This window comes from Eurosta solidaginis, chromosome 3, assembly GCF_040869045.1.
Source record: "Eurosta solidaginis isolate ZX-2024a chromosome 3, ASM4086904v1, whole genome shotgun sequence".
Classification (NCBI taxonomy): domain Eukaryota; kingdom Metazoa; phylum Arthropoda; class Insecta; order Diptera; family Tephritidae; genus Eurosta; species Eurosta solidaginis.
In genome coordinates, this window is record NC_090321.1 from 164335163 (window position 1) to 164386310 (window position 51148).

General features: G+C 39.2%; 3 protein-coding genes and 2 pseudogenes across 6 annotated transcripts; 3 read left to right on the forward strand and 2 right to left on the reverse strand.

Annotated features, from left to right (window-relative positions):
• Window positions 1-11188: 11188 nt before the first annotated feature.
• Window positions 11189-22769, reverse strand: LOC137246737 (uncharacterized; annotated as a pseudogene).
• Window positions 13500-18357, reverse strand: LOC137246736 (uncharacterized). Its single transcript, XM_067777749.1, has 5 exons — window positions 18155-18357; window positions 17913-18041; window positions 15649-15834; window positions 15435-15591; window positions 13500-15372 (listed from the first exon to the last, which is right to left on the reverse strand). The coding sequence occupies exons 1-5, from the start codon at window positions 18158-18160 to the stop codon at window positions 15248-15250; spliced, it is 603 nt and encodes a 200-aa protein (XP_067633850.1). The 5' UTR covers window positions 18161-18357; the 3' UTR covers window positions 13500-15247.
• On the forward strand, window positions 16751-17667 carry LOC137243438 (transcription termination factor 4, mitochondrial-like; annotated as a pseudogene).
• Window positions 22770-33448: 10679 nt separating the features above from the next.
• On the forward strand, window positions 33449-41669 carry LOC137244555 (succinate--CoA ligase [ADP/GDP-forming] subunit alpha, mitochondrial-like). 4 transcript variants are annotated; one of them, XM_067773696.1, is made up of 6 exons: window positions 33449-33780; window positions 33931-34127; window positions 34176-34349; window positions 34422-34652; window positions 39760-39940; window positions 40011-41669. In XM_067773696.1, the coding sequence occupies exons 3-5, from the start codon at window positions 34212-34214 to the stop codon at window positions 39766-39768; spliced, it is 378 nt and encodes a 125-aa protein (XP_067629797.1). In that variant the 5' UTR covers window positions 33449-33780; window positions 33931-34127; window positions 34176-34211; the 3' UTR covers window positions 39769-39940; window positions 40011-41669. The 4 variants fall into 4 exon arrangements, with proteins under 4 accessions (XP_067629797.1, XP_067629798.1, XP_067629799.1 ...); XM_067773697.1 differs by having other exon boundaries at window positions 33939-34127; XM_067773698.1 differs by lacking the exon at window positions 33931-34127 and having other exon boundaries at window positions 33449-33799.
• Window positions 41670-42567: 898 nt separating this feature from the next.
• Sps1 (inactive selenide, water dikinase) lies at window positions 42568-44326 on the forward strand. Its single transcript, XM_067777750.1, has one exon. The coding sequence runs from the start codon at window positions 42860-42862 to the stop codon at window positions 44060-44062; it is 1203 nt and encodes a 400-aa protein (XP_067633851.1). The 5' UTR covers window positions 42568-42859; the 3' UTR covers window positions 44063-44326.
• The last annotated feature ends 6822 nt before the right edge of the window (window positions 44327-51148 follow it).

The window sequence follows — 51148 nt, forward strand, 5'->3', positions numbered from 1 at the left end:
CACAGATACATTCATGCATGTCCCTAGTGCTCCCAACCGCAATGCGAGGGGGTCTTAAGGCCCCCCTCCGAGACTGGTTGGGGCCACTAGGGTCCGCTCCAGGCACACACGGGTCGGTCTCAACACGCCCAGCCGCAACGCAGGGGCAGTCTCCAGGGGCTCGCCCCTGGGACTGGTTGGGGGTGTTGAGGCCGCTCGTCCATTCTTACCGGACACCCCTCCTGCCTCCGCCGCAATGGGTGGAGCGGTTTCGGAACCGCTCCCCCAGTCTGGTGGTACAGGAAGGAGTGCCACTTTGAATCCCAGCTCAACCCGTCACAGTCCAGGTGGTATTCTAAACTACCACCTGGGACGTGGGATGAGCTGGGGTTCTTTCAATACATGCACACACACTCACTCTAACAACACAAATTCGGCAAAAAATATTTGGAACATTAAAAGAAAAAAATTCCCAATTAGCGGACAAAATTATTCCTAGCCGACTAACGGACAACATTCCGGAAGAAAAAAAAACCCCACTTACAAAAAAAATAAAGTGCGTGCAGCACTGCCTCACCGGGTGAATACAAAAGTCCGGATGACACGACGTTAAGTCTCGTGGACCTCTCAGCTACTGCCCCCGAAGACCAGCCCGGACAACCTGCTCCGTCCAACCATCCCACCGCAACGTAGGTGGCAGCTCCTGTGGCTGCTCACTCGGACTGGTGGGATGGTCAACTTCACAAGTTGACCCGACTGACCCCCGCGACCAGCGCCTCCAGCCCCACGTTGGGCGCCATCTGTTATGGAAATGCATTTACAGTGGAAGCAGTAAGGAAGGCGGTCGGCATGATGTGGTGGTGCACAGTGGCTAGTCATTGTCGGCTGGGGCGGGTCCTTGCCAACCTTACTGTTCCTGCGCCATAAACAGAAAAAAAATCCTATCATGCCTATCAAACTAGCAGCTGTCAAAATCAAAATAACCTGACAGAAGCGCAGAGACCGACTCAAAACGCTTATAAATTCAAACTAAAACAACATCCGGCCGAACCAGATATCACGGACAGACCGTTAAACATTCAAAATCTAAATTCAAAAAATTCAAAAAAAAACTGACGCAAAAAAAAATTACCGAACCGGATATGACCGGTTACTACTCTGAAATCAAAATTCAAAAAAAAACTGCTGAAAATAAAATAAAAGAACCAAAAGGAAAATAAACAAAAAGGGCCGAATATATAGAGGGGCGCCGCGGGTGTTGTTGCGACGCCCGGTGCTTAGCCCACCCTCAAAAACCATGGCCACCGACGCACCTAAATTTCGGTGGCCCCTTACCTGTTCACCCTACGTGCCTTCTAAATGAATGGTGGCGCCAGCATTCCCATATTGTTAACAAATTTATTCACTATTCATTATTACTAACATAGCTTTCTTTTTCTGTTCTTACTGCAAGGTTTTTGAATATGTTTAAGCTTATAAATAATTTTATAAAAAAAGATATAGCAATCGAAAATGCGAGCCTAATTGAAGAGGAACTCTATTCCTTTTCGTAAGTTTTTAGAAAAATTTATTGTGAGCCGCGTTTTGCGACGGTTCATTGAAAGTAATAATAATTGGTTTGTTTTATAATCTACTATACTATATATGTAATAAAAAAAATCTTTTTTTTTTGTAGGAATTTGGTTAAATGCCCTTTTCTCTTTTTTTTTTGTTTTTACAAACCTATCTTAGGGCTGTACAGTTTGTATACAACTTCTGATAATTGGGGCCCCCTTACAAAATTAATAGGTTGTTGTATTAGATTTACTTTGAGTTTAACAGAACATCGATTTGGTATTACACATAGTATAATGACACTAATATGTACTATACACTAGGAAATTTATTATAAACGCAACTAGGACTAAACTTGGGGTAAATCCTACCCCTCAAAAAAATATTGTTTCACAAGTTCAAGTAAAACGTATGCGTTTAAATTCATGGAAAATTACGGGAGTCATACACCTGTTCAGGTAGAACGTGAACTTTTAAATTTATTGTGAACTCAACGAAATTGTTTTACAGGTTCAGGTAAAGCATGAACCTTTTAAACTTATAGTACAATTAATGAGATCGTTTTACTTGCTCAAGTGAAACGTAATCTGTTTTACATGTAACAGTCAGGGTTGGTATTGTTTCGGGCTTAGTTCAACTCAGTCAACAAAAAATGTATACAAAGAAGTTTTTGTTTTGATAATGCAAGCTAATCCGCATTACTTGTTATTCGCGTCTCTTAATATAGATTTAATGCATTTTAGCTGATAATGCAACTGAACTTGAATTACCAATAAAACTTTATTCCTTACCGAAACAATATCAACACTTTTGCTCATTCCAAAATCGTATTCGCAACGATTGCATCAATTAAAAAAAATGTAATGGTAAAATTCTACCGTAACGCAAAGCAAATTTTTAATACCTGAAACACTTTTTTTTTGTTTCACAGGCAGTATAAATTGCACACCTATGACCATTAAAATATCCTTTGTTTTTTTGTTGGGTAATTTTTTTGTGTATGCAACCATTTTGAACGTACACCAAGAATTGCTTTTTTCTCTAAACTTTTCATTTCCTTTGGTCATTGTGCATATTGCATTCGTATTCACATTCGCTTTAATTCTACACTAGGGTGATAGCCTTAAACTTGAGTATGTTGGTATATTGACATTATATAATGTTGCGGAGTCAAAAATATAATTTTAAAAGACAAGGTTAAGGCTACAAATACATAATTTTAGTTCAGTATTGGAACGAACTCACCGCTTAACCGCTGATGTTCGTTATCGCAATTGGACTGGCCGCAGGCCTATATTCGCTGCACTGTGATTGTCATTGTAGCTGGTTTATTGTAGCCCATCTGGTCGTAGCTGATAAGGGTTGTGCTAGTATTGTTATAGCCGGTATGAACGCAGCTAATATGGATGCGCTAGTAGTATTGGGGTCGGTGGTACCGCCTGGTGGTTGTTGCGCTCGTGGTTCGAGGTGATCGAGTGAACCTGGTGACAATAAAAACTTCGTGTTGACTTTTACGACCTGGATGACTTGGTGCTAATTGGGTGTTCGTTGTATTACGCTGCAGCGTACTGCTGTCCCTGGAGGCGGAGGTGTTGGTTTAAAAGTCTTCTAGTAATTCGCTTGACCCTGTACTACTAAAAGGTTGTTATTTGGATTCGGACTTGTCGATGCTGTCGTACCAGCAAGATTTGTTAAATGTTCCTTAAATGTCCTTTTTGGTCCGCAGGAAATTGCAAAAAAACGGAAGATTCCAAACTGTTCGATACTGGTTAAAAGCTTCGCCACAATTAAAGGGCGTAAAATTATTCACAACACTTATTTTACCAATGTGCTGACCGCGTAGTTGGTCGATAAGAATGTGGGACTCAGTTAAACGGCAAGCAGTGTGCAATTATTAGGTTTTTCACTGCCGTCGGCTTTAAATGTCGCTTCTTTTCTTTATTTGTTTCGGTGAATGTAGCTTTTCTAATATTTCTTCGTTTGCGTTGTCGTGAAGCAAAAAGGAAATATGGATGTCTTCTATATTTCTAGCTTCACAAAACTTTTCCACCTTTCTCGTTTTTAAGCCCGGAAACGCGTGCAATTTTTCGCTAGTGATGGCCGGTCTGTCTTTTTCTTGTTTTTCGATATCTTTTTTATCGCAACTTTCGCCACATCGCTAGGTGTGTTCGCGTGAACACGCTCCCAAGTGGATCGTAGCCGTAGACCGTAGCAGCAGACCGTAACAGACGTCGAAACAAAGCAAGCTACATACGCATACCCAAAGCCAACATTCGCAGAAACGGTGTCACAAGCTCTGATTCAGGAAACAGCGTGGCTTCTGTGTACGCCAGTTTTCAAAGCTCGCCGTGTGGAAGTAGAAAGGCCAGAGTGGGTATACGCAATATTGGAGGTGCTGAAAGGATCGCAAAAGCGGAGTGGAAAAGTTTGCAAATGCTTCAAATGCGGGAATGCAAGTCATTGCGATCTTGGTCCTAATAGTTCCAACAATGTGGGTGGCTGAAAACGCAAAGCTGGAGGAGATGAGCAAGAGCGTGTCAGATGTAAAGAACGAAGACTTGCCGCAGCTATTGAATGTCCTGTGATATCTGTGTCGCAAATTGGAAGAAAATCGAGCAGTCTTGCCGTCGAAGGAAAGCTGGATGGCAAGGAACGTGTAATGACTGTAGATACGGGCGCATCTCATTCCTTAATCCGATATGACTTGGTCAACAAGAGAGTAAAACCGTTACCTGGAGCAAGGTTGCGTACAGTCACTGGCAAGTATAATCAAGTCCAAGGAGAAGTGGTATGTGAGGTATTAATTGGAAAGGTCATGTTTCTACACAAATTCGTTGTGGCGGAGATCGTTGATGAAGTCATATTGGGAGTGGACTTCTTGGTTGACCATGACATCAGGATCGATATGCAGAGAAGGATTATGCGGTATAAGAACCAGGATGTGCCACTTAACTTCAGTTTGGAAAAAAAGTTCACCAGTAAGCGAGTGCTGGGGGAGGAGATTCGACAGAGACCACGAAAATTAAGGAAAGTAGATCGAGCAAAGTTTGATGGAACAAATGGGCCAACAAATCAAAACCGAAAGTACCTGTGAGAGAAACACTGGCATTGGCAAACACTAATGGACGCACTAAAACGACTGAAAGAATTTTCCAGAAAGAATGCAAGGGTGGTTTCAAGCCAGCGCGCACTACTGTTGTGAAACGTCAAGACGATACTGATGATGCAAAGTCAATCCGTCAAGATCAAGCCCTGCGAAGTAGTTCATTGGCAACCCAACAGAGTGTGAGGGAACAGTCCATGATAATGAGTAGTAGGATGAAACACAGGCACGACAAGGACAATAATTCGGAAGGTTTCTTGGATGGAGATTTGGTACTGATATACAACACTCACCGGCGGAAAGGTGTTCCATCCAAATTTGGGTGCAGTTGGGAAGGCCCGTACAAAGTTGTGAAGAAGTTCAGTGATACCATCTTCCGCATACAAACCATTGGGAAACCACGAAGTAGAAGAGTGGTACATTTGGAGAGGCTAGCAGCGTTTAGATCGAGAGATTTGTCTGATCGGGACGATCAGACTTAGGTGGAGGGCAGTGTGACGAATATTAGCGACACTAAGTGATACTCACATCCCTAGTCTGATGCTAAGTAAATGAAGTCACAACAACAATAAAGCAGACAGTCACTTGTATCTACATAAACGAATCAATCATTATGTCTACACATAGGTACGTACACGCAGCTGAGAAGCAACGCACAACCACATGCATATATCTGAGGTACTCCCGAAAGTATGCAATCATTTGTGCAAGTATCACTCATATATACACGCGCATGTGACAATCTATAATTGTGCAAGTATCACTCACATATGCACGCGCATATGAGAAGCTATAAACGTAGTTATAGTTGGTAATATTATAGCTGATAACTAGTTAGTAAATTCTAGAAATAGAAGCGCCTAGAAATATGTCAACGAGGAAACCGTACGGTATAAAAAGCAGCAACAGTTGAGGCACGACAATCAGTTTATCATTTAAGCAAGCTATCAGTTGCGAAGTATAAGTATTATTGTGAAGTACTTTAATAAAGGCCATTTTGCATTATTGAATAGTGGAGTTATTTATTCAACAGTTTAGTGATTCGAACGTTAGTAGAAGGTTGCAAATAAGAGGAATTTCAGTAAATTCATTACAATATGTTATAAATGTGTTAAAAATAGCAGAACTAAAAATAATATTGACAAATCTGATATTTCATACTAATTTTATATAACAATAGCCGTGTTTTTTAACACGCGTATATCCGTTTACGCTTAAACTTTATATTGACTGCTAAGAGACAAACTATAAATACACCTCTGAAATTGCTGCGCATAAATTTTGTCCTACTAAATTTCAATACGCATTATACTCAGATGTAACTGAAATATGTGTCTTTGTTTCACCCTGTACACTAATTCTATGTATTATATGTGTGTCCACAATTCATCGCAACTGATTCAGCTATATGTTATACCCTATGGCCATCAGAGCGTTGCGTCTCCGCTTTTCGGTACATCCTGTTGCTGTAGCTAGTTGTTTTACCACAGCCGCTAGATGGGTCTCCTAAGCATTATCTAAGCGAAGATAGGCGTTTTTTAACACGCGCAAACGAAACGTATACGCGCGTGTTAAAAAACACGGCTAATAACGATTTTATATATTGCATGCATTTTTAATCTGCGCATTGTATCTTTAATTCTCTCTAACTTTTATTTCTGGTGCTGACTAATATTTGCTTTCCATATGATTAACTTTCCTGCGCTATATAACATAACAATTCAGGGGCCGTTTTCACCATCTTCGTTGAACCCTTACAAGCACTTTACTTGAAATAAAGTGCCACTTTGAAATAACGCACGTTAAAAGTTTCCCTGCCTGTATGAGGAAAAATGAAATACAACTATTTTCATAACATGAAGATAGATTGAAAATTTTATTGGGGATTACACTGCGACCATTGGACTATTGTGCCCTCGTCAGATTGCGTCGCATTCCAGGAAGATACATTCCGCTATCTCCGCTGATCGATCGCAAAATCGACATGAATACAAAATTATGTTTTAAATTTAGTTCAACGTAGATAGAAACTCAGATATTTTTCAGAAAATGTAAGAAACTTCAAGAATTAATTGATAACTCCAATAAAACGTAAATATATTAATTATTTCTGTGTTGCTTTGAAGTTGGCGTTGCGTTGCTTAAGGATTAAAGCCGGAGTCATTGGTGCCGTATGTCGTATCGCTGTATCCCTAACGTAATCAGCTGTTTATCGTTACGACGGTAAACCAAAACCCAATTGGTTGGCTACGATACAGTTACGACTTTAGCGGCACCAATAATCAATTGCATTGATTCTCATAAGGTTGGTCGAATCAGCTGTTATAAGGTTACCGATACGGTTACCGATAAAGCACCTATGTCTCCAGCTTAAAACATAGAAATTTAAGCGCGTGTATTCAAAGTCAGATGTAGACGCACCGCAAGCCCAAAACGACGCAAAAGTCGCCTTAAGCGTCGTTGCTTCTCGTGTTATTTATCATTATTAATTCAAAATGTTGGACCTCGTAAAAAGCTAAACTTAGGCAGGATACACAGGAGGCGTAACTTCATAAACGCGTTAAAAAATATGGCATGAAGCTACGATTTCTCTACGCCTCAAGATTTCTTATGCTGTGCCTAATACGCGTCTATGAAGCTACACCTCGTCTGCCTCTTCCCTTAGATTATAAAAAATTGTATTTTTAAACTTTGTTCATAATATTCATGTACATGTCTACCACTATGGCAGTCGCTACTAATTAAGTTCTGAAAAATGCAACCTTGTCAGATGAATTTTCCAGTTCATGAACGGACACATCCAACTGCCGGTAAGCACCATGATGGAATTATAGAAGGTGGCGCATTGTGCATTGTGTACCCATTATTTTTTGAGCAATTTTTACGTCATTTTCCTTTAGCTCTTGTTTTCTGTCTCTTTCTTTCATTCGCTCAAGCAGTCAGGTGTGACGTAGATGTGCAGAACGAACCAATTTTGAACTCGTGAATGCGCAATCTTATGTTTGTGATTTGTGAGTAAGCACCACAAGTCACATATAGAAGATTGCGCATTGCGCATGTAAACAAAAGATCAGCTGTTTTTTATGGGCTATTCATACGTCACTTTCCTTTAGCTCTTGTTTTTTCTCTCTTTCTTTCATTCGCTCAAGCAGTCAACTGTGACGTAGATGCGCAGAACGAAGCAATTTTGAACTCACGAATGCGCAATCTGGGTAGGTGATTTGGGGGTAAGCACAAATCACACTCAGAAGTTTGCGCATTCACGAGTTCAAAATTGCTTCATTCTGCGCAATTACGTCACACTTGACTGCTTGAGCGAATGAAAGAAAGAGAAAAAGAACAAGAGCTAAAGGAAAATGATTTAAAAATTGCCCATAACAACAGCTGATCTTTTTTTAAATGCGCAATGCGCAATCTTGTGTGTGTGATTTGTGGCCGGTAAGTATTTCGAAATTTTCTTGTTATATTTTGTTAAAACATATTATTGATTGAGGGTATTTGTCGTTCCATTTTACATAAAAGTGCAATTACTAATCGCTGTTCTTTTTATGCCCGGTTTTTCAGTGCGAGTCTAAAATTCAGTTAAAGTTTACAAGATTTTAACCTTGCCACTTTGTTCGGTAACATAAAATATTGCTGCTCATCTCAGTATAAGCGGCCAAGGTGGCAAGGTTAAACTCTAGTCAACTGTAACTGTAGTTTAAACTCGCACCGGGCCTTAAAGAGGTCAATTGGATTTGCTTTGGTCAGCTCAACATAATTTATTGTTTATGTGTAAGTATAGAACCATTGTGAATCAAACTAAGTGTGATATCTTCTGCATAGACGTCAAAATTCCAAAGTGCCTGGATCACTTGATTTGTAATTGACTACCGCTGTCTCATTCTGTATCTCTTTCTATCACCCGCTGAAGATAGCCGTCCCTATGCGCCGCCATATTGAAGACCCTGTCAAAACGCTAAAAAGTAGCCATATTGAGCATCCTGTCAGGCAGTTGACAGATAAGATATGACAGTTTGATTCACAATGTACAGAACATTAAATATACTTTTATATAAACCTATATTTATTATTCCTTTATTTCATTTATTATATATTTATTTCCTTTGGGAGCCACCCCTCACGAGTTTACTTCGGCAGAAGAAACGTCTAGGTAAGTGGCAGTCGTTTCTACGTAAACCAAGTATGTACAGTTAAGTTAGTCTTCTGAAATCGAAGATTTATAACTGCATTGCAGATACGTGGGAAACGAAGAAAAAATAATTTTATAGGTAATAGTGTAAAATTTGAATAAAATTCTAGAACAGGGGCCGACTGCTAATACGCGTCAAAACAAAATCGGGAGGGCTGTGAAAAGGTGCGTATTGACGCCGGAAACAATAATCCGTAGCCGGAAAAGAAAAATTGTATCTCTGTCCGGATATATTCACGGTTGAAGTTGGCAATTTTCATGTGGTTTTTGTAATGTTGTTTTGCACTGTAGTATTTTTTTATATTTTCTAAGAAAAGTATTCTTCTACATACAATAGGCTATATAGGTAGTTGTAGCTTTTTACACAGCAAAGAAAATTGTAAAATCTGCTCAAGTAAGATAGAATTCAACCGTCCAAAAAAACCGTGTATCAATGTCGTGCAAATAGGCAGATTGACTAATGGTCCTTCTCAATCGTTTGAAGGGCGAATTAATAGTGACTTATAACCATAAAGCCATAACCAGATAAAACAGCTGATCGAACCTACCTTATGGAAATCAATGCAGTCGATTAATGGTGCCATACCATAACGCTAACTCGACTACATTTGCCCACATCCGGTGGCAAAATCCTGAGCCAGATAAATAATTTTGCATGTAAATGCAACAAACACGATTTGAGCCAGATAAATCCAGATAGAAGTCTGATTCAATTTGTGAGCCAGATAATTTGTTAATTATTTCTTTTTAGTTTGGAAACGCTGCCTTTAATAAACCTACTTTTTCAAAAATAGATGTCGCTGCTTAGCCTTTCGTCGTATTAGTAAATGAAAACCAGCGGCGGCATCTGCCTATCACATTTGACGTGTGAAAAAATTTCACGGCATCTGTTTCTCAAGTCTCTCAATGATCCAGAGCATTCCCGTGAAAATTGAGCGTGAGCCGGACAGAGCTCTAAAACTGTGCAATCATTTGAAATTTTAAATCATTTATTTAGGAATGCTTTCTCTTCATTCATTCATTCCTTGCTAAGGAATGTGGCTTAAAAGTCAACCCATTCTTCATTCAGTAGTGGAAAAAAAGAATGCACTCCTTAACACATTCGAAGAAAGAATGAAGTAATTGAATGAAACACAAACGTTTCTCAACACAGAATAAGCATTCAAATGAATGCAGCCTTTGCTGAGTGTGCACACACTTTTCTAGTACCAATCAATTATTAAAAATGTCGTACATGCACAAAACCCGCTCAAATATCACATGGTTGCTTTTAATTAAAGCCACTTCAAAATATCAACACAAAAATTTAATTATTTTCCGTGATGACCAGTTTTTTCCATATTTAAATGACAATAAAGTACGAAGAAGTTAACCGGAAAAGCATTCATATTGAAATTTTCCTAAAAATTTAATAATAAAAAAAGCAAATTACAAATATTTCAACAGCTCTGTTCCGAAAATTGTCATCGTTCTAAATACACTGCATCAAAAAATTATAAATACAGCACTGACTTTGGGAAGAAAGTGATGAAATCTTCAGTAATAAACGAATTTTACTTAACATTTTTACTGTTTTTAATTTTTTTATTCAAAAAGCAACCAAGAACAAAAAAAAAATACGAATAAGTAAGGTATATTCATGGCAAAAATAACACAAAGTAATTATCCTCAAAATCTTACAGAAAAAAATTGTAAATACAGTAAAGAAAACTTAAAGTTTACTTAGAGTTAAAACGTGTTAATAAGACGTGTGGTACCCTTTTGCTTCAATTACGCTCTTTAGTCTACTTTTCATGGAAAATACCAACTTTTTGGTTTCTTCAGGCGAAATATTTTTCTTGGATAATCCTCTTTAATTGCTCTCTGTTCTTTATTGTGTGCTTTCTAATTTTTTTTTCCAATAAATCCCACAAATCCTCGATAGGATTCAATGCGAGATTTCCAACTCCGCTAGCTGCCATTGTGCCCAAACCATCCCTGCAAAAACGCTCTACGTCATTTTACTAGTCATTTTACGGTCATTGTGACTTTCTGCAGAGGTTATATTCATAGTCACGTTTGCATGGGCGTGATGAACTTTTGTGACCAAATTTTCCGTTACGTTCCTATTAATGTGATCGTGCATTCCGCTCCCACTTATAGGATGTGAGCATAGCACTGTTCTGCTCACACACGGCACAATGCTCGTCAAATGGCGGTCATTTCTTCAGTCATTTCACTCTACATTTTCGAGTCTTTTGACAATAAAGTTTACTGCGGTTTTACCATTTATATAACCGCCATATAACTTGAATTTTACCTGCCGATTTACTTTACCTGGAGCAGCCACATGAATAAAATATCAACCAAAAGATTTAATTTTCAATATTTATTTTTAATTATAACAACCAAACATAACATATAATATAAGCATTTATCTGGTTTTGCATCTTGGAGCCTCATATGTACATGAAATTGCAACTTAAATTAATACATTTAATATAAAAAAGAAGTAAGTACTTTAATAATAACATAAAAATATATTAATTGCTTTGAGCTATATTGCTGCAGCAGCTAACTTTATATTTGGACAATTCAGAAGTGTGTTATATTCATGTAAAATTTGAGTTGTTTCCATGGTTGTTTACTCTTTTTTCAGATCAAGAATATTCAAAGGTGTCGTGGAATCCGATTGCTGTCGTAATTGATGAACTTAAAAATGTACGACTAGTAATTGAGTCAGACTTATTATTGTTCTAAATCTAATTATTCAAGCAATAATTCTGCAACCCTTAGCAAGAGTATTGATTGCTTTCAAATCTAATTCCAACAGCAATCGTATCACGACATACCTTATTATATATGTACATGAAATTGTAACTTAAATTAATACAGTTGATATAAAGAAAAGTAAGTATTTTAATAATAAATAAACTCTCTTAATTGGTTTTTGTTTTCCAATTGAAATCTTTTCTAAGCGAGCAGAAAATAATTTTAAGCTTTTGAAAAAACTCCAATTATTTGAATAATCTACAACTTAAAGCTTAGTAGAAATTCAGATTAGGTTTACTCTTTTTTCAGATCAAGAATATTCAAAGGTGTCGTGGAATGCGATTGCTGTCGTAATTGATGAACTTAAAAATGTAAGAGTAGTAATTGAGTCAGACTTATTATTGTTCTAAATTTAATCATTCAAGCAATAATTCTGCAACCCATAGCAAGAGTATTGATTGGTTTCAATCTAATTCCGACAGCAATCGTATCACATCCCTTATTATATATGTACATGAAATTGCAACTTATTATTAATACTCTTGATATAAAGAAAAGTAAGTACTTTAATAATAAATAAACTCTCTTAATTGGGTTCAATTGAAATGTTTTCCTGTGCAAGCACATCGCTAACCTCTGTTGGCAAAAGATATGATTATACTGCCTTCGATAGATAGTCGGACGAGCCGCTACTCGGCGATGTAGAGATGACCGTTGTGTCGGTGGCAGCAGTTTCTTACTTTGCACCATCCGTACAGTGTGATGAATGCTTCACTGCCTTTTCCAATTGCTTGGCGCCAGCAATTTTTGCTGTTTGTAAAGCTTTAGCTGTTATGCAAATATATAGATGGGTTAAAGTGGTTTTCGTATGGTATTCAACAACTCACCCTTTACCATCATCACAGCCTTCTCATCGATTTTGAATATGTGTACTGTTTCAGTATTCAGACCTAGTTCGTTTGGAGCAATATTTTCGATTTAATTATGTATACTATCCGTTAGGCAGACAATTAGGTGCGTTCGATTCATTCATATACTGTGGGTATTTGAGCCGTAGACGCAATGACAGATATTTTGATTCTTTTTGAAGGGTAACATTTATAAACAGTTGGGTTTCTCTGCTGTCACCATCACCACTAGAGAGCTATTGAAGAGACGCTCCGAGTCACGCTGTGGCCACCTTGTCACAGTTACTGATGGAGATAATGCGAAGCCATCTTTACCATCTAATAAGTAAATTGAACTGTAGAGGAAGAAACATTTTATAAAATTTAATAAAATCAAAAAATGATAGTTGTGTCAAAATGGGGTAAATTATTGTATGTTAAAGTATAGCGAAGTTTGAATAGGTTTTATTCTTCATTCTTAGAAACATGCACGAAGGTACCTGATAAGATATTAAAAATCCTCAACGTTTTTTTTTGCAATAACTTAAAAAAAACTCATATTCAAACTTCTGCTTAACTTATACATATCAATAGCTACCTTTACCACCAGGAGTCACTATTGCTTCTACGCCTATGCTATTGTTTCCTACACCGATGAGCTTTGTAATAAAATAAACAGCTACCCAGCAAAAATGTGCCCGTAAATTGACTAGGAAAATGACTAACAGCTGTGTCGATGGAACACGTAAATCGCTAAGTAGCATTTGTACAGGGCAGCAGTAACATTTGTGACCAGTCCATTCCGTCGTACCTATTTATGTGATTGTCCATACTGCTCACACATATACGGTTTTAGGTTATCGAAAAGTAAACAAACTATAATGCTGTACTGTTCTTACAATCACGTTCTGGCAATCATTTTTTGAGTTATATACCTGTAACTTTACGAGTATTTTTACGTTAATATGACCGTCTTTTTACTAGTATTATGACCTTTTTTTTACTTGGATTATACTGCTATATAAATAAAATATTTCTTTAATTCAAATCTATTAACATTTCTTTTATTAAACATTTTTACAATATATTACATTATTTATAATAGTTGTAAATTATTAACTATAAGTCTTAAGGAATAGTTTTTCAGTCTTGTTGGTGACCCATAGATACAAATTTTATTGTATTCGATTGTATGCAAACAAAGTTAAGGTAAACTTAAATAAATTAATTAATGATATAGAAAACAAAAGAGAAGAACTAATAAAACTATTGGTTGCAGTAAACCATCAAATCGCGAGTAGGCAATTCACAATTTGAGTAAGTTGACTTGTAATTCGCCAATTTTAATGCTATACCTTTTTTATTTTAGTTCAGAAAGCTGCAATTGAGGTTCGAAAGTTACAATTTAAGTTCAAAAATTTCAATTCAAGTTCAGAAAATTTAAATTCAAGCTCAAAATTTCTATTTGTAGTTCAGAAAATTAAAATGGAAGTTCAGAATTTCTGTTTGTAGTTCAGAAAATTATATTTGAACTTAAATTGTAATTTTCTGAACTTCAGTTGTAATTTGCTGAACTGCAGTTGAAATTCCTGAGCTTCAATTATAATTTACTGAACTTCTATTGAAAATTGTGAACTTCAATTGTAATTTTTTGAACTTAAATTGAAATTCCTGAGCTTTCAGAACTTCAATTGCAACTTTCAAATTTTTTTTACATAAAATAAACAATTTAAAATTTTTTCTGACAGTTAAAGTGGTGAATTGCCTACCAGTGGTTTGAAACCACTTGCATTCGTGTTGGCGCTTCTCTATATCATTAATATAACAATATGTTTTGAATAATTTAATTAATACACAAATATACATTTTTTTCCTTTACATTTTAGAACTGTGTACAAAAATATGTAATTTTACATATCGCAACCTAACCCTTAAAGTATTTCAACTCATAATCAGAGTAACTTTGTGTTGAATGTTGATTTATACCACGAAAATAACAAAATGGGTAACAAAACCAGGCTAAACGATAACGTTAAATACCAAAAAAAAGTTATTTCACGATGCTTTCATGGATCGATTTACACTTAAGTACCGATCTGAATTTTTTTTAAGTTTTCACATTTTTTAGTTTAAAATGCGATATATGCATTCAGTGGAATAATTTTAGATTGAATGTACTTCATGCAATTTTTTTTCTTCGTGATTTTGCAATAATAAACGTAGGTACTCATAGTAATTTTTTGTTTTGAATTATGTGATTACAATATTTATAAGGACTATTTAGTTGATGGTATTGGTACTGTCAGTTAAATTCAGCAGCAATCATTTATATTCAAAATATTTTTTGTTATACATCTATTTTATAAATTTTGGTTAAAAATTATTGACAAATTCGTTGCAATTAGATTGCTTTAAAGATCTTTGCAAATTTTGTGCGATTGTTGAATATTATTTTAATTAGAGCATAAAAAGCTTAGATTAGTAACGTAGGAAAAAACTTAGAATTATTTCAGTTAAGTTCATCACAAATATGTATATTCAAAATACTTATTTCTTATACATCTAGTTTATAAATTTTTGGTTAAAAATTATTGACAAATTCGTTGCAATTAAATTGCTTTAAAATTCTCTGCAAACTTTGGGCGATTGTTGAATATTATTTTAATTAGGCATAAAAACCTTAGAATAGGAACGTAGGAAAAAACTTAGAATTATTAGGTTCTTATATAGTTTTTAATCAAGATTATTTCAGTGTGTCTTGTTCGTTTGTTGTATGTAGGCTTATGCTGTTGCAGAGCTGGATTTATTGCTCAGATACCGCCTTTGTTTATGCCGGTTGTGGCTCAGCGTTAAACACCGTCTCATGCTGTCTTCGAAGTCGATCCTGCCTTGCAGTTTGAAAACGTCTAAATTAATAGGAATGGACAATGAAAATAATGACATTTTAAAACAATTTAAATTACACTACCAAAAAGTACGCTGTTCACGAGTTTCAGTTTAGATAAAGATCGTTTGCCATGTACTCCGTCCCAGTTAAAATTGAAAAGAACGTTGTCAGAGAAAAGTTTTCTCATTACTCCAATAATGTCTGATGATGCATCTTTCAGCATAAAGATATATGATTTCTAAATGAAAACCACCAATTTAAGTTATGAAATACAATTAAAAATATTCAAAAATACCATTGATTCTTGATAATCATCTGAGTCCAACTTTTTCTCAATGTCATAAACTGAATCCAGCGATGTTAGTGGCATAACGATAGAGAGCTCGGTGTGAGTATCATTTTCCATTTCTCCGCTGATACGGCATAATATTTTGTGCGTTTTCTTCCAATGTTGAGCCATGACTTCTGCCAATTCTGGAAGCTGAAATTATAGCATAAATAATAATTAAAGAGAATCAAGGTATTGCGGCTACAATTACTAGGGTTTCACAAATAACAGTTCAATATTTCACTATGCACCTTTTCTTCAATCTTAGTCAATCTAAATTCCAGGTCGATATGCTTCTGTAATATTGTTTGTAGTATCGGAAGTAGCCGCATTATTCAAAACGGTACTCGTTGTATTAAGGAGGAGTGAAAGGACGCGCTGTGTTGTGCTACATCGATGATATAGTCGTATCCCTAACGTAATCAGCTGTTTATTGTTACGACGGTAAACCAAAAACCAATTGGTTGGCTACGATATGTTTACGACCTTAGCGGCACCAATAATTGATGGCATTGATTCTCATAAGGTTGGTCGAATCAGCTGTTATAAGGTTACCGATAAAGCACCAATGTCTGCAGCTTTAGTGACGCGATAAACGTAAAAAGCCAAAGCAAAGAGGATAAATTATGAAGAGACGTATGCTCAATGTTTTCTAAGAGGAAGTCGCTGTTTTTTTGGGCGAGATGTGCATAAAATGTCTTCTAACCATTTTCGTGGGGTACTTGCGTTTATTTTTCCGCCTGTATTTAATTAACTAATTAATTCTCTTTCCAAAAATCACAGTTGCATAAAGTATCTACACTGTAGGAATAAATGCGAGACAATTCAAAAATGTCCCTCTTTGAAAAAATTCGGCATATATTTTTTGATTTCTGGGAGTTACTCGCCACTCGTAGCAGACTGGTGGCTCTTATTTTATTTATCCTCTTTGCATTGTTGCTCAACACAAGTTTCCTGAAAGCGCCGATTGTGACGCAGCCATTTTGACGAGGCCATTTACAGTACGGCATCACATCACCGCAATCTGCTGTTCTATTTGTTTTGAACCGAGGTTCGTATAGCTTTCGTAATGTTGCGGAAATTTTTAACAAATTCCAATAAATATGTGCCGTTGCTTCACAGAAGACAGCAAGTAAGATTAAAATTAATGAGTTAATGAATATTTTTAATTTAGTTCATACATGACCAACAGCTATCAACACCAAGTACGGTGAGTACAGTGCTCGATGATGAAACACCATTGGATCAAGCGCACATAGACGAAGCTGTGAGAGTGAATCCTTTGTTGGCTAGAGTGTCCCGGCACAATGGCGTAATGCACATGAAACACTCATGAATCACGGTCTCAATACGAGCAATTTCCTGCGCATTGCAACCGGTAATCCGAAGGTGTTTGCACGTCCGACACAATGTCTAGTTGATGCAATGGAATTTTGGCGCAGCTTTCAATTCACCGAGAAGCTAATGTTTTTACTGCTAACAAAATATCCAGAACTTTTAGACGTGAACGAAAACATGCGTTTACGTAAACATATTGGTTATTTGAAATCATTTGCTGGCACTAGCAAAAATGTTTGGAAATTGTTAATGAATTGTCCGGATTTACTTGAACAGTCGGAGCGACGTGCCGAAGAAAAGGTGACGTACTTGAAAGAGGTAATGCGTGCGGAAATACCTGAAAAAATAAAATCAGAAGCGTTATCTAAGCCATTAGAGGAGATACGTTGCCGCCATGTCTTTCTTGAAAGACTGGGTCTATTCAAACCAAGACCACTTAAGGTAGATCCAGATGAGCCAACTAAGAATCCACTTTTATATCAAATAACCAATAAATCGGACAATGCATTTGCAACTAAGGTGTGCCATGTTACACTTGCTGAATTTGAAGCATTTAAAGACTTGTACGCACGGGAATTGAAACGAAAACAGGTTGCTGAATACGAAGATGAGGATATGCAGCTAGTACGCGGGTATAAAAAGCATTGAAAAGCTCGTAGATATTTATTGTTAGTTACATGTTACATATATTAATTTAATTAAAAAAAAAAAAAAATTGTTTTAAAATTCCGATGTGAATTTCTTATTCGAACAATTTGCACAAATTTGTTTTATCCTCTGCGTAAGTAACGCCCAATTGTCTACGAATTTGATCCTCAATATATTACAATGCCAAACTTTCTTTATGATAGTAAATCACTTTGTGTTTTGTGCTCTAAAATGCAATGACGTACCTCTTCTGCTTCAAAACTCAGCGCTAAGCGATTGGGAAAATATGTTGATAAATCACTTTTTGTCAATGGAAATTCTTTTTCTTCACCATTTACATCTATAATTTTCACAGGACACCAATAGTACGGCACCTAGTTTCATTGAAAATTCCATAGCTCATATTAATTTATGTATAAACGTTTTTTATATGCACGAATTGAATTATTCACTGTACGCAGATGCTACCAAAAATGCAATAACCTACATCCATTAAAAATCACTTGATTTTGGTTCCTTTGTGGAAAATATAAATGCAAATACCGTAGCGCACACAACACTTAATTTAAATTTAGTTTTTATTATATCCTAAATTATTTGTAAATAAATTTTTCTTACTCTGCTGTTGCGTTTCAAGCTGAAAATAACAAATGGTGGATTCGCATAAAATTTTTGTGACGTATTTGAGGGTACATAGCATGTAAGAAAAGGCAAGCATATATGTATCGGGCATTTCAATTAGGGCATCTCATTCTGCCATACTAATAATTGTGGAACAATGTGGGATATTTTGTTGTTGGTCGCCATCTTTGGTCACTAGATTTTTGCTGGGTATCTCCCCAATCTCTCCAGTTTTGTCGCCTCGCGAAACCTGATATTATAACCAACCAAATCATCGGTGATCTTATTTAAAACATGGCCGCGCCAAATGTCGACCATATGACATTACCCTACCGACTGTCTTACACCTTAAAATTTTGGGTGTGACTTTCGATCAGGATCTACATCTTGGAGAGCATGCACTAGCACGAATACTAGTAACGAAAATCCAGAGCTGTAACAAACATTTAATATAATTCGATAAATCGGCAGTACTTGGGGTAAATATAAATAGACGTTTGCATGGTACGCGTCTCCGATATGGTCGCCAAGCCTAAAGGTTACTCACTGGAAGAAAATACAGGCCTGCCAAAATGCTGCCCCACAAACAGGCGTCGAACCTTTACGCTAGGAATTGCCCGGTGAATCCAGTACTCAAAGAACAGTACCCAAAACTTGCGGAAGATTGCGAACTCCCCAGAGAAAAGCGAGTCACTCTAGCTCAACTTCGTTATGGATACTGTAACAGGTTAAACTCTTACCTATCTAGAATCAACCCCGACTTACAAAATGTATGCCCCGCTTGCAATGTGTCCCCACATGACACCAACCATCTCTTTAATTGTAATGTGGAACCAACGCCTCTAACACCCCTTTCCTTATGGTCCACCCCTGTTGAAACAACAAGTTTCCTTGGACTCCCGTTAGAGGATATTGATGACAATTTGTGATCAGTCAGACCTATTGGATGGGGCGAAGCACTGTTACAACAACAACAACAACCAGTGCTAAAGTTGATTTTATTTTAATTACTTGCAGTTGGGGTATGCCCTCATTCTCTACTGTGCTCAAAACTATCGCATCCAAATGGCAATCCAATCAAGATGAGCCAAAAATAACAGGCAAATATGTTATATCAGCATGAAACCTTCAAGGCCATTCCGCCCTCTCACCCCAAAAGCTATGAGGTCGCCAGAGATCCAGTTGTTAAAGAAACAGGATGCACCATGCTTAGGGGAAGTTGACAATTGGGTTGTAGTATCTATATATTGCGCTGGCAACCCCTTGAATCAATTTGGTATTTTAGTCGCCTCCTCCAACAGGCACACCTGCCGCGTCTATATTCTAAGCCCCCTAATGCACTGGGGATAATAGTGCTTGTTACCGGAGTGTACGCATCTATATCCGAAAAAGGACCATCTACATCGTTAACACTCCCTAAAACATTCGAGTGTCTTTATCGCTACAACATCAACATCTTTAATGAGATATGGTATGACTTCAGAAGGTCTTTAGGATTATTCCAACAAATGATTATAAAAATAAAAACTCTTGCTTGCATACCTTTAGTGCCTGTTACAACAGCTGTAGGTTTTCCATTGATAAACTTTTTAGCTGGCGAGCCACAGTTGCTTTTTGCTTTTTTCGGCGAATACGTAAATGTTTTTTCACGTTCCTGTAATGGTTTCACCACCATTTGGGTTTCATTTACGGTTGGCGATAGATTACCCAGTTTTGTTGTAGGTTCAGCGGCTTGCATATACTGCATACCTTTTTTCATCATGTACTCAACTTCTTCCATAGTATCATTGACGTGCAATGATTTTTCGGTACTCTCATTGAACAAACTACGATTTTCTTTATCATTTTCAAATGATTCTTCAAAGTCAATTGAACTTTTGTTATGGTAATTACTGATCATGCTTTCCGCATTTCGTGCTATTGGCTCTATTGCAATTTCCTTCTGTTGTTGTTCTTTCTCCTCTTTAATAAAGACACTTTTGTTTAAATTTCCGCCCGTTTCATCTGACCCATCATCCGACAACTCAATTACTCCTAAAGAATCATCAAAGGACGCGCTGGAAGATAGTTTTTCACTGCCATGCATATTTTTATTATCATTGGTGATAAGTTCAGTCACAGTTGCATGGTCCTTTGCTGGCGGCTCTAGTGTGTTATCTAGATTTATCTATATTATACTTTTTTCCAGTTCATGCGATTCTTCGGAGGACTCGCTTTGGGTATAATGTGAAACTTTCCTGGGTGCACTTGCGCCTGTGGTGTCATGTGCTGTTTCATAACAGCTTGTTGTCGCTGAAGTTTCACTGCCTTTTTGAGCGCTTTGAAAGCTTATGTGTGATGATACATCATCACCACCCAAAGAACTATTAGACTGATCTTCGCAATTTTCCTCTGGCATAGTAGATGGTCTGAGAAGACTCACCATTTTCAAAGGTGAAGATTGTAAATAGGTATCGCCCACTATTGTGGAGTCCCACATTTTAGATGGCGCTTCAATATCTTCTAGGAGTGTTATATCAATACTTTTTAAATGAGTTTCATTATCCAATTGATGCTGCTCCTGTACGCATAAGTCATACAATAGACGTTGCAATGATTGTGCTTCTTCATCTATTTCTTGTAGTTCTAAAATTATATTATTAAATTTAAACCACACAATCTTATCAACTTTCAATATGTTGTATATTCACTTACCTTGTTTACAAGGGGTTTTAAAATAGTTTCCATCGGCGCTGCGCTTTTTAGCATCTTCTATAACCATATCCTTGTTCTCGCTATGTATGTACTTAAATAGTGTGCTGTCAGGATCGGATGCTGTTTTATCACACATTTTTTCCAAAGCCATAAAACTTTCATCAGACGTACGTTGCTGTTGGCATTCGAATATAGTTTCGTCACAAGATGCCTTCGCTGAAAAATTATAAGGAATCCTCTTTATAGTGTTTGCATTGTTGGATTTATTTTCATCATCCTCCATTTCAAATATTTTGTTCATTGCATTTCCGCTAACAGCAACGTTACTTTCGTGTTGATCCATATTCGCTACACGAGGAGCTGCGCGTGCTTCTAGCAAAGTTTGTAGATCCTCCTCTAAATCCAAGCTAAAGCGTTGGCAAGATACCGGCTCTTTAGCAGGCGTTGTAGCCTTTCTAAATGTGTTCGTAAATCGAGAAAAAAATGTTGAAAATATTGTTTGTATTAATTTTTAACAATAGGTATATATTACCGCATATATACCGCATTTTACTTCCGCATTGCCTTTATCTGAAATCTTGCTTTTAACAATACCCATAGGCTGTAGCGTATAGGTATCAAAACCAGTGCATTGAAATATCATTTATTGTTTGCTGTGTTCATAATATAAAGATATGGTACGTAATTGGATTGTGGTAAAAGGCCAAAATGCTGTATACCAACCTCATGCTATATTTACACTTCGCTTGACTACTATGCACACGCACAAATACGCGTATATAAACATCGGCAGAAATGCTCAAAAGTGGCTCAATATATTTTCCATAACGATTAGCGTGCGTTTCAATGCAATGCAATAGTATACGCAATCCCATCTCATGGCAGCATTTCATACGCAAAGGCACAGAACTACATTTGGCATAGCAGGCTTCAGGCGTATTGCCAGCCAGCACAGCCATATCAGTCGCAGTTACAAGTAATAAACCCCCACTCGTCAGTGATTGTATAGCGCCATCCAGAAAGCGATTCGGACAACCATAATGATCTAGGTCTATAACATCGAAACGCTTCTCATATGAAGTTGAAAGGTACATGAGAGTCCTATTGCGAATTTTATTATTATTGCAGTTAAATCACTAGCTATTGATTCGTATATCAAACCTACATTGCATACCCTTCGCTTGGCACAATTAAATTTTCCACTCCATTGTGTCGCATATTTACGCTAATGGAATCTGCTGCCACCTTAGATAGATCATTTGCAACAATTTCACGCACGCCTGCTATTTCTTTTGCATAACGTATGCTACGTAAACCTGTTGCAGCAAGCGCTTCCAATATTCGCAGTCCATCGTCGTATTTTACACCAGCCGTGTATGGTTTCTTGTCATTAGCATTGCTTTCGTTTGTATTTGGTGCATTTTTATGCGCCGCCGCTTCCCGCTCTCTTATCAACCGCTTTGAGTATACATTAAGTACTCAAATACTTAAATCACGATTAAATTCTTGCAGTGGATTGTAGAATACGGCCCCGCCGGCAATAATTTCTGTAGTGCTTTCTTTGATCACACGTTCTGGTGCTTTGTCGTTCGTAGCGATCTGTTAATTCATAAAATTTAGGGCGATTTTGTTAATAACGCGAAACATATATTTACCTTATTTTCAGCTATTTCCCCAACTTCCATTTTGGCCTTAAACTGCTGTGCATCCACGTTTTTGGTATCAGCTGTTCGGTGGTGGCATACGCTGAGCTGCTGCTTTCGTTGAACAGTGAATCGTGGAAACTGTTTCAACAGACGATCATATTTAAGTAAATCAACGATGATAGCCAGCCTGGGGAGGTTGTTGCTGCAGCTATCGTGGAATTGCATTACCTGGTTGCTGTTGTGGTATATACCTTGGTATAACTGGATGTGGCGTCATTGCCCGACCTGGTCCAGTTGATGCGGACCACGAACAACAACCACCACGACCTACACTGTTTGGGTTCACTTTGCATCTGCAAACACACCTCCGTCACAATAAGTAATAGAGACCATGGATGGGTATCTCAACAAGAGAGGCTATTTTATTGCACACATAGCCATTTTTTACACCGAATTTTCTGATCATTTTTTTAAGTAGATCCATATAAGCACTGTAACAAGAATTTTTTTCTTGTATGTATGTGGAAATCAAAATTTACTATTCTGCATTCGAATTGCTCACGATTATTTATACTATGCAATTACATATTTCACTTTCTTTCTTTATAAACATGCACACATTGATATGAGTTTTTTTGCTAAAACACACTTTAGTAGACCAAAAAATATTAAAGAATGCGTATATTAATTTCTGCAAAATGTAGTAAATACAGGTTGAAAAAATTAACCAAAGAATCGATTTGTCTTGCTGTCTCTGCTGAATTAGAAATGGCGGATTTTTTTGCACGCAAAAATTACGTATTTTGCTATCCCTATGAAAATAATAGGTGCGAGAGAGCACGATACATTGTGGGAAAGCAAAATTTGTCAGCATGCTATTTCATTTGCACAATTTTTCATTCCAAATCGTCACCCCTGTCAAAAATTCGTGTGGCTGGGTGCATTTTTGGTCACACGATTTTTGCAGGGATTACATTGCCGCCACCGTGCTTTACGGTAGGAATGAGGTTTTCCTTTCTCAGAGCAGTATTCGCTTTCCTCCATACAAATCTTCTTCCATCCGACCCAAAGATCATCCATAAATATAACATCGTTCCAAAAATTATCTGGCCTATCAACATAGGTTTTCGCATACTCCAATCGTTTTACTGCAATCTTCGCTGATATAAATGGCTTTCTACGTGAGACGCACCCCTTGTACCCTTTTGATTTCAGGAAATTTCTGATGGCTTGTGGGTTAACAACGGGCCCACCAGTTTCTCCTAGGTTTGCTGCAATTATAGGTGCTCCGATTTTCGAGTCAGCTTTAACCATTCGTTCTATCACTCGCTCGGTATACTGATTTAATTTTTTCTTTCGTCCCCTACCTTTTGCCATAATAAACGTTCCATTCCTTTCAGACGTTTTTACGACGGATTGAATGGTAGAACGAGGTCTGTCAACAATTGCTGATATTGCACCGTAGCTCTTTCCTTCTAATTTTATCTTAATTTTTTGATTTCAACCGGTACTCCTGAGTGCTTTTTAAGCACTTAACTCTCCATTTCGAGGTGTTTACTACTAGAAGTAAAAAAATGCACTGAAAAACAATGCATAACTTCTAATATGTCTACTTATGACGCAAAAATAACTACCGTTATTTAACACAACAAGCATTGAATGGTTTTCGCGGTACATATTTGCTGTATGTACAATTATTTCGCTTGATTTAACGGAATGCATGGGTTACTCTAATTAAAAAAGTAAGCGGTTAGAAATTGTCAAAGATTTTTTAATGCTATTTCGTCCTTATGAAGTGATAACTAATTGTGCAAAAGAATTTTCGTTTGTACCAATTAACGCAACTGATATCATATCTTTTATTTTGCAAGAAGTACTGTATTTACAATTTTTTGATGCAGTGTAAGTGTTGCCAATGTGCCATATAAAAGGCTTGCATTAAAAACTACTAGCCTACATTTGCACGCCCTCAATTTGTGATTAAACAATTGAAGAAAAGACAATATATTATAAAAGCTCTTAAGTTCCTCCATATAATCTTCCTAGTGGTATACGGTCAAATACTGTATCTATACTGGTTTGTGAGTTTGCAAATTCTATCCTATTTTCTAAGAAAAATATTCTTCTAAACACAATAGTTTGTAATTACAGCCATTTAAAGTAGGCTCTTTGGGTAGTTTAGTTTTTTTGATAGCAAGGAAATTAACTTTGAATACAAATCTGCTCAAGTAAGATAGAATTCAACCAAAACAATTTCAATCTTTTACCAATACCGTGTAAATAGGCAGAGAGACTATTCTCAACCACTCGGGTCCTTTATTTATATTCCGTCAAACACTGTTAAAATATCAGCTGTAAAAAAACTGTAGTCCGATGGAGCCAGTTAATAACCTCTGAAGAGTTTCTCCCAATGGAACATTTTTTGTGTGCCACAGATGAAGGAAAACGGGGAAGGGAATCAGGTGAATATAAAAAGCCTGAATACCGTAGGAAGATACCATGGAAATAGACATATGTTTATCGAAATTCTCGGAATTAGGAAGCTCCAACCAAATCGCCGATGGACCTATGTACTTTGATGTATTTAAATGACTTAAACTCAAGTATCTGTTTCTGTTATATTATCGACAAAATTTCTCCACAATTTACTCTATTTGGTCAATTCAAAATGTGTTCATTTAAAAAATCCATTTTGCAACAATAGCAAAATAAGTAGTAACATTTTGACATATAGCAAGAAAGCAATAGATTGTCCTTGCGAAGTTTCAGCCAAATTCGACTATATCTTCATGTCTTTTGAATAATTTATATAATCAAGAACCCTATGGTTTGATGTAGGCGAGTTATCCGAAAGATTTACGTAAAAAGGAAACCAATCAATTCACAAGAGCCTAATACTGTTTTCACACAGAAACTTAATGATCTCATTTCACCTTCTAATGAAATCGTAAATTTTTTGCTTTCACACAGAAGTAACTGCTCGATTAGTATGAAGGATGAAATGTCAAGGGAATAAAATGACAATGCTATATGACAGACAATCATGGCGGAACGATACAAGGTGACAGCATGGTGACATACCTACATACATAAATAAGAATTCCATCTACTTTGTTTTTGTAAATTCGATGGACAAATGTCAAAATCGTACTACGCCGGAAGTTGATGTATCAAATCAAATAAAAAAAGGTTATAATCAGCTGTTCGATGCGGCCACCTTCTATCGTTCCGCCATGCGGACAATGACATTTACTTTGACAAATGACATTATTAAGCACTGAACACACCAAAAACTAAGAAGCGGAACGCTGCCAACAGAGTTGCATTGTGCTTTCGACTTCATTAGGCATTCGATTAGCTACTAATGAAATAATTATAAATTCGAATTTTGTAGGGAAGATTGAGCTCAATAAGCGTCTTAATGTAGAAAACTGCCTTTATTATTCAATAAGCCGTCTGCGTGAAAACAGTATAACATTTTTTGATCTCACACGATTAATTAAAAAAACAAAAATCAACCCAATTACGAAGTATACAAAAACTGCTATGAAGAACTATTTCTTGTATCTCTTATGTTCGGACACCATGAAGATGATTTAAGAAATTCCTGGTTTATAATTAACTGCTTGTTTTTTTTGTTTTCGAAATGGTACCGTCGCAATATACCAGTAAATGATTCTTTCATTTCAGTTGCTCTTAAACAAACATAATAATTCATATTCAATAATTATAAGCCGGTGTTAAGCTCATGAATTCTTAAATATTAAACTACTTGAATAATTAGAAGGGGTTATTTTGGCTATTGACCAATTTTACGCCTTTTTTGCACCCAACTCCTAAATTGATTTAACATATCTGATGGCAATGAAAGTATACAAAAAAAAATAACCTTGGGGAAAAAGTATTTAGTACTGAATGGAAAAAAAGTGTGCATTCATTTCAAGTTTACTGTTAGAAATAACTAATTTTAACAGAACTGTGGCTCTATAAAAATTAAACTATTTTACTTTAATGGTATAAGCAAGCGAAACGCTTCAAAAAACTTAGTTTTATTTCAATTTAAGCACGCGTTCTTGTCAGTTAGTACAATGAAATTTTTAATTCAGAAAATTTGAGATCATACTTGTTACACACAACAATGTTGCGATTAACATATCGACTTTGATGGCCTTGCCACATTCTCCCCCCCCCCCCCCCCCCTCGGTATTAGGACGGTTGGGAGGAAATACCTTCATCTAGGCGACATTGTCAGTGATACATTGTTGAATGTCCAATAGCACTCCTCACCTGCCCATCTTATCCAGGGTACACCTTAGTTACGATACCCTTTGGCCAAACATGACGAGGAAGATTAGGATCAACGATTATCACCACGTCACCCTCTGCGATTGATTTTGTGTGGCCAAACCATTTTGACCTTCTAGTCAGCGTTGGGAGTACCTCGGCCACCCATCGTTTCCAAAACATGTCGGCCAGGTACTGTGAGTGTCACCAGGAACTTTTAACATACGCATCTGTCGACTCGAATTTAATTTGGTGGTTTGTTGCCAGAAGAGCTTCCCATTAGAAAGTGGTTTGGAGTAAGAGCTTCCTGGCAGCTGTATCCAGCGATAAATAAGTAAGCGGGCGACCGTTGACAATACTTTCCACTTCCAACAGCAGGTTATGAAGTTTCTCATCTGTGAGCTTTGTGTTTGGTGTAACGATGTGGTATAGTACGTTCTTTACTGAGCGTATCATGCGCTCCCATGCGCCGCCCATGTGAGGGCTTGCTGGTGGGATGAAAGTCCACTTACATTTTGCCTGCAGAGCGTTGAATTCTATGTCATTATAGGCCTTGCATAGCTCTTTCTCAGCAGCAATATAATTAGTACTATTGTCGCTAAATATTTCTATTGGTTGCCCTCTTCTACTAACGAAATTTCTTATCGCCATTACACAGGAATTCGTATCGAGCGAGTGTGCCACCTCAATGTGTATGGCGCGGCAAGTCATGCAAGTAAATAATACGCCGTATCTCTTTTCCGTACGCCTTCCTATAGTTACGAAGAACGGGCCGAAGAAGTCAATGTCTACATACGAAAAGGGTCTTGTATATGGCGCCAGACGTCCCTTAGGTAGTAGTCCCATTTCAGGAGGAGTTGGGTTTGCTTTTCGCAACTTGCAGGTTATACAGTTATTGCGCACTATCCGAAGGGCTTGGCGAAGTTTAGGAATATAAAATCTTTGGAACATCTCATTGATGACCGTGTCGTGGTGTACGTGATGGTATTTTCGGTGATACCAATCAATTATTAGTTGCGTAATCTTATGAGTTCTTGGTAAAATAATTGGGTTTTTTTCTACGTCTTCTATCGGGACATTTTCTATACGACTGCGCATTCGAACTATATGATCATCGGCGACGACTGCCGATAGTTTTCTAAGGGGGCTAATTTTGGGTAACATGCATAGAGGGTCTTTTCGTAGACAGGCGATCTCGTTTTGGTAGGCATCGGTTTGAGCAAAACGGTAGAGGACATGACGACTCCAGAGAAGCTCGTCGGCGGTCAGGCTGGTTGGTTTGCCGGACGGGCTAGATTGTGTTCTTTTTTTGCTTTTGCAATTGTCGATGAAACGCCTTACGTAAGCCATGCATCTCTCAAGGCGTTCCCATTTGGAGAATCTACTAATGTCAATGACTGGTTGCACTTCAGCTTGTAATGCGCATTGTAAATATTGATTGTCTTCTTCCCTTACAGGATTTGTATTTATTTCAGCTATTTCGGAAATCGGCCACCTTTCCTGTGGCAGACATAAAAATTCAGGACCGGTGAACCAAACATTATTCGGGGCGAATTCTTTAGTAGTGTGCCGTTTTGTAGCGGTATCAGCTACATTTAGCTTAGTGGGTATGAAATGCCATTTGGATATGTCACTATTTTCTTGTATCTCTGCCACTCTAAACATAACAAATTGTTTGTATTTACGTGGGTCAGAGCGCAACCATGTCAACACCGTTTTTGAGTCGGTATAAAAATGAGTGTCATTTATTTTGATGTCATGGCCCTTGACAATTGCACAGGCTAGGCGTGATCCTAGAATCGCAGTAGTTAGTTCCATTCTTGGTATTGATATTGGGCGCAAAGGAGCAACTTTTGTTTTGGAGCTAACAAGGGCAACACTGAATTCGTCGTTGTTTACAATTCTGAAATAGGCTACAGCCGCGTTTGCTAACTCGCTTGCATCAACGAATACATGCAGTTCGACTCTGCAAATTTGTCTGTTGAAATTACCAAAATAACATCTCGGAATTTGGACCTCACCAACGTGTTTTAAGTTTGAGAGTCATTGTTGCCAAGGAATTGCAAACTCTTCAGGTATAATATTATCCCAGTTGATACCACTTCGCCATATGTCTTGTAGCAAAATTTTTATACGCACTGTGAAAAACGCGAGAAAGCCTTGTGGGTCGTATATCGACATTAGTAGCCAGAGTAGTTCTCTTTTTGTCGGTAACTTTTCGTTATGTAAAATGGCGCTGCTGGCCTTGGTAAACTTTATGTTGAATGTAAACGCGTCGTTGCTTGTTTGCCACCACAATCCGAGCAGCTTTTCCGGCTCTATTACTTGATCAATTACTTTTCCAGCCTTGCAAAAATCACTCACAGTATCTGAATCATTTAACGCTTGAACCAGCTGTTAATATTACCAATATTAACAATTCTAAAGTTATACAAGATATTCGTGAGTGGTCTTAATAAATCAGGGCCTTTCTCCAAGCACCCATTAAGTGGAGGTCCGTTATATGCCGCAGCAGTGTCCCAAACTAATCTTGTCTTATTTGGCTTGTTGGGATTTTTTACCGTAAATATTGGTAAGTACCACTTTCGCTGATAGTATGCGTCGACCTCGCCTTGATCAAGCTTTCGAATATATTGCTTTTTCTCCATATCCTGTATATGTGCGCTTACCTTACGTTTTAGCATGGTGTCTTTAGTGAGCTTCTTCTCGAAACACTCAAGTCGTCGTTTTACCATATTGTAATTATTTGGTAGTAATATATTATTTGATCGCCAAAGTAGCTTGGCCGTAAAATGGTCTCCGGTACGTTGGACGTATTTATCAAGTTGGTTTTCATCGAATCTATACTTTAAGTTCAATGTTGATACTTGCGCGTCTGAGCTTTCATGTCTCATGCTTTCTATTAAAAGGTTTTGAAGTACTATGTCGTCGTCATATTCACAAATGTGTAGTTGTAAATTCACGTTTAGGCTTTGCTTCAGAACACCGTAAATTGTCCATCCCAGACGTGTTTTCGTTGCAGCTGGCTCATCACTCTTGCCTTCCCTAAACTTCATGGGCATCGCTACATGTTTATTGTTCAAACCAATTATCATCTGAGGTACCACATTTCGGTATGACTCCACTGGTAGCCCTCTTAGGTGTTTATATTTATTTGTTAGTTCTGGCATTATCAAATTTTGTGGAGGCAAATCGAGCTTGTTGACAGTGCGTACGTCGCACAATGTATATATTTTATTTTTTGCATAAGCTGAGACCTGCAAACTGGTACAAGCGGAATTTTCTTCGATTCGAACAGAGCCATCCGTCCAACGCAAACGAAGCTCACTTTCTTTTTCTTTCAGCTGTAACTTTTTGAGTACGTCTTGCTCGATGATCGTGGGGCCTGACCCATCATCCAAAAGTGCGTAAATATCCGCCATAGCGTGTCCAGAGTGAATGGTAATCGGCAAGATTCGATACAAAACATTTGATGTCTGCTGTATATGAATTTCCACTACATTTTCCGAAGAGTCTTTGCTTTCTTGCTCTGGCTTATGCAACATAAAATGATGTTTTGCCGTACAATTGTTTTCGCCGCATTCACGTCGTTCCTTGCAAAACTTGGGATTGTGTGCCTTAAGGCACGACCGACATAACTTCATGTGATTTACTATATTTCATTTGTCATTATATGACATTACCTTAAACTTGCCACAGTTTACGATAAAATGATTTTCATTACACGCCGAGCACTTACGCGAATCTTGCTGACGCTGCTCACTTGCCACGTCACATTTTTCCTCATGAAATCCAACACGATGTGCTTTACGCCTTTCTTCGTGTTGGTATCCACTAACGGGTATTGTTATAATAGTGGTATCAGCGTTGGCTCGGGTAGACAACCATTCGCTAAAGAGTAACAAATTTATATTTGAATATGCACCTGAATGCATAGCCCAATCTAAGCGCATTTGCGAAGGGAGTTTCTGAATCAAATCTTTTAAAAGCATGGGGTTATTGAAATGTGACGTGAGTCCTGAAGCAACAATTGTCGCGGTCAAGTTCTTTACTTCAAGTGAAAAGGTTATAAGCGTTTCTAGTTTGTTGACATTTACATCCGCAATTATTCGGACTTTTTCTAAAAGACTATTGATTATATGTTCAGGTCTGCCGAATATTGTTCGTAGTGTTGACATAACGTCAGGTACTAATGTTGGTATCAACAGTTGGCTCCGCACGTAGTCAAGTGCTTTACCTTTCAAAGCGCGCTGGAGTCGAAGTAAGTTTTCATCATCGGAGAAACATATGCGAGTCGAATTTTCATAACTACTTATAAACATTGGCCACTCTTCTGGCTTGCCACTAACCTGTGGCAACTCCTTTGGTAAGGCCTGTCTTGCTTGTATTTGCATCGTTGTCAAATTGTGGCTCGCTTGCTGCCGCCCTGTACACTGACCGTTTCCCATGAAACTGCCCTGGAAGCCACCATACCCACCACCGTCTTGCTCTTGCCTGAAAAGTTTATTATTCAAATTATAATTAGTGTCAATATATGCACCCATATTTGGCTGTCCCTGAAATGATATGTTCTTATTGACCGTGGTAAGCTTATGCGTGGATGGTAAACACAAATTTCTTTGCATGCTTGCATAACCTTGTGCGCCCGTGGTCGGCGTATTGACTGTGTCATATACGCCTGTGATTGGCGCATGGAAGTTGCTTTGTGGCCTCATGCCTTCGTACAGTGCACTTGTATTACCTTGTGCGCCCGTGGTCAGCGTATTACCTGTGTCATATACGCTCGTGATTGGCGCATGGAAATTGCTTTGTGCCCTCATGCATTCGTACCGTGCACTTGTGTTACCTTGTGCGCCCGTGGTCATCGTATTACCTGTGTCATATACGCTCGTGATTGGCGCATGGAAATTGCTTTGTGCCCTCATGCATTCGTACCGTTCACTTGTGTTACCTTGTGCGCCCGTGGTCAGCGTATTGACTGTGTCATACATGCTCGTGATTGGCGCGGTGGTAACCTCAGCTGCTCTTATATTTTCGGCACTCTGTCGACATTGCAAGATTTAGTTTTCCTTTTGTAGTTGGCACAATTGCTTTTTCAACTTCATCAACTCATTTCTCAAACTAATTAAATCATCGCATTTACCTGTATTTTCATTTTGCATATTTTCGTTCGTGACCTCGTACCATCATGGTATAAGCAAGCGAAACGCTTCAAAAAACTTAGTTTTATTTCAATTTAAGCACGCGTTCTTGTCAGTTAGTACAATAAAATTTTTAATTCAGAAAATTTGAGATCATACTTGTTACACGCAACAATGTTGCATTATCGATTAACATATCGACTTTGATGGCCTTGCCACATTTAAATTCATTAAAGTTTGGGAATAGTTCCTACATTCACACTCTATATTGAATTATATTTTACCGTTCAATGATGTGATTGATGATTAGGTGTGATCAGATGTTTTATCTGGTTAAGCATATGTGATACTACTTTATTGTTGGTTGGATACCAAGCTAAAAAAACTGACGAAACTTTATCGGAACTTCAAAACACAAAAACAATTCCTATCGTGAAAAAGCGAGACCACTATTCCCCCAAATTTAGTGAGTTTGACATGTTTTTGTTTATGTTTTACATTTTATTTTTACATTAACACTTTTTACAAGAAAAGCAATGCAAATAACACGCGAAAATTATTTCGGTCTCTAATGGTTCACTTTTTTCACAAGAAAGTTGATTTTAGTAGTGTTTTTATGCACCAAATTTTCAAACAACTTATAGAAATACAAACTGGCTCGTTTGTTTTTAATGAACTAGATTGTATTTTCCTTGTATTTCGTTAGTTTTTTGAAATATAGGTTACACACTTACACCAGTACTGAAGCCGTATTAGGAGGGAGTGCGACAAAAAATTGAAGATAAAATACAAGAAAAAATACACGAAAATAAAGTAGTGTCATATAGGTATTATGGCTTTATGGTTATAAGTCACCATTAATTCGCCCTTGAGTCCTGCTTTTATATACTGTCAAAACATCAGCTGTAAAAAAACTGTAGTCCAATGGAGCCGCACAAGCTCTTTGTGGGGAGGGAAACTAATAACCTCTGAAGAGTTTATACCAATGGAAAATTTTTGTTGTGGCACAGATGAAGGAAGGTGACTCAGGTGAATAGAAAAAGCCTGAATCGCTGTAGGACGATGCCATGGAAATGGATATAATTTCATCGAGATTCTCGGAATTAGGTAGCGCCAACGGAATCGCCGATAGGCCTATGTACTTTGCTGTATTTAAATTTAAATGACTTAAACTCTAGTATCTGTTTTTGTTGTTATATTATCGACAAACAAAATTCCAAATTTCAGGCCGGTTTTACCTTGTAATATTTGCATTATGGAGAGAACTGTCAAATTCAATCTCACTTTTTTTAATATACTTTCTGTTCATTGCCAATTCATACAATTGGCGAATCATTGTGACTTTATACAAGTGGCGAATGTTTGAAAAAAACGTCCCTACAAGACGGAGGTAACCAGTTCACCCACACATTCAAAGCTTTTTTCGCTCTCCACTAACACATCGACGTTTCATGCTGTCATCGAAATGACAGTTCATTAATTATTCCGGAAAAATTGAAACGCAAAAAAAATATAAATTGTTTACAACGAAAAATATCTTGTGCTTTTAGTTGTGACATGTGACGGAAATTAAAAATTTTGTTGCAGAGAACACCTTTTTGCGTTGGCGACCTTCGCCCAAAATAACATTAAGTTAATTTGAGTTGTGACATGTGACGGAAATTAAGAATATTGCTGCAGAGACCATCTTTTTGCGTTGGCGGCCTTCGCCCAAAATAATATTAAGGGTTAAAGTTTTACAAGACGGTACACCACCTAATTTAAAAATATCAAATAATAATAAAAACGGAGCTCGAAGCGCGCCTTTTGATTCCACGTTTGATAATTTTTGATAAAAATTGGTGGTGCACCGTCTTTTAAATCGTTACCATATTAAGTTGTATAGAATCGACGGGATGGCCTACAAGGTTTTATGTCAACTAAATCGCTCCCGATATGGTCGGGCTAGTACCTTAATGGTTCCCGGAACGTACCCGATCTGCATCCGGCAAAGGACCACCAAAGTCCATAACGGGGAGTGTCCTTATCGCTACAACAACAACAACATTATTTACTTTCTGATTTTCATTCATACGTATGTGCATTTTTAAATAATAAAAAAAATGTTATATTATTCTAATAGATAGCATCTCCGCCGGGTTGCGGTTCAGCTCAGAATATGCCTAAATCAAAGGAAATCTACAAAAACAAGGTACTTTACAAGCAACATGCTTTGGAATACGGTACCAAACTGGTTGGATGTATTTCCCTAAAAAAGGGTGGAACTACGCATCTTGGTTTGCCAGTATTTGCTTCGGTAATTTATATTGATTTGTAGTGATTAAAAATTGCAATAGTAGATAATGTAATGTGAATTAAAATTGAATAGGTAGCCGGAGCAAAAAAGGCAACTGATCGGCATGCAACTGTTATTTATGTGGTGCCACCGGGAGCTGCTGCTGCTATCCTAGAAGCATTAGAAGCAGAAATGTCTTTGATTTTTTGCATCACCAAAGTTGTGCCAAAACATGATAGGGTTCGCGTTAAGCACGCTCTCTTAAGGCAAAAAAAATCGCGTCTAGTCAGGCCCAATTGTTCAGAAATCATCGCACCAGAAAGGGTAAGTAAATTGGCTACCATATTAAATATATAAGCAACATGTATGAATTTTTTAGTGATAATTTGTCATGCTTTTGTTGATAATCAACTGAAGAATGCAAATACGACAGAGTTCGAAGTTCATGTGAAAACCAATTAATTTTTTTAATTAGCATTTGGAGAGAAAAATACATATGTATGTATGCATAGAACTGCATAGAAGGGGAGGAAAAATGAATTATTATCAGTAGATTTGCAAGATTTTTGTCATTTCCCCTGCATCGCAGTTGTCATTACATTGCGTTAAGAGAGGACATCAACACCTTACTACCCACAGCCAGTTAAAATTATTGTAAATTTTGCTCTTTTCATCACTGTTTCAAAACGTGGAAAGTTATATATCGAGCATTCCATGGAGAATGGTGCATTTTAGTAGACTTTCGCATTGCCGGCATTATTAATATTCAATCCCTAGAAGGTTTAATGTAGTCATATCAATAGTTCCCGAGATGGTGGGGCTAGTACCACAATGGTGCTTGTTACCCGAACGTAGATAGATAGATCATTTATTGAGGATTGCACAGTGACTTGCACATCTCCTTCACAGCACCTCATCCTAGCCGACTTCCTTGATGAACCCCAGCAGTGTTCTTTGCTTGAGGGATTAAATGTGGGAATGCTCTGGCCATGGTGAGCCCATAAACTTAGCCCTACGTCTTGAAATTGCGCCGCAATCTAGAAGGATATGGTCCACCGTCTGCTGATCCATCACAAAATCGGTATGTGTTGTTCGATACTATACCCAGCTTTTGCATGTGACTGTTCAGTCTACAGTGTCTTGTAAGAATAGCCGTTCGGGTTCTTAGGTTATCTTTTTGAGAGGCCTATTAATGCCCTATATCGAGTTGTCCTGTAACGCCCTAACAGTAACTTAGATTGACTCAGGCCTGGCATATTGCGCCAGTGTTCTTCCCTATTTCCCTTTCTTCTACTAATAGATGCCCCTGTAGGCCAACTGGCAGGAACGGCTCGGGATCGATGGGTCATGCAGTTGCTGCCTCTCTTACCGTGTTGTCCGCCTGTTGTTGTTGTAGTAGCAGTGCTTCGCCCCATCCAATAGGTGCGACCGATCACAAATTGTCATCAATGTCCTCTAACGGGAGTCCAAAGAAACTTTCTGTTTCAACAGGGGTGGGCCATAATGAGAGGAGTGTTAGAGGCGTTGGTTGCACAATACAGTTAAAGAGATGGTTGGTGACATGTGGGGACACATTACAAGCAGGACAATGTTTTGTATGTCGGGGTTGATTGTGGATAGGTAAGAGTTTAACCTGTTACGTTATCCAGCTCGAAGTTGGGCTAGAGTGACTACTCTCGTTTCCCTAGGGAGAGTGCGTTCCTCCTCTGCTAGTTTTGTTCTTTGAGTACAGGAATCACCGGCATAGAGGTCCGACGCCTGTTTGTGGAGTTCACTGAAGACATGCTTGTGTTTTTTAACTTCAAATGGCTGTGTTCTCAGGTGCCGTATTTCCTCATAATGTAATGAAGCCGTGAACAACAAGAGCCACAAAAGATTTATAAAAGTTACGAGGACGCTGGATTTTGGAATCTAGCCCAGAGCAACCTGTCCGATGCAACCATCCCTTGCACGTGAAACACTGACAAGAGTATTTATTTTTTTAATTTAATTTATTTATTATTACGGCTGTTTAGGCCCAAAACTTAAACTACTAAGTACAATTCATTGTTATAATCACTTATTTCTATTGAATATGCTGTTGGAATGCCATGTGATTCCGATCAGCATATTTACTAGCGTGACAGAGGGACGAGTCTGGGAGCCACTCATTAAAGGAAGGTTGGAAAGGACGCGTTTCCAATCCTCCAGTGCTCCCAGCTTAAGGCAACAAAATTTGGAACTTATATTTTTCAATTATATGTGTATTTTAAGCTTTCGGAATGTATTAGTCTCCGATCAATGAAGCTAAACATGTCTTTGGATGTTGGAAATTGAAAATAAGTGTATCCAATCACCCCTCAACTTTGTTTAGTAAAGACGCTGTCGGAATGCATGAAGATTCCGATTAGCACAGCTCAACATATAATGGGAGGTTGAAAAGGACGTGTTTCCAATCCCCCTTGCTCCAACTTTTATTTGGCCTTATTTTCGTTAATTTTGTTACACATTATATAATTTTATTGTTATATTTATGCTGTCGGAATGCGAATGATTCCGATCAGCAACAGTAAATACCAGCTGGAAATACCGAATTCCAGCGAAATTAGTTGTTGGACCTGTCTGGAGTTACAGGTGGCGAGCGATTTTCTTTTCTTTAGGGCCGGATGCATTGTATTTTGCTGCTACCATTATTACCATTCCCTTTTCGCGCTCCAGTATCGGTATATCATGTAAAAAAATAAAAGAAAAAAAAACTATCTTATTGGAAGGGTTTTACAATGCTCCAATAAACTTTTTTTTAAAAGTATTGAAGTTATTACTACTTTTTATGTGATTAGGAAGTTCATTGAAATATTTCAGGCCCTTATATATATGACCGTCCTAAAAAGATTCTTTTCCGGCAAACGCAGCAAACCCATTTCTCAGTACTGGGGTCAGGAGAAGGACCCGGATTGGAGTCGATACCTTCCCGGAAGAGGAGAGTATGGCGCAGACCCGCTGCAAGGATCTGCTGGGGGGTTGACAATTTGTGGGAGAGACGCAACAAATTAAACATGGAGTCCGCCTGCTCATTGCCCTCCACTCCCCTGTGGCCTAGGACCCAGGCCAACAGTACTACGTTGTGTGCTCCTAATTGATTCAGCTTTTCTACGCACTGAAGGACAAGTGCTGACTTTATTTCGAACGCCGCAAGTGCCTTTAGTGGAACCTGACTGCCTGACTGAGTATGGCAATTGTTTCTTTGGGGTATCAGCGCTGAAGGTTCAGCTTAGCGCACTAACTTATGGCGAATACTTCCGCTCGAAAATGCTCGGATGTGCTTTTAGAGTTACTGATATTTTGGTTCTGGGTCCGAAAACTCTGGCTCCAATCCCCTCTGGCGTCTTCGAGCCATCTATGTACCTTCCGATCTTGAGCCTAGTAATACATTGCACCCGCCTATACCTATACAGCCGTACCAAGAGACGGAGCAGCCCATTACATATTGGCACAACCGGAGCACTGCTGGACATCCATCCTATATGAAAGCTATGCATTCAAAAGTGTTTGTACCAGTGGCTGGTGCACACCGAACTGGACCAATGTATGCTATATTGAGGCCTTCACAAATACCAAGCTATGTTTATGTAAATAATGTTACTGCTAATGTCAATTTGCACGGTTGAGCACATACAGTACCTACGTTTATACAAGGTGGAACACCACACTACCTACATGGCGATGTAGCCACCGATCAGGTTGTTGTAAGAGATTAATTAAAATATGTTATTCATAAACACTGATTCTTATATTTTTATTATCATTAAACTGTAGACTAGACTCATGACGGGTATTCTTACTGGATACTGCCTTCTGGCGTCACATGCCTTTAAATTAGGCTTGGTCAGTGATAGCAGATGTAGGAAGTGCGAGGTTGGAGTAGGAAACGATCGATTTCATTCTGTGCTCGTGCCCTGCGCTTGCCGGGCTAAGACTCCAGCTGACAGATGTCAGATCTAGAAGCAGCAAGTGGCTTAAGTTCTAGGAAGCCGCTAACCCGCTGGAGCCATGAGAAGCGTGGGTGCACTTTGGGTGTCCCAAGACAAGTTCCGTACCTGCTCCGAATAATTTGATAGATAGATAGATTAGATAGGGATCTGTTCTAGGTCCAACTCTTTGGAATGCGGTGTATGGCGGGGTGCTACAAAACCACCTTCCCGGAGGCACGGAAATTGTCGGCTATGCAGATGATATTGTCGTAGTAGCAGTGGCCAAGAAACTTGATCTGCTCCAAGCATTATGTAATGACGCAATGGGAAGAATAGAGGAATGGTTGACGAACACGGGGCTGGAGATGGCTAGCAATAAGACAGAAGTGGTTCTGATGAGCTCAAAGCGGACTGTGGATGAGTTGGTCCTAACCATAGGAGATTTTCAAATAAATTCAAAGCCCTCCTTGAAATATCTAGGAGTAATCATTGACTCAAAACTAACTTTTAGGGAGCACTTCAGGGCGGTGGGGGACAAAGTTTCTAGAGTTAGTGGAACCCTAACGCGAATAATGCCCAACATCGGCGGCCCAAGCGAAGCTACCCGTCAGCGATTATCCAACGTAACCAGCTCTATAATATTATATGCAGCACCAGTATGGCACAGATCTAAAATGGTCCACCAAAAAGATATACTAGCAGCCTACCGCATTACTGCTATACGAATAGCATGTGCTGTTCCGACGACGCGATCCATGTTTTATCCAGGAAAATCCCAGTAGATCTACTCTCAGGTGAAATGGCCGATCTGTATGGCATTGGATTCAGCCGACCATCTGAAGATGGTAAGAAAACCGCAAGGTCACGAACAATAGTTAGGTGGCAAGAACGGCGGGAAGATTCGAGAAAAGAGCGCTGAACCTTCATGCTAGTCCGGAATATAGCGGAATGGTACGAGCGAAAACACGGCAAACTAAATTACCATCTCACACAGATATTGAGCGGGCACGGTGGCTTGAAGGAATATCTACATAAGCGTGGGATAGAGGAGGATCCTTTCTGTCCAAGCTGTCCGTCCGAATTGGAAGGCGCAGAACAGGTAATATTTCACTGCCCTCGTTTTCACGGCGAAAGACTGTCTGTAAACAGAGTTTTTGGAGAGGAACCTTCCATTAGGAATTTAGTTCCACGAATTTGCGGACAAATAGATTGTTAGATTGCTGTGAGCAAGATGGCCTTTATAGTAATGACGAAATTGATGATGCATGCCGAAAGGGAGCGTAGAGAAATGCGCATACGAAGTAGTGGCGACTAAATCGCCTTTGAAGTTACTTTACCAGGTCCTGATTCTAGTTATCTGAAATTTCTCTTGTGCCTTTGGAAAAGAGCTATGTGTGGAGCCCTATTTATGGAACACTTTTCGGCTTATATTAAAAACTTTTAATCTATTCTTACTGATATGAGTTTCTTTTTCATTCTAGGTAATTTGATTTTGACGATGTGAGGATAGAAATATCCCAAATATTCCAGCTGTGGCTGTAAGAACATACATTTGCTCAAATTAGAAGAAAACTGCACGGTTGAGCACATCCAGTATCTACGTTTATACAAGGAGGAACACCACACTACTTTCACGGGGATGTAGCCACCGATCACGTTGTTGTAAGAGCTTATTTTAAATATGTTATTCATAAACACTGATTCTAATATTTTGTTTTGGTTTTTACTTTAGAGTCAACCTGTTATATAAGCGATGTCAGCTATGCCTGTAACTTAAGCGCCTTCAGATGTAATAGTTACCGCGGACGCGGTCACAGGAGTAGTTCACTACGTGGGGATTACACTAATCAAGGACTTTCAATATCGGAAGGATTTCCAGCACTATAACACACCAACAATATGTGCAATCACCCGAATAAATTGTACAACAAACGTTAACACCACATCATCAGCCAGCAACAACAACAACAAACGCAACAAGTTGAAACTTCTAAACAATTAATGACTAGTGAACCACCAACATATCCGCAATATGCGCAAACATCAACACCAACATGTGTCGCCTACTTTGCAACACGGTGAAGATGGCCAAGGCCATTCTGATTCTAATACTGATAAAGGCGAACCATTGGCAAATTTAAAAACTCAAACAGACCACGAAAAATGTTGATGATGGTATTAATTCTAGTACGGATAGTAAAGAATTTAAACCTAGGAAAAAAGCTAAACTTGATAAAAACTTAACCGAAGATGACAATGTTTCTAATTCTAATACTAAGGAAGATGAACCTTTGATAAATATGAAGCTTAAAACAGAGTTATCAAAAAATGACGATGATGATAATGATGTTGATGCAAAGTTCAATGTTGAAAATGATGAAAATTATGAAACAGAATCTGAAAATAGTATGAGTGTGGATTATAACCTGAAGCAAAACTGTCATATCCTGTACGGCCAGAATTAGATGTTAAGAAAAGAGCCTACATAAAGAGGCTCAGTATATTTATGGAAAATTTATCATGAGACAATGCCCAATGTATGTATTTCAATTAAATTCAGCACATTGTTGGAAAAAGCATCTAAACTTTATGCATCGTGTAGAGAAACCAGAACATTTACAATTTAAATATAACGAACGTGGTGCAAAATGTAAATTTTGTGTTATTCAAGCAGCTACACCAAGCTTCAACAAATTATTGGACCATAAGATTTCTCATATGCCTAATATTCATTATTTAAAATGTAAATTATGCGATTGGAAGACGAAAATACATTCAAGTATGAATTTTTATTTACGTGTACAACACGCTGAAACAATTGATGTAACAACGAAAAGTTTAGAATTGAATGTTTGTCCATATTGTAATCACAATGGTATTTACGCAAACACTTAATACATCTTTTCTATGTTTAGAATGTGGTGAATAATTTAGAACAAATACAAGTTTACGTGTACACCACAAGATTTGAACGGAAATATCTTGAGGGTATGGTTACACCTATGTGGCATCTACAAGATATTTATAATTACTAGTATGGAATGAATCCGGATATGGAAGAAAACGGAGGTGACGAATCACCATGCTTCTTTGGATTCTGGTGATACTCCTGACATGCTTCCTAATTTCCCTACGTCTGATGTTACTATACCTACCAAACTAATATGACTGCAAACTGATGAGCAACACTACCAGCGCAGGAAAAATAATAACTTCAAAACAAGGTTTCGGAAAGGGCACGACTATGAATAGACGTTAATGTATTTATATAGTTTATAAATATAAAAATTCACATATGTAAAGTTCGCTAGAGTAATAAGGCAATAATTTAAATTCTAAAAAAACATTGTATATATGAATAATTTATAATTAAATATTATCTGAACATAAAGGACGCGTTTCATTCATAGAAAAAGCGATTTGACAGAAGGTAACCGATACGGGTAACCGATAGACCAGTTACCCGAATTGTTGTTGTTGCATATGTTTTGGTTAGCGATAACGAAAACATAACTGATGAAGTAACTTAAAAATGCAAATAACATCGAGCGAGAAGGAATGTCGAAAACACAATAGGTAAGAGCGAGAAAGAGAGTCACACGTACACTATTTTGAGAGAGCACATGCGTTACCTTTTTCACGACAGCAATGTAAAAGTCATTAAGACGATAATTGGTGAGCAAGTTATTGATGACGATTAAGTAATCGATTAGGGAACGGGTACCTGTCTTGTAGGGGTTTACAATAGTTATCAGCTGTTAAATCGCTGTTCGATTACTTCAATCATTTGCTCAATAGTAGCCATCATCCGGTGGCAAAATCCTGAGCCAGATAAATAATTTCGCATGTAAATGCAACAACAACAATTTGAGCCAGATAAATATAGATAGAAGTCTGGTTCAAATTGTGAGCCAGATAATTTGTTAATTACTTCTTTTGAGTTTGGCAACGCTGCCTTTAATAAACCTACTTTTTCAAAAATAGATGTCGCTGCTTAGCCTTTCGCCGTATGAGTTAAATGAAAAACAGCGGCGGCACCTGCCTATCACATTTCACGGTGCGAAAATTTCACGACATCTGCTCCTCAAGTCGCTCAATGATTCAGAGCATTCCCGTGAGAATTGAGCGTGAACCGGAGCTGTAAAACTCACTGGAAGACGGCAAATGTGGCAAGAGATTTAAAATTTTCTGTTGGCAATGCTGTGCCTTAAAATGTGACAGCATATCTATTGGTAAAATTCAATGAATACCGACAAAAAATACTCTTTCGCCTACTATGACCGCCGGGAGAAATACTGACTTCGCCCGATTCATGCCGCCATCGCCAAATTGACCAATAGTAAAGCAGAATACCCACACTCGTCCAACTCCAGGTCGAAATTTTGTGTATGTGCATTGTCAAATGCAGTAGTGTGTGTGCCGAGGGAGAATGCGAGTTATTTGTCAAAGCGAGCGCTAAAAGGCGGCCATTAATTGTTCACCATTCTATCAAATCGGATATCGTGCTCGTAGTTAAAGTGTTTGCATTTTAATCTACTTAATAATTTAAAGTTATTTCTTGTTGAAAAAAAAGTCAATATCATGAGCTATCAAGTGGATGCATTAAATTCTTCTCACCTTGAATTGCAAGGAGGTGGCGGTGGAGCCGAGCTTCGTCGACCATTCGATCCAACTGCTCACGATTTGGAACCATCTTTTCGGTTGACTAGATTTGCTGACCTCAAGGGTCGTGGTTGTAAGGTGCCACAAGAAGTCCTTGGAAAACTTGTAGCTGCTTTACAACAAGATTATTCAAGTGCTTCGGATCAAGATGCTCAATTTTTGAACATGGCCATACCACGCATTGGTATTGGTTTGGATTGCTCAGTTATTCCATTGCGTCATGGTGGTCTTTGTTTGGTACAAACTACGGATTTCTTTTACCCTATCGTTGACGATCCCTATATGATGGGAAAAATTGCTTGTGCCAATGTATTGAGTGACTTGTATGCTATGGGTGTTACTGATTGCGATAACATGTTGATGCTGCTTGCAGTCAGTACCAAAATGACTGAAAAGGAGCGCGATGTTGTGGTTCCACTTATTATGAGGGGTTTCAAAGACTCTGCACTTGAAGCTGGTACTACTGTAACAGGTGGGCAGAGTGTAGTAAATCCTTGGTGTACCATCGGTGGAGTCGCATCAACAATTTGCCAGCCTAATGAGTACATTGTTCCCGATAATGCAGTTGTCGGAGATGTTCTAGTATTGACCAAGCCACTTGGTACACAAGTGGCTGTGAATGCTCATCAATGGTTAGATCAACCAGAACGTTGGAATCGTATTAAACTAGTAGTATCCGAAGAAGATGTGCGTAAAGCATACCATCGCGCAATGAGTTCAATGGCACGACTAAATCGTACCGCTGCAAGATTGATGCACAAATACAATGCACATGGCTCCACAGATATTACAGGCTTTGGACTTCTTGGACACGCACAAACTCTAGCTTCACATCAAAAGAAAGATGTTTCATTTGTTATTCATAACCTTCCTGTTATAGCTAAGATGGCTGCTGTTGCAAAAGCTTGTGGAAATATGTTTCAGTTATTACAAGGTCATTCCGCAGAAACGTCAGGTGGTCTCTTAATTTGTTTGCCACGAGAACAGGCTGCTGCATACTGTAAGGATATTGAGAAACAAGAAGGATACCAAGCTTGGATTATTGGTATTGTCGAAAAAGGCAACAAAACTGCACGCATCATAGATAAACCACGAGTTATTGAGGTGCCCGCAAAGGATTAATTTAATTAATACTAAGCATTTTTTTGTTTCCTTTTTAAATATGATTGGCGACATTCTTAACAGTTTGGCTTACATAGGTCATAGTCCCTAATTCATTTATAATTAATATAACTGCTTTATATGGGTACATATTCAATTTTTTATGAAAAAAATTTGTAAGTGTGCTGTATTATCGGTATTTTCTAAGCCATATGTGTGTAACTATTCGTATTTCGTTTATTTTTTCAGAAATAAAGACCATTTAGTGGATGATTGCTTTAAGAACTCTTGAGTATTTTCTTGTTCTCTTAGCTGGCCCCATTCAATGGGTACGACCACTCACAAATTGTCATCAAAGCCCTCTAACGGTAGTCCAAGGAAACTGGCAGTTTCAACAGAGGCGAACCATACGGAGATTGGTGTTAGAGGCATGGTTCCACCTAAAAATTAAAAATATGATTGATGTCATGTTGGGATGGATACGTCGGTAGCAGGACATACATTACTTATGTCGGGGATGATTCTGGACAAGTAAGAGTTTAACCTGTTATAGTAACCAGAACGAAGTTGTGTCAGGGTGGCTCGTGGTCCCTTGGTAGTGTGCTTTCTTCTGGAAGGGGTGGGATATAGCATATTAAAAACGGGCTTCACCGGGCGCGTTCTGGCAAAGGCGCCAATTCCGTGTAGACTTGGTTTTGGGCTTGCTTGTGCTTTTCCGGATCTAACGGCTGTGTGCGCAGGTGCGGATCTCGTCATAATGCTTATGGAGATGTTCCCTTAACCCCCGTGGAGGCGGGGATAGAGCAAGCAGTTGTTTGCTAGGATGTCTTGGTTTGTTACAATTTAGCAATAAATGCCTATTCAGCATTTCGTTGTGCGCTTTAATGTTGAGCTCTTTGGCCTCACTATATAGGTGGTTCTCGGAGTTCATAAGGAGACATCCGGTGGCAGTTCTGATTGCAGCATTTTGACAGCCCAGCAGCCCTTTCCAGTATGTGTTTTTAAGACCAGGCAACCAAACTGGTCGCTTTTCCCCAGGTGCTGCCGGTAAGCGACTTAGGGATTTCGACGCGGCTTTGTACTTTAGATACAATTTCGATGGCATGTCTCTTTAAGTTCAGAGAATTATCGAACGTTACCCCCAAGATCTTTGGGTGATATCGACGTGAACGTCCAATATTTGCGAAATCTGTTCCTTCCACTTCGTAAACAGAGTGTCCGTGTATTTTTAGAAAATCGGGGAGATAGTTGTTTATTTTAGAAACTAATTCATCAATTGAAAGGCCAGGTCCTGTTGCCATAATCGTGCAGTCATCGGCATAGGGAATGATTGTAACTCATTCTGGTAGGGAGAGAGTTCTAAGATGTAGAAATTAAACAGAAGCGGGGATAGGCTAATTTTCCTGGTTTTTGAAATTTCGTTCCTAAATTGAACTGACGCTTGCTGACCATTCGGATAATTTGCGGACCATCCTTTTGGACAAGAGGGCAAGTTTTGGTTGTTGTAGGGGAAAGGTGTGAGGTGTTCTTGATTTAGTCCGTAATTAATATGTGTATTTATGGCGTTTAGCGCCGTGGTTGTGGTGTGCATTTTGCGGAAGCCATGTTGGTGCATAGCTAGGCGAAGATTTGCCGGGAAGTGAGGGAGCGAAACGGTTTCTTGTGTCTGTCTTCGCTACTGGCCAAATGAGTAATATCGGTTGGTATGACTTGCCTTCGTTAGCTGTTTTGTCAGGCTTTAGTAGTGGAAGTATCCTTGACATTTTCAATAGTTCAGGAATGACGAAAAGACTTCAGCGACAGGTTGAAAACATGCGTTAGGTAGTTTATTCCCTCAGCCCAAGGTTTTTTTAGCATTGGCAAGGCTATTCCGTCTGGGCCTATTGATTTGGAGGGATTGGCTTGTGGATGGCTGCTTAAAACCTCAGTGGGGGTGATGGTAATTGTTGGCACGTCGTGTTTGTCTTTATGTGCCCGGTTGTTTGCACGGCTCTGTCTCCAGAAGAATACAATATAAATTGTCGATAGAAGGTGCTCGCGTATATCTTCGAATCAGATAAAGTTTTATCGCCGAAGACTATGGATACTTCATCGTTGTCGTTGTTTTTAGTTGGATTGGACAGAGATTTGACGGTTGACCACAAATTACCAACATCCGCATAGAGGTTGCAGTTCCCATGAGAAGGTTTTTAAGGTGTTATCGATGTTGATGGTCCTTTTCCGGATATTGATCCGGTACGTTCCGGTAACAAAGCACCATTAAGGTACTTCCCAAGGCTGTCGGTCTATATACCGGAGCGACTCGGGATTTTTCCCGACCAAGGACTGCCATTTCAGTGTAACCCCATTTAATTTGTTGCGTCCCTCCCACAAAGAAATGGTTTTGCTGCATCGGACAGGTTGTTCTGGGCTAGACCCCAAAATCAGACGTCCACGTAACTTCTATAAATCGTCCAGCAGCCCCGCTGCTCAGCAACCTACAACAAGTACCCGCTGTTGCTCGCGCCCCTACGGTGCCACCAACTCACATGGCTGCTCCCACTCATACCTACAATCTCCGTAGTAGAGTCGGGAGCAACGCCGAGCATCAGCCCCCGCCCGCGCCTTCTTCCCCCCCTTTTCCGGCAGCAATTGTGCAGGTCAGGGAAACAGACTCGTTAGTCCCTACCTTTGCACCGTTGCCAGCACAGAATATAACGGTTGCGACATCCGCCCAATGCAGCTCCTGCCATGGACGGTGTCACTTTGCTAGGTGTTCTGGTCTCCGCGACGGCAACCCCCCGACTGGTTTCATTGCGCCATGTTGCCAGGCCGCATACCCAAATACACCGGGTACCCCAATGCCTACCCAAGGACGTCTAGTTCCAGGGCCTCAACAGCAACTGCGTTCTGGCCTTCCACAACCCAGGCGTAGTCACCCGTCACTTACTCCCAGAGTGACGACCTCTCCCCCTATGCACTTCCGAATTCTGCAGTTAAACTGTAATGGATTAACTGGGAAGATCACGGAGATAGTCGACTTCATGAAGCGGCACAACATCCGCATTGCTGCGATTCAAGAGACTAAACTCACAGCAAGACCTGCATTGCAGAGCTGTTCTGGGTACAATGTCCACAGAAAAGATCGCGAGAGCGGAAATGGAGGCGGCCTCGCGTTTATCATACACCACACTGTGCAATATCATATATTTGATCCCGACATCGACCGCAGGGACAGTATCTTGGAACGTCAAGGCTTATCTGTCCGGTCGGGCGATGCAAATCTAGAAATCATCAACATCTACATCCCTCCTATCACCTGTTGCCCCAGTGGATACCGCCGCGGCGTACTCACTGGAAACAATCGCATTATCTTAGGCGATTTCAATGCCCATCACGATCTATGGCATTCAAACTTTCGGGTGGACAGTAGGGGTGAGATGTTAGCGGATCAAATAGAAGAAACGACGTTCTGCACTATAAACGGAGACGCCCCCACACGTATGGTAGGAAGCTGTCACAGTTCGCCGGATATTTCAATCGTGAGCGCAGAACTCGTAAACTGCGTCAACTGGCAGCCGATGGTAACATTGGCATCCGACCACCTGTCAATACTTATTTCGCTCGAGCGTCCCGCCGACTTCATCGTCGCAGAAAAACGCACTTTCATTAACTTTAAAAAAGGAAAGTGGGACGAATACAAATCCTTTACAGACAACCGCTTTGCTGCCCTCCCTATCCCAACTGATGCCCGCCAAGGGGAGCGTGCTTTCCGCAAGGTCATTGAATCCGCCTCGGCTCGTTTCATTCCCGCCGGTACAATTCCCGAAATTCGGCCCCACTTCCCGGCAGAGGCCGCAAGTTTAGCGAGACAACGTGACCTTATAAGACAGCTCCATCCCGGCAACCCCAAATAAGGGATATAAACCAACGCATCAGATTGCTTGTGGATGAACACAAGCGGGCGAAATGGGAGAAGCACCTAAGCGGTTGTTACCTCTCTGCCGGTGTAGGTAAACTTTGGTCCACTGTAAAATCCCTATCAAATCCGTCTATGCACAATGACAAAGTTTTTATCGCCTTTGGCGACAAAGTGATGTCGGATGCGAAAAAATGCGCAAGCGCTTTCTGCCGACAATTTATAATGCATTCTACGGTCGACAAAAATAGACGGAGGGCCAACAGACACGCACGTAAACATAAGTTATAAGACAGCTCCATCCCGGCGACCGCCAAATAAGGGATATAAACCAACGCATCAGATTGCTTGTGGATGAACACAAGCGGGCGAAAAGGGAGGAGCACCTAAGCGGTTGTCACCTCTCTGCCGGTGTAGGTAAACTTTGGTCCACTGTAAAATCCCTATCGAATCCGTCTAGGCACAATGACAAAGTTTCTATCGCCTTTGGCGACAAAGTGATGTTGGATGCGAAAAAATGCGCAAGCGCTTTCTGCCGACAATTTATAATGCATTATACGGTCGACAAAAATAGACGGAGGGCCAACAGACACGCACGTAAACATAAGTTATAAGACAGCTCCATCCCGGCGACCCCCAAATAAGGGATATAAACCAACGCATCAGATTGCTTGTGGATGAACACAAGCGGGTGAAAAGGGAGGAGCACCTAAGCGGTTGTTACCTCTCTGCCGGTGTAGGTAAACTTTGGTCCACTGTAAAATTCCTATCGAATCCGTCTAGGCACAATGACAAAGTTTCTATCGCCTTTGGCGACAAAGTGCTGTCGGATGCGAAAAAATGCGCGACCGCTTTCTGCCGACAATTTATAATGCATTCTACGGTCGACAAAAATAGACGGAGGGCCAATAGACACGCACGTAAACATAAGTTCAGCGCGTCACCAATTACCATCGCCGCCAAAGAGGTTGAGGATGCCATCAGTCATGCTAAACAATCCAAAGCAGTGGGCCCAGGCGGCATAGCCATGCCGATGCTTAAAAGCCTAGGGAAGAGGGTTTCAAATATTTAGCACATGTTTTCAACCTGTCTCTTTCCACCTTTATCATACCCGAAAAATGGAAAATGGCCAAGGTGGTCCCGCTACTAAAGCCTGGTAAACCAGCTAATATAGGAGTCATATCGCCCGATCTCTCCTATCGCCAGTAGCGAAGACGCTTGAAGCCCCCCAGCGGGTAAGGGGGTCAGAATATACCCGCGGTAGGTATGCCTGTCGTAAGAGGCGACTAAAATACCAGAATCAAGGGGTGTGTAGCGCAACCCTTCAGATTGCCAGCGCAATATATAGCTTCTCCAAACCCAATTGTCAACCTCACCTATCCGCGGCGAATCCTGTTTCACTAACAGACGAGGCTCTTGCGACCCCAAGCTCCTCATGGAACTTGAAGGTGGGGAGGGAGGGGATGGTCTGAAGGTTTAATGTGGCCACATAAATCGTTCCCGAGATGGTCGGGCTAGCACCTTAATGGTGCTGTGGTACCGGATCGTACCGGATCTGTATCCGGCAAAGGACCATCACATCGATAACACTCCCCAAAGCCTTCGGGGAGCAACCTTATCGCTACAACAACAACAACAAGCAGGCCCTTGAAGCCATTTTGCTCCCCCACTTCAAAGCAAATTTGGAGTTAGCCTGTCATCAGCATGGCTTTAGAAAACTCCATAGCACCACCACCGCGCTAAATGACATTAGCACCCATATACAATGTGATTTAAATCAGAAGTCCCACCATAGAACACTACTCGTAGCGCTAGTCCTATCAAAAGCTTTTGATACGGTCAACCATGGCACATTACTGCAAGACTTGGAAGGGTCTACCCTTCCCCATGTCTTAAAAGGTGGGCCGCAAATTATCTGGGTGGTCGGCAGGCATCGGTGCAATTCAGAACCGAAATATCAAAGCCAAAAAGAATTAAACAAGGGGTGCCTCAGGGTGGTGTCCTATCCCCACTTTTGTTTAATTTTTACATATCAAAACTACCTTCGCCACCAGAAGGAGTTACTATCGTTTCTTACGCCGATGACTGCACAAACGCCCTGTATTTTGGGTGACTTTAATCTGGGTTTTATTCAATGGGTGAGAGATCCTGATGACGGCTTTTTAACCCCCTTTACATCTAAAAAGATGTCGAGGACTTACTTTGTGATACATTGTACTCCTTTAACCTGTCTCAAATTAACGACATTGGAAGTGACTTAAACAGAGTGTTAGATCTAATTTTTATAAACAATGATATATCCTGTGATATTTATAAGTGTGATATGCCACTCACCTGTGAATCGGTTCATCACAAAGCAATCTCTATCCAGTTCTCATTCTATAAATACGATAATAACTCCACTGAACCCGAGTACTACTTCAATTTTTATAAAGCGAATTTTACGGCTCTGAATGCGTTTTTCGACTCCATTGATTGGAATTTAATCTTTGAACAATTAGACTTATTAAATATGTATATGAAGTTCAAGAGCGTAGTAGAAGAAAGCCTTAACTTATACGTCACAGAAAAAAGAGATTTTTCAATCTCCCATGGTACACAAAAGAACTTTTGAGGTTAAAAAACCAACGAAACAAAGCGCATAAAAATTTAAGAAAACTGACTCTTCTGACGACGAAAGAAAATTTGCTGAGTGCAGGAAGAAATTTTAATGCCTATCCAAGTTCCTTCATGATAAATATATTAATTCGCTTGAGACTAACATAAAAGCCAACCCGAAGTCTTTTTGGGTTTTTGTTAACTCAAAACGAAAATATAACGGTATGCCGAAATCAATGGAGTTTGGAGGCAAAGTTGCTTCCTCAACTCAGGAAGCATGTGAGCTCTTTGTCGACTTCTTCGGGTCGGTATTTAACAGGTTCCGGTTCATGTGATACATCTGCCATAGTGGAGTCTGTAAATATTGGTCAGTTCACGGTTACAGAGGAAGAAGTCCTGGCGCTTCCCAAGGCAGTCGGTTCTATGTACCGGAGCGACTCGGGATTTTTCCCGACCAAGGACTGTCATTTCAGTGTGACCCCATTTAATTTGTTTCGTCCCTCCCACAAATTGTCATCCTCCCAGCAGCTCCTTGCAGCAGGACTGCTACATATTCTCTTACTCCGGGAAGGTATCGAACCCAATCCGGGTCCGTCTCCTGACCCCGGTCC

What these genes read in the sequence shown, in the direction of transcription:
- Sps1 (XM_067777750.1), top strand. Translation starts at nt 42,860, where the DNA reads ATGAGCTATCAAGTGGATGCATTAAATTCTTCTCACCTTGAATTGCAA.
- LOC137246736 (XM_067777749.1), bottom strand. An exon ending in TGAGTTTTGAAGCAGAAGAG is followed by an intron (nt 15,835 to 17,912) that starts GTACGTCATTGC and finishes CTATAATTTCAG; the next exon opens with CTTCCAGAATTGGCAGAAGT. An exon ending in CGTGAACAGCGTACTTTTTG is followed by an intron (nt 15,373 to 15,434) that starts GTAGTGTAATTT and finishes CTATTAATTTAG; the next exon opens with ACGTTTTCAAACTGCAAGGC.
- LOC137244555 (XM_067773698.1), top strand. Translation starts at nt 34,212, where the DNA reads ATGCCTAAATCAAAGGAAATCTACAAAAACAAGGTACTTTACAAGCAA. An exon ending in GTTTGCCAGTATTTGCTTCG is followed by an intron (nt 34,350 to 34,421) that starts GTAATTTATATT and finishes AAAATTGAATAG; the next exon opens with GTAGCCGGAGCAAAAAAGGC.